Source organism: Primulina huaijiensis, chromosome 10 (genome assembly GCF_012295235.1).
Source record: "Primulina huaijiensis isolate GDHJ02 chromosome 10, ASM1229523v2, whole genome shotgun sequence".
NCBI classification, from domain to species: domain Eukaryota; kingdom Viridiplantae; phylum Streptophyta; class Magnoliopsida; order Lamiales; family Gesneriaceae; genus Primulina; species Primulina huaijiensis.
This window is the reverse complement of record NC_133315.1, coordinates 6,394,942-6,467,030: the sequence shown is the minus strand read 5'-3', so window position 1 is coordinate 6,467,030 and position 72,089 is coordinate 6,394,942. Positions and strand designations below refer to the sequence as shown.

The 72,089-nt window shown below is 36.4% G+C and overlaps 3 protein-coding genes and 1 long non-coding RNA gene across 4 annotated transcripts; 2 read left to right on the top strand and 2 right to left on the bottom strand.

The window, feature by feature from the left end:
* Nucleotides 1-2,400: 2,400 nt before the first annotated feature.
* LOC140986331 (RNA demethylase ALKBH10B-like) lies at nt 2,401-6,880 on the top strand. Its single transcript, XM_073454526.1, has 7 exons — nt 2,401-3,134; nt 4,798-4,928; nt 5,038-5,155; nt 5,503-5,613; nt 5,726-5,841; nt 5,927-6,081; nt 6,162-6,880. Exons 1-7 carry the CDS (start codon nt 2,603-2,605, stop codon nt 6,592-6,594), a joined length of 1,596 nt encoding a protein of 531 aa, XP_073310627.1. The 5' UTR covers nt 2,401-2,602; the 3' UTR covers nt 6,595-6,880.
* Nucleotides 6,881-31,409: 24,529 nt separating this feature from the next.
* On the bottom strand, nt 31,410-58,761 carry LOC140985570 (uncharacterized). Its single transcript, XR_012176796.1, has 3 exons — nt 58,693-58,761; nt 57,704-58,227; nt 31,410-31,419 (listed from the first exon to the last, which is right to left on the bottom strand). It is a non-coding gene; the product is annotated as an uncharacterized lncRNA (long non-coding RNA).
* On the top strand, nt 54,012-55,204 carry LOC140986530 (uncharacterized). Its single transcript, XM_073454819.1, has 3 exons — nt 54,012-54,536; nt 54,621-54,846; nt 54,975-55,204. Exons 1-3 carry the CDS (start codon nt 54,012-54,014, stop codon nt 55,202-55,204), a joined length of 981 nt encoding a protein of 326 aa, XP_073310920.1.
* On the bottom strand, nt 56,724-57,506 carry LOC140985805 (uncharacterized). Its single transcript, XM_073453738.1, has 2 exons — nt 57,007-57,506; nt 56,724-56,946 (listed from the first exon to the last, which is right to left on the bottom strand). Exons 1-2 carry the CDS (start codon nt 57,200-57,202, stop codon nt 56,744-56,746), a joined length of 399 nt encoding a protein of 132 aa, XP_073309839.1. The 5' UTR covers nt 57,203-57,506; the 3' UTR covers nt 56,724-56,743.
* Nucleotides 58,762-72,089: the final 13,328 nt, after the last annotated feature.

Below are 72,089 nucleotides of genomic sequence, written 5' to 3'. Positions count from 1 at the left end.
ATTGATGTTCTTCACATTCAATCAAGTGAAAACTCATCAGATCTATTCACAAAGGTACTTCCTACGACAATATTCAGAAAGCACATATATAATATTGGAATGCGCAATCTACGAAATTTGTGAAGAATTATTCGTGTCAACATGAGGGGGAGTTTACATGACTGCACTCCTTTTCCCTTACTTTAGTTTTTATCCCAATGGGTTTTTCCTAGTAAGGTTTTTAACGATGCAGTATAAAAAACATAATGAAGACAATCAATGTATCATGATCATCATCATAAGGGGGAGTGTTGAAAAATATGTTTTGAATGTTGAAAAATAATAGTTGAATATTTGAATGTTGAAAATAAGAGTTGTAAATATTGAAAATTAGTGTGTGATGATGTATGTAATGATAAATTTATTTTTGGATTATTTGTAAAGAAATTCTATAAATAGATATCTCATTTGTGAAGAAAATCATAATTGAGTTGAGAGAAAAATATTATAAAGTGTGTAGTGTGATAATTTTGAGAGTTCGAGATTTTTACTTTTTACCGTAAATTTTTACTTTTTCATAACAATATACAAATTTTAAAAATATAATATTTCTAAAAATAAAATACTATGATTATTTCGATACGGATCGGTCGATAAAAAAATAAAAGTGAATAATCCGAATACAAATAGTACTTCTCTTATCCATATATGTTTCATGTCGTATTTACATGTAACGAAATTAAAAAATTCTTTATGATCACTATCACATTGAAATATGAAAATTTTGAAATAATGGATTTTGTGATTTCAAATAACACAATCTCTATGCACCATGACAGTATATTTATAATTAATGTTTTCATAACTGAATCGATAATCGAACATGTCTACCAAAGAAACAGTTCAACTGATCCGACCGAAAAATTGTTATATAAAATAAAAAATAATATAATATAGCAAGTAATATATTTTAAATTCTATTGATATTAAATGTATATATAAATAATAATAAAAAATATATTTATCAAAATTTAAAATCTAAACAAAATACATATAATCAAATAAAATAATATCTACATTTTTTAGACAAATAATAAATGAAAATAAACTCTAAGACTGTTAAAATAATATTTTTATCAACATTCAAAATCCAAATTATATATATAAATTTAAAATATAAGATTTTTTTTAAAAAAATAAGAAATTAATCAAATTATAAACAAAAAATTTAAAAAGAATGAACCGATCGGACCGATTTTTAACTGGTTTATTGCTGATCTAAACGGTTCTTAACCCATTTGATTGTAAAAACGATTATTAGACGATGTTCGTACTGAGCCGTGATCGGTTTTTGATCGAAACGATATGTTCAACCCAATTTTGAAAACATTACTCGTAATAACTATATAGAATCAAAATCCTTTTGTTGATTAAACAAATCAATTGATATCTAGAACCATCACAAATCAAAAGTTCAAAAATTACATATATATATATATATATACATAATTTTTTTTCCTATAAAGAGGTTTTAAAAATTTCAAATTATATATAAAAAAATTGACTAAGTAAAGTTTCATCGATTGACTGTTAAATATATATATATATTTATACTATAGAGACAAAAAGTGAGTAAAATAACAAGTGGCTATGTGCGTTAACCTGCGCCACGTTTGGTGGTAAAAGGAATCGTCTGCAGCATGTGCGATGCGCCTCATCCAAAAAATGGGACCCAGTCTCTAATAATACCCCAGTGGCCTGCTTCGGGTTTGGGCCCGAATCATCAAAAGTCAATTCTTTGAATACATTGTTATTAACACATCTAAAATATCAGCCTTATTACGTTATTTCGCAATCATCATAATCTCCTCCTATGAATTTTGTACCAAACATATTCCCAACGGTTTTATTATTTTTCCCACGCTAAATTTGCTTGGTCACAAATACTCATGTGAAAATACTACTAATTATAAAAAATATTCATTTATGAGTAGGTTTTTTGTGAGACGATCTTACGAATCTTTATCTGTGAGACGGGTTAACCTACCGATATTCACAATAAAAAGTAATACTTTTAGTATAAAAAATAATATTTTTTCATTGATAATCCAAATAAGAGATTCGTCTCACAAATTACGACCCGTGAGATCGTATCACACAAGTTTTTACTTTCATTTATTTACTTCCTAAATTCTTGACTAATAATGAGAACGATAGCCATTTAGTAATTCACATAAGACATAATAAAAAAGAATATGTACAAGCAATGTAAGACATATGACGTGGACATAGAAATTACATTCAGGCAGGAAGATCAGCTCCTTAAACATTGACACGTCGTCTCAACTTCGGACATGTCATCGTGTGTTCCCCACCTGGTACGGACTATTCCACACACACATAAATCCTTTCACACCTCCAACGATTTTTTTCGCTCTCTAGATTTCAACAATATCATTTTGCTTTTCCAACAATTTCCTGTAATTCCACAAAGTTTTACCGAGATTTAGGCACATAGATGTAACCAACTATTTCACAGTGACAATCCCAAATCACGGTATTCACTGAAAACTTTTTGAGACTGATTCACCCGCCTCAGTCGGACAATTTACGCTACATCCAGATGCCGCCGGCGGCCGGCGTTTTAGCTCAGGGTGATCGTATTCAGGTGAATCCATTGATGGCGCCCGCGGTTGTGCAGCAGCCCCAGCCGCCGCCTCCAGGGGTGATGATGACCACCGTGTCGGAGACGTTTGCCAAGGATGCTATCATCTCGTGGTTCCGTGGGGAGTTTGCGGCGGCGAATGCTATCATCGACGCGCTCTGCAGCCACCTGACGCAGCTGGAGAGCGGCGGAGCGGCCGAGTACCAGTCGGTTTTCACGGCTATACACAGGCGGAGGATGAACTGGATCCCGATCCTCCACAGGCAGAAGTATTTCTCCATCGCGGATATCCCGATGGAGCTCAAGAAAGTGGCCGCGAAGAAGATAGAGGAGAGGAACGTCGCGTGTACAGAATCTTCTGATGAGAAAATGAAGAACCAAGAAAGCCCGGCGGTTGAGTCGTCGGACGTCATTGAGAATGCCGGCGGTGAAGCGGCGCGTGAGGATTCCGAGAGAGATGATTCGCCTGAAAGTGAGATCACCGATACAGGTAAGTCCATCGAGCCTCCATCTGTTCATCGCAAATCAAAACTATTACAATGAGGATCAAGATTATTCTTTTTTATTTAACGTTGTTTTCCTTGGAAAAATGATTGATTGGTTATTGAATCATAATTTTTGTTACTGCCAAGCAGCAGACTTTCCTGAATACTCCAGAATATTTAATATGAAAAATCACATCACTTAAGGAAATCCGTTCTATTAACCTTTAATAGTTAGAAGGTCTTTCCGTTTAATTCATATTCTGATTAAAAACTTTATTTTTTCAAATTCAAAAGATTTCAAGAATACACATTGCTGAAATCACGCCTTGGAAATGTGATATTAAATTTGAACGTCTATCATTTCATTATTTATTGTAAAATTATATAATTTCCGAGTATTTTATGGGAGATTTGAGAAAATCGAGACGTGCAAAGAAAAAGTTAGTTTCTGGAACCGCAAGAAATCCGAGTCCTTAATTAAGTTGTAAGAAAACAAAATTCTCAAGAAAACCATTTAATTTTTTTAATTATAAACTTTGAATCTGGGACGCCATTAATGGAGCAAGCTCATTGATCTGTGGCGACAATGGGTCTAGAAAGCATTTCAATTAAAAATTCTTCTGGTGGGCGGCTGTTGGTCTGGACCGTCGGATCTTTTATTGGAGGGGGGGTGGCTGCCTTCAGTTGGCTTTTCTTGGCTGCGATTGGCCCACTGGTCCACTTTGTTATTGGTATATTCGAATCCGAAATGGGTTCTTCTTGTTGTTTCCACAGGCAATTCGGAGTTTCCAACTCGTTTGACTTTACCGACTTCGCTCGGTGAGAGAATTTGGCCAAAATCTCCACGTGGATTTCAATTTTAAAAATAATCTTTTTTCTGTTAAGCACAGAATTTTTAAACTATTCCTTGATGATTGTGAGACATTCACCTTTTGGGAAAAAAAGAAAAAGGGAGCTTTTCTACAATATATGAAAAAACTCTTCGAGTGAACCAACAAGTGTAATATAGAAGGCCCTTTTGATCGAGATTCTTGGTCCGATAAGGCTAAGTGCAGCATTTAGGTACTATTCAACTATGCTCTATGAATGGTGCACAGATGATGCTTTTTCGTTTTTGTCATGGTCTGTTAGTGGGCTTCTTGGTTACAGCTAATTATTATCACGGTAGCTCTCACTATTCGTTTTCCCCACACCTATCGAGACTTAAAAATCTTGGAAAAACAACCTTACGGGCAGCTGTTTTTATTATCAAAAGTTGAGAATGTTCAGTACGGTAGTGGAAGTGAAATGATTCTAGACTACAAGATGACTTTTTAGGAGATAACTTCATATAGTGAAAAGTTCTTGAATTCAAAACTTTGAAACTGTAGACAAAAGAAACATTGGGAGGCAGAGGTTTTGGATAATGTGAAGTTTTGGTGCACATAGATTGTTGATCCCAAGAGAGAGAATAGGTCCTTCAGATGACAGTTTTTTGGCTTGGCTTGCCTTTTGTAATGAATTTTTTTTTCTGAAAAAACCTTTTACGATGACTTTTCATTGAATGTATTCTTTCATTGCAGTGGTTATTGTGCAAGAAGGTCGTATTCATTCATTTAATGCTTTTATTCCTCTTAGTTCTGTTCTGGGATGATTTCAAAATTCGGTATTTCTTATGATGCATCACAGGATCTCATGAAGTGCAGCCATCTCTTGAACATGTTGATATATGTTCCAACCATGAAGAGTGTGATGCACGTCGTGTCCAGATCAAGATGACGAAAGGTTTCATCGCTAAGGAGCCGGTTAAAGGGCATATGGTGAGTCCGTCTCTTTATTAATCTTTTAGTTTTCTTGTGCTGATAAGATTCAATTTCATTATGAATGTCCGTTCATATAACTTATTGTTGGCTGTAAATTGTAATGCAGGTGAATGTTGTTAGAGGTCTTAAGTTGTATGAAGGCTTGTTCACTGATGTCGAGCTCTCTAAATTGAATGACTTCGTGAATGAACTTCGAGTCGCTGGTCAGAATGGTGAACTGTCAGGTGGATCCTGTGATCCGTGATGATTATATAGTTAAACTAGTTGTTTCGTTTTGGACCAGAAGTTTTGAGGTTGTAACCAGGTTTGAGCAGGTTTGGGGATTCATTTTGCTTGAGATTAAATATAAGATTTGCTGCTAAAACTATTTTGCCAACGACGAAGTATGGCATACTGATTAAAAACATATTCAACCCACCCAGAACACCAATATGTTCTCAAATTTACCAACTGATTTTCTGGTGCTTTTTTTTTCGTTCGATATGTTGCGATGAGTCTTATGCACAATTTGATCCTTTGGACTTGATTCTACTACAGCGAAGCTCTGATCCAATGCTGAATATGTTTTCAGATGAGACCTTTATTCTCTACAATAAACAAGTGAAAGGAAACAAGAGGGAGTTGATTCAGCTAGGCATTCCCATTTTCGGGAAGATAAACAATGATTCAACAACACAAAAGAGTAAGTAGTTAGAGCGTAGTTTGTTTTGCTATACTGATTTATTCTTTTTCCTTTGCAACAGCGATTACCTGCAAGAAATTTTGATATTTCTTTCTTTTAATTATGTTAACAGATTATGTCGAGCCAATCCCAGCTCTTCTCCAAGGTGTGGTTGAGCACTTGATTCAATGGCATTTGATTCCAGAACACAGGAAGCCAAACAGCTGCATCATTAACTTCTTTGATGAGGTATATGTACTTCAAATTCGTATCATTTGTCTATTCTCTAGTTCTATTCCTTGTGTACAGTATTAACAAGTTCTTTTGGTATTAGGGTGAATATTCCCAGCCTTTTCTTAAACCGCCTCATTTGGACCAGCCTCTTTCTACACTCCTCCTCTCCGAATCAACAATGGCATTCGGCCGCACGCTAGTGAACAACGGTGAAGGAAATTATAGAGGGCTACTCATGCTTTCTCTGAAGGAAGGGTGTGTGTTGAACTTAATCATCTTAACCCCCTCCCGATTTTATGGATAGTGTGGTGTTTAATTCCAAACATTTTATGCAGGTCTCTTCTAGTCATGAGAGGGAACAGCTCAGACACAGCAAGGCATGTTATGTGCGCATCGCTTAACAAGAGGGTGACCATCAGTTTCTTCAGAGTTCGAACCGAGACCCAAAACAACACACCTGCAGAAAGCCCTTTGAGTAAAGCCATGACTTTATGGCAACCTGGTGCTCCAAATCCAAACACTATAGTCACTGGCTACGAACCAGTGAGTATGATCCCAAAATGGAGTCTCCTGCACTCCCCTTTGGTGATGTTAGCCCCTGTGCGTCCTATGGTTGTGAGTCCTAAAAGGGTTCCGGGTGGTGGCACTGGGGTGTTCTTGCCCTGGACTGTTGGCTCACGAAAACCTGCAAAGCATCTTCCTCCACGTGCTCAAAGAGGACGGTTTCTTTCACTGCATTCCTCGGTTGAAACACGTGAAGAAGATTAATTCTGATTCAGGGCTCTACAATTCATAATATTTATACTTGTGATTTCCAAGTAATTTCGGTGACGCTCTCATGTCCAAAGAAGTTCCCAATGCTGATTAAAGTTGTGCATTTTCTCCTTTTTTTTTAATCTGCCAGGTTTTTAGTGTTGGCCTTTACACATTCACTGAATTTATGTAGTCTCCAGAAATGGTTGATTTTGAGGTTAAATTGAGTGTGATTTAGTCCTGTTGAAGGCTTTGTATCGACTCTTGTTTTCAGATCGAGTTACTTTTAGAGTATGGTATACTCTTATGTTCAGGAAGAAGAATTTTTCCAACTGATGTGTATTACAAAACTAATCTTTTCAAATTGTGTGATTCTTGGTGAAACCACTCTAAAAAACACAAGTTTTAAACATGTCTTGCCGCATCTGATTTTTTGCTACTTTCACAAATTGAGAGCTTGGAATAAGCAAACTTCGCATACGATTAACAGTTAGAACTAAGGCTTTAGGATACAAGGTACGACCAATATAATAGAACCATGAGCCACATAAAATACAAGTGAGGAGGAAAACAATCCTTCATCAAGCAGCAGAGAGACCAATTAACATCAAGACAAAAAGAATGGAAAATTGCATCAGTTTGATATGTTTACTTTCTCAAGATGTACTAGACACGATTGAGTTCTAGCTACCCTATGGAAATAGCTACCCTTATGAAAATATTCTCATGTAGATCCAATTGTCCAAAGGTTTTTGATCTTGTGGGGTTGACTGAGAAGGTATGAAGCACACACAACCAAAAGAATTAGGCCATTTGATATACCATGGGCATTACATAGGGTTTTTATATGTCTCTCCACTTTCCAAACCCCACAGCTATTTCTTGAATTAACAAAGTATAAGGTTTTGCAATTAAGCTTTCGCTGGTTCATCATCCTCTTCAATATCCTAACTCAAGTCGTTATCATCTACAGCATTACTTAACAGCTTCCTTAGTTCATCCGTACTTGACAACATCGTTTGCAACTGAAATTTTCTTCTCGTCTCCAATTCTAACATCCTCAACCTTTGTTGATGCATCATTTTTCTTCAAAGATTCACCCTTCTCCTCGAGATCCATCTTTTCATCCAATGGCAACACTATATCATCATAATTCTTTAGACCGCTTTCCTCCGATGTCATCTTCTGGTCAATCATTACTTCAACATCTTTGGACCTCACTTTTTCAATAGAAGATAACTTCCCGTCGCTCTTACTACTGACTCCATCATGTTATTCTTATCAACACCATCACGTGATTTACTGCTAGAACCCTCTTGTTTTGCAAGATGGTTCAAAGTTCCAGTCCCAGATCCTGCACTCCCTTATCCATCCACTTGTGCTCCATTCTTTTGTTGAATCCCACTATCACTACGTTGGAGTATCTCTTTCTTGCATCCAAGGTGCATGGAAGTCTCAAAACCTTTTTGGGTATCATATGATTTAAAACATTTATAAGATGTTTAGATCTGATTACATTTACATATTTAATACTGGACACGAAACCAGTCTGAGATTAGCGGAGTTGGTCATTCTTGTAAATCTATACGAACAGATCTTCCTCCTCCTTTAATCGTCTAACCAAGTCCAAGATCAGAGGCTTTTCTTCCTCGTGTAGACTGCTGGTGCAGTCTACACAAATTTGTGCTGAGGCTGATTCACCGGAATTTTAAAAATCCGATGATATTGAGGTAGCACAGTGGAAGAGGTTGGCCAAATTTTTTCTTCAAAAATTGAATTTGACCGAAATTTGCTGTGTGTAGGAGGAGATTTTTTCGTATGATTATGATACATATTATCAACATTTGATAACATATTAATAAAAATACACTAGCCCAATGCTATTAAGATTCCTTCATATTCATTACTTCAAATTCTCATGTAATATATATCATGCCAAGTCAACTCTCGATAATGTATGATATATATATACACAAACATATATAAAATAAAATAACTCTTATTTGATTTCTTAATAACTAATAATTCAGTAATTAATTCTAGACTCTTCTAGAATATTCCATGGAAATCTTGCATATATAGTAGTCACCACTACTAACTATTAGGATCGGTTGGGTGAGTGAAAGTGTTTAGAAAGGGGAGTTGAATAAACACTTTGAAATTTTCGAGTCTTTTCAAAGGAGTGAATGAGTTTGGTGATAAAATGAATTCAATAATTTTGTTGTCAATATCGATCAGTTAACTTTAAAGTACGGAAACAAACTGAAAGACAAATTGAATATTTGAAAATAAAGAACACAAAGATTTGTGGATGTTCGGAGACTTCAAATGCTCCTACGTCGCCCTTTCTATCACAAAGATATGATATTCACTAAAAGACTTTGATTAATTACAGCAACTGTAATAACCCACTTCAGTTTGGACTTAACACTGTCAAACTGAAACTCTTAGTATCTTTACAACTTTTATCAGTACGCAACTGATGTGTTTTCCTAAGCACAACTGATCTAAAAAAATCGAATATAATGACAGTAAGTGCTTGTGCTAGTGCTCACAATATATCCTGAATGTTATAAATATATCTGATAAACTGTGAGCTTTTTTAACTGATATTTGAAAGCTTTTAACTCAAGATGAATAACTTCGGTAACTTGTGTAACTTCTGTAACTTTTTCACAGCTGATCTTATCGGCTATTTATAGGTTTTGCTTCCCAATGGTAATATTGAATGCATTCAAATAATTATATATGTTGATTTGTCCTGAGTAGACACGTAATCATTCTTCTGACAATCGTACACTTTTGCATTCTGATATGCGGCATTCCCACTACAAGTTACAGGCTGCTTTTGTACAAACGGTCGGTTGTTAGCTACGTTCATAACTGATGACGTGTCAAGCTGATTTATCAGTTGACTCTATAGCCGATTAAATGAACTGTCTGTCGTCCAGTTAACTACACAGTTTCAGTTAGCTTTTATCAGTTCAGTTGCCTTTGATTTTTAGCGCATTAATAATTAGTTCAGGTAACTTCAGTTACGTTGCGTTCAGTTGAGTCCATCAGTTTGGGCAATCTTTAAACACTTATTTTGTCAAACTCCGGAATTCTGATTCCAAAACTAACATTATTATTTAATCAGTAGATTCTAAATTTACTAAATAAATAATTGTGAACTTATTATAACTTTGATGGACGATCAGACTACGTCGATTTTATCGAAAGTACAAATGTTGTTCACATAACGAAAATTGGAATTTTCGAAATTTTTTTCAAGTTATCCATTTTTGGCAGCTGTCGGTTTAGTGAATTCTTTTAACAAAACAGACAGTTCAACTCTCCTCACTTAATTTGCAATCAAGTTATCTTCCACAACTTCCATTACATGGAATCCACTTATAAACTCATTTATAAGAAATCTGTTTGATCTCCATGAAACTGCAGTCGTCAAATTCAACTCCTTAAATTTGACTATCTAAACGGGAACACAAAATCCAATATTTGTGTGACCCTCAATGGTTCAATGATACATCTAGTCTTTGGTTTACAACTATAAGGTGATTCAAAATAACATTTATTCTTATTCGAGCTTACCCTAATTACCATATTCTTTTCATTAACCCATTGATCAAGAATGTCAAAACTCAAGTCTGAATGCACCAATTGGATCAAGGTAAGAGCATCTAGTAGCATCGCCAATGATCCCTAGGTATCGCTGATAGTGCCTGCAAGAACCTTAAATTAAGATTAGAGTATTGTACGACCTCTTCAACTCTCCAACCATTGATATATAGAGAGTTGCAAAAAAATTCGATAACAATGATATGGTAATAACTGTAACATGATATGTGTGCCTAGGAAAACACATTTCTTTAAAGCACATTTTTTGCTCTAGCCAGAGACTCCTTGCATTATTAACTCATCAGATCACATAGAATATCTTCATCCGTTGGCAAACGGTGAATCCCCGAATACAATGCATTTGCTCCTACATATTTTGAAACTATACCCAACCTCGCTACCTGATGACCCTCAATGGAGTCGATAAACGAGTCAAAGTGCAGTGTTAGTACACAGCGGCTCCATGTCGTATCAGATAAAAGGACTAATGTTGTATAACTATAACTGTAGACTTTTTCCCTCGATAACTGATAACCATTTGGAAAGTTCTAGGGAGGGTTGTTGAGTACATCATTAAATGATAACTCATATGTATGAACAAACATCTCCATGTCTTTACCAATGAAACATGACATTAACATCACTGATGTTAATCTCAAGCTCAAGCGACCTTTATCTTTATTTTAAACGGCTAATTCAATTAGGAACATATTAAATTATACGGTACACTTCTTATTGAGTTTTATGATCATACTTTACGAGACAAACCTCATGGTACCTCTTGTATATTCAAGGATTTTTTCTATGCAGCTTGAATGTGTATACAAATAAAATAAATGTCAAAATTAGATAAAACCGTAAAACATTATTAAAATAAAGATTTTTTTAAGTAAGAGTCAATAAATCCAAAGCTACAAGTTAGCTCGCTGTGCACCTACTCTGACAATCTCTCAGTTTCCCTATAGCCAAGTATTCATAGATTTCAGACTCATTTCTTCACGATGCTTATCAAAAAATGACCTTGGCAGGGGCGTCAGGGACAAAATTAACTGTTTGAGGAATGACATTCAACTCTTGAACGAAATTTCTCATCAAAACAACCTCTTTTGGTGCAGCTAATGCAGCTATGTATTCGACCTCAGTGGTTGAATCCGCTGTGGTGTCTTACTTGTAACTCCTTCAAGAGACAGCATCACCATTGAGCTTGAATACAAATCCAGATGTTGATTTCCAATCATCCACATCTGATTGGAAGCTAGAATCAGTATTTCCTTCCAATTTTAATTATCTACTCTTCTTTAGTACTTAAGAATGTCCTTCACGGTTTTTCAATACAATAGACCGGGATTCGACTGATATCTGCGTGAAATACTTAGTTCAAATGCAATATCACGTCGAGTAGATATTGAAATGTCTACTGATTTAAAATGCTGCTAATTTTTTTTTATTTTTTTTAGTCAAGCTCATTTTTTCGAAATATCAAATAGTTTTCATGCATGCAACCATACTAAAAATAAGCCATTTAAAAATAATCGTAAACAATCGACAAATAAAATACTGTAGTTTAATGCCATTTCGGACCTTAACCATGCATGAAAAAAATTGAAAACAAGTAAAATACTGAAAAACATCATAACATAATAACGTATAAAACTGATCATGTCTACTCAAAGCTCATAAAAACGTGATGTGCTTTTCCAGTGTGGTCCTCGGGTCGTGTGTGCACATCCAGCCCTGCCTACTCAGAGTTCGGCACCTCCAGTCTCCTCATCCAAATGCCCACATGCATCACAAACGGCTAGTGAGTCTAAAGACTCAACACACCGGTACCGTTAATAGCAAATACATATACATAGCACATAGCAGTGAAAAATACTGTAATCAACATACATTTCATTAACTTGAAAACATAAACGTAAATTTGTCATATAAAATCATAACGTATCAAAACATGTCTCATCATATCATCGTATATGTATACATTTTTTTAAATTGAATTCAGTTCATTAGTTGTGACTTTCGTATTAGTTCTATTCGATAGATCCATCTAATATAACCGCGGTACCCGACGGCGGGGACATCAGCGACAACATTACCCGTCCACTAAGCCTTGGCCTCAGCTCATAATATCTCATATAATCGTGTTAGTCACAACCAACTTACATACTTCAAAACGTGTCATCATATTCATCACTTGAAAAAAATGCATATACGTAAATTTTCTTTAAAACCAAGCATGCACCGTATTTTTCATCATTACGTAAAAATCATATACATGATGCATAAACATTTAAAAACATGATAAATTTGTGCTTTGGGCGCTGCCAGGACTAAAAACTCACCCCGGGCGCAAAGTGACCATTTTGCCCCTGAGAACCCAAAATGACCGTTTTACCCCTGGACCTCTAAATTTCGACTAGAAGTTTACCAAACTCCTTAAAACATCCCAAAACATATTCACAAGCATTCCTCATACGTAAAATCGAGCCCATTTCAAAACTTAACTGATTCGTTTTAAAACTTGGACCGGAGTCCCGGTTTTAACCGAATCGACCCGAAACTTAACTGAATTTTCCCAAACTTTTACCATACCTAAAACACACACTAATAGCCACTATCCCATCAAAACCAGACCCTTAAGCCTTTGAACAACCCATGAAATGCTGCTGGATTTTTCGGCATTTTGAAATTCCTACAAACCTAATGCGCCGAACCGTGCTTTATCGATTCCAGCCTAAACACCGACGTGACCAGCCCTCAACCTGTTCAGGTTGAAACATGTAAATCTTTTCCTTAATGTTTCCATTGAGGAACACTGTTTTAACATCCATCTATAATATTTCATAGTCATACCATGCTGCTATGGCCGGCAATATCCTAATGGACTTGTACATTGCGACTGGAGAAAATGTTTCCTCATAGTCAATACCTTGCCTTTGATTATATCATTTTGCCTCCAATATTGCTTTGAAGGTTATTTACCTTCCCATCGGCCCAAATTTCCTTTTGTCAATCCATTTGCTACCTATGAGAACAATTCCGTCATGTAGATCAACTAAGGTCCATACTTGGTTCGAATACACAAAGTCCATTTCGGATTACATGGCTTTAAGCCATTTGATGAATCGGAATCCGACAATATTTTTTTGAAGCTTCTTGGATCACATCCAAGTATGGGCTCAACTTGGCCGTCTTCAAGATGTATGCTTATCCTCTCATATGGTCTTGAGACACTTTTGGATCTCCTAGGAACTTGTGTTTCTTCAACTGACTGTTGGAGTATGGGTTCTACTATTTCATAAGGTAGTGGTTCCCAAATCTCTTTGAATTCTATCATTCCGTCTTTTCTATTAATAGAAACTCATTCTCTAAGAAGGCGACGTTCCTTGAAACAACACCCTTGTTTCATTGGGATCATAGAAATAATATCCAATGAAATTCTTTGAATATCCCACAAAGTAGCACAAATTGGCTCTACTATCCAATTTTTCTCCCACTGCCAGCTTCATATGACCAGGATATCCCCATATTCTTAAAAAATAATATTTGGGTGGCTTTCTCTACCATATCTCATACAAAGTTTTATCCCCTGCTTTTGTATGAACTTGGTTTAACAACATTGCCGCAGTTTCAGGCGCATATCCCTAAAGGGATGGTGACAATTCAGTGAATCCCGTCATAGATTGAATCATGTCCATCAATGTTTGATTGTCGTTCTGACACATCATTCAACTGGGGTGTAGTACGTGTGGTCTACTGTGAGAGAATCACATTCTCTTTAAGGTAGTCTTGAAATTCAGTATTTAAGTATTCTTTAACTCAATCATATAGAAATGTTTTAATAATATTTCCTAATTGTTTTCCTACCTAAGTTCTGAATTCTGTAAAATTTTCGAAGGATTCAGACTTATATTTCATTAAATACATATACCCATACCTCGATAGGTCATCAGTAAAGGTAACGAAGTAGGATTCACCATATTTCGTGCTAACACTTAGTTGACCACACACATATGTATGGATCAAATCCAATAGATTATGAGCATATTCCACTTTCTCTAGGAAATGGTCTTCAGTCATCTTTTCTTTCATACATGACTCGTATTTTATAAGAGAGCTAATCTCTGAAATGTCAAACATATCCTCTCCCATTTGCTTTATCTTGTTTTATTTATTTTTTTTGTTGATATCTTGGACATCGTTAATTGGAATTTATTTTCTTTTTAAGTTATAGAGATTGTTTTGTAACTCACATGTTCCAATTAAGCACTCATTCTTGTAAATATTGCAGTTTAGCAAATAAACAAGAAAATCCATCTTTATCAAGCACAAAAATGGAAACAATATTTTTAACTAAGTTAGGAACATATAAAACATCTCTTAAAAAGTAACTTAAAATTATTGTTTAATATTAAATAAGTGTCTCATACAGCCCCCGCAACAACTCTTCCTCCATTGTCCATCCTTGGGAATGTCTCATCATTCTTGAACTTTCTACTTCTTGTCATCACCTGCAAATCATTGTTTAGATGAGATCAACATCCAATATCTAATATCTAATATCCAATAAGTTGAATTAATTGAAACATTTACTTCAATATAAAACATACAATTGCCAGAACTCTTATGTGCTAGATATTCCTTGCAATTAAACTTCCAATGTCTAAGCTTCTTGTAGTGAAAACAAACATCTTCTACCTTATCGGGCTTTGTGGGCCGTTTATAAGTGTTTGTAGCTTACTTCTTTCTTGGTTTGTTTTTTTTTTTTTGGAAAGAGCAGAGCGTTTCTTTCCCTTCGCTTTTGGTCCTTTATTTCTCCCTGATGAAGAGCCCACTATGAAAACTTGATTTTCCCTTTTGATGGTGGCTTCATAGCCAGTAAGCATGTTGTCCAGCTCTTCAAGGCTGTCCTCTTGCTTGTTCATATTGAAGTTTACCATAAACCATTAAATGACGGAGGTAATGATAGCAGTAGAATGTTTGTGGACAATTAATTTGGAATAACAAGGTCAAGGCCCACTAGTTTCTCGATGAGCCCAATCATCCTCACATCATGCTTATGGACCGAGGTCCCTTCTCGCAGGTGTGATGCCATGAGATCCTTGACAGTGTCATGCCTTGGTGGACATGTTTGTTCACTATATAAATCTTGTAGGTGATCGTAAATTTCATTAGTATTTACAGCTTCCTCAAACCGTCTTTTCAAATCATTTTGACTTAGAAGCCAACATAAGATCATAGCTTGTAATTCCACCATTTCTCCAGCCTTTCCAATTATTCAGTAGAGACATTGGCAGAAGCAGTTTTCAGAGGCGCTTTTGTGAGCACATATGCTATTTTCTTAGAATTTAAAACAAATTTTAAATTCCTCAGTCAGTCCAGGTAATTTGGTCCAGTTATCTTGTTTTGATCGAGTAAAACAGATGGAGGATTTCGCAACGACAAAGTAAATATACGGAAGTGTAAACAGAATAAACGTTACTAACTATTTTGAAATATTTTATAAGACATAAAATATGGACTTTTATTTTTATGAATTTTCTCCCACTATTTTGACATTTTCATCACCATCTGATGTAAACGGGAAATATAATTTCCTTAGTAAATGTAACTTCCGAAAATCCGGTTACGTAAACTACATACATGAAAATTATTCAATTGTTAAATTACTTTAATTAAATGATTTTGGATGCATGAATGATATATTTTGATTGATTAAATGATTAATCTTATAATTTTGCTTGGTTTCATAATTTTAAAACTTTCATGCGAATATCGGCGGTTGGCCAGGGACGGAGGACCGGAGACGATTAATGTGTTAAAGATTTAAAAGCAAATTTTTTATCTATTGTTAAAAAAATGTTTATTTTAAATAATTTGAGAATTTTAGTATTTTTACGGTCAAATTTAAATTAAATAATGAGAGCCAGGAATTTATGTAATTTATAAGAGATTTTTGGAAATAAGTATTTTTAAATCTTTTAAATTTGAGATCTAATGATTTTATTGATCTTATTTAGCTTAATTTATTAATTAAAAACGAGGGTTGCTTAAGCTCATTAATTGAGTAATTAAGAAGCCTTTTTTTTTTTTAAAATAATTAAACCCTAAACCTTACACACACAACCCGAAACACACACACACACAATTTTTTTCTCCATCGTTTTTCTATTTTCTTCCTCGTTCTTCTTTCCAACATCGATCACTTGACTACCTGGCATCCTAAGGTGGGTTTTCCGTGGGTTTTTGTCGAGAAAAAAGGTAGAAATTGTCCTTCGTTTGTCACCGACGTTCCACCGCACCTATAATCGTATTTCAAGCGTTTTAAACGCAAAGGCACGTTCTAAACCTTTCTTTTTGCATCATTCAAACCATATTATGCATGTTTATGATATTTTGAATGAATAACATGATGATCAAGTTTTATTAACGTTTGAAAGATTTATTTTTAAAGTTTTGAAGTTTTAATGCATGTTTCAGTCGCATTATTATTCCAAGGGACTCGCTGCCATTAAAAGGAAGGGAGATGATGTTTAGAAGTCCTAAACGGAGTCCTAAGTAGGCTAGAAAAAGACTGGAACAAGAGGGAAAAATGCCGAGCCTCGATTAAGATTATTTGCATGGAAGGCTTCGGTTTTGGCCCTTGCGAGGGAGGGACTGCGTGCGGGCTGTCCATCCATGATCAAGGATCTATGGGAACAAGGGTAGAACGATAGGAAAGCGTTGAGGGCTTTGTTTGTGGCCTAGGTCGCGCAGTTTGGGGAAAAGGAAGAGAGATGGCTTCGCATGTGGCTGTGCGCAGGAGGCTGGTGCAAGGGAAGTCCAGTATGGTCATAGGAGGGTGTCTAAGGGGCTGAAGTTGGTCTAGATAGGGGCTGGTCGAAGGTGGCTCATGGAAGGTTAGGCCGCGACACCTTGGAGGAGGGGAAACCGTGTGTTTCAGCTAGGGCTTAGGGAAGAGGCCTGACCGTGGTCTTTTGTGGGACTGTGGCTGATGAGGGTGGACTAGGGTCTAGTAAGTCGTGGTTTGAGTTTTGGAACAAAGTCACTAAGTTTCGAGTCAATTCGGGCTACATACAGGAATACTGTTTATCGATTAAGGAAAATTGTGAAATTAGTCGAGGGGCTCGAGTTTAGGTTTAATAAAATTATTAGAAGTAAAAAATAAGGTTATATAATGGTTCGGGATAGGCTTGGGTCAAGGAACGTAGGAAAAAGTTGATATGGGTAAGTTATGATTTCATGCGTAATATGATTATTTTACGTCTTGGGTAGTTCAAATATCCTGGCTGTGTCCCGGGGGTGTCATAATATATGTTAAATGATTTTTAAAAGGATTATGATGAATTTATGGTATTTATACAAAAAATACTACAGTTGAGCGATTTTTCCGAAAATACTTATTTTACGATTTTTGGAGGATATGATATGTTATAAATAAAAAAAAAGAAAAATATTTTGAAAGATTTGAATTGACTGTGACTTAGAGGATTTGTGGGGGATTTGTCTTAAAAATGGGCGGTGAACTTACTTTATTTTAAGCCACGGCCCACTGACGAGAGTTGCTGACACCCCGCCGCCAGGTACTGCATGGTTTATAAATTGATCAATCGAACAGAAGATAAATGATATAGGATAAATGATAGTCACTTTCAAGGATAAAACTTCACTAAAATGATTTATGATGAGGAAATGCTTTATGATATTACGTTCTTAAATGAGTTACGAAAATGTTTATATGTTTATGAGATTTTATGCCAAATTATTTTATTAAAAAGTATTCTTTTAAGAATGCATGTGCCTGAATATGTATTACTAGTTACGTATGGTTTGGACGTGCTTAGTCATTAGACTAACTAGGTTTGAATGATTGAAGGCGAGGATGATGTTGAGGGAGGCTCAGACGCTTGAGTGGATCGAGAAAGGCTGTATAGTCCCGAAGACCTTACGTTTTTCGCAATATTATGACAATCAAAGTTTTGATTAAGATTTTAAAGATTATTTTAAAGAGAGATCTATGTTTCTTTTTTAAAAGTTGAGATGCTGAATTTCGAATGATTGATGTATGCTTTTATGATTGACGATTTATGGATTTTTATCGCAAATTCCGATTTTTTAAAATATGGATTTATGTTCTGGTATGGTTCGGTATTTACGAAGATATAAAAAAATTCTAGTATTATTTATTTAAAGTAAGAGGTAAGGGATGTTTCAGTTGGTATCAGAGACAAGGATCTTGTAAGAGTTGTGTCTACTGAACCTCAAGTCTGTGAGTTTTTACCGTTTTAAATTTTTCATGCAAAATTTGGATTTTTTTATGGTATAGAAATCGTGAGGTTAGATGTTTTCAAAATTAAATGCATGTTGGTTACGTGACTTGGACAGTGTGTACAATTATGCCTCCGAGACGTGTAGTTTCCATGAGTGGGGAGGAGGAGAGACGTGAGGAGACACCTCGAGCACCTCGGATGCTCCTACAAGGGTTCTAGAGGAGATGGCTTGATTATTAGAGCAGCATGCTGGCAATGCTATTTGGGGACGACATGGGGATGTGTATATGATGTTTAGAAGGATGGACCCAAAGGATTTTTCCGGCACTACTGACCCATTCGTGGCTGAGGGATGGATCGATCGCTGGAGGTGATTTATCGCTATATTAATATGGCTGATGGTGACAAGGTTCGATACGCCATTTATCTGTTGAAATATGATGCATCGTTATGGTGGGAGGGTGGTGAACGAGGGGTGAATCTGAACACCCTGAATTGGGAGGACTTTAAGAGGATATTCTATGAGAAGTACTTCACTCCTGACGTGAGGTCCAGGATGAAGCAGTAGTTTATGAGTCCCGGCAGGGAGACATGTCTGTTGCTAAATTCGTAAAGAAATTCAATAAGGGTTTTCACTTCGTGGCCCTAATCGCCAATGATGCTGCTGAGAAATTTAGACACTTCCTGGATGGTCTCAAGTCTACTGTTTGTTGGGATGTGCTGCTGGGAGATCCGACGAATTATAAGGATGCTGTCACGAGAGCCTTTAGAGCAGAGCATTCACTGAAGGATATTGAGTGGGAGATGCAGAGGAAGAGGCCCCCTCCACAACAACAACAACAGCAGAGTAAGAAGCGGTTTTCGGGGCCACCGAGACGGCAGGGACAACATAAACCACAGAGGCAGCCACAGAGTGTAATATCCCCGAAGGCTGATGAGAAGATGTTATGCAAGGAATGTAATCGTCAGTACTTTGGCAAGTGCATGTGGGGTACCAACAAATTATTTAAATGTGGAGGAGATGGGCACAAAGCTGGTGATTGCCCAAAGCTGAAGCAACCTGCAACTGGTCGAGCATACGTGATGCGTGCTGAGCAGGCAGAGCCATACACTACACTTATCATAGGTAACCCTGCTAAATTCAGCATTTTTTGTCGCTTTATTGCCTGAATTGCTAAGTATGGATGCTAGTGTCAATTTGATGGGTATTGGACTTGATGCTTTAGTATTGCATGTCTCGAATTTTGCACAACTTAGGAAGGAATTTTCGAACAAGAGCTTACGAGCCTGAATTATAGGAAATCAAGAGCTTAGGGGCTGAATACTAATTAATTAGAGCACTTTAAGGATTCAATCGTATAATTTGGAAACTTTAGGAACTCAAGGGAATTATAATTCGACATTGTGGGCTTAATATGAATAATCCGATAACTATAGGGCATAAATTATGAATTTCAAAAAATTGAAGTGCGGTACCGCAATTTTCAGAAATTATAGGGCTATTTTACCAAATTTTGAAAATGAGGGGGCTGTTTTTGCAATAATTCAAAAATTGGAGGGATTAAATGATAGGAAATTTTTGAATTTTGTCTTTAATTGGATATGATGGTATTGTTCACACAGGCAGGATATTTATATCGGGTGTAGTCACCTACGCTTTGCTAGACTTCGGAGCTACACACTCGTTTATATCCGAATCCTTTGTGAAACGATTGAGAGTTTTACCAGAGGTCATGGAATTGTGAGTTAGAGTTATAGTGCCTTCGGGCGAGCAGATGTTGTCTACCAGCATGGTGAAAGCCGTGGAGCTTAGGTTGCAGAAGGATATTGTGCGAGCAGATCTTATTGTGTTGCCAATGCCTGATTTCGATATTATCTTGGGAATGGATTGGTTAACGCTGAATGGATTTTCGATTGATTTCCTGCAGAGGTCAGTGTCTATCAGACCACCCAACAGGAAATCATTCATCTTCGAGGCAGTAAAGAGCAGACAAATGCCACACATCATTTATTGTATTTGTTCAAGGAAGGTTATGCAAAGAGGCTGCCAGGGCTTTCTTGCCAGTGTCATCCCCGTGCCTGATACTGTCAGTCAGTCGATTGAGGATGTAGAGGTTGTCAGGGACTTTTCGGACGTATTCTCTGATGATGTTGTTGGCATCCCACCTAAGAGAGACGTGGAATTCTCCATCGAGTTGTTGCAATGTACAGTGCCAAATTCTAAGGAACCGTATTGTTTAGCTCAAGCATAGATGAAGGAAATGAAGGATCAAATTCAAGAAGAAGGATGGGAGTATGAGACTCTGCATCGATTACCAAGAGGTGAACAGGGTGGCAGTGAAGAACAAGTATACCTTGCCAAGAATTGAAGATCTATTTGATCAATTGCGAGGAGCTTCAATATTCTTGAAGATAGATATTCGACCAGGATAAATTGTTGCAAATGTTACCCGCAAGTGAATGGTGTCAAGTTTTTGTAACGCCCCGAAAATTTAATGGTCCACGCGAACCACATGCATGCAAGCTATTAAATTCTCTTGTATTTTAAGTAATTGTTATAATTGCATTAATTAATTATTTTGTGCATATTGACATGTTTAAAATATATTTTTCTACATGGCTGTATTAAAATATATTTTTAAAGGTTATTTGAGTTGCGATCGAGGAATGGAGACCGAGGGTTGAAAAATAGAAAATGTTTTTACTAAATAATTATTTTTAATTATTTAAAATATGATTGATGATTTTTATTATTTTTTAAAATAAGGAGTTTTGAGGTGATTTTATACGCCGGGACGTAATTTTTATCGGTGTTGAATTTTCAACAAAAATACGAACGTTTTGGCAACCTGGATAATAAATTCACAAACTTATTCCAACAAAATTATTTTTAAATATTTTAAGTAAGCACTAATGGTCCTAATTAACATCCTAATGGGCCTAAGCTTGATTAAAATGTAATTAACTATATATTATTCAAAAAGCCCACCCTAAACCCCATTCGACCCCACGCCCCACTCTCTTAAACTCTCCCAACAAATCAAAACTCTCCCCCCACAAGCTTTTACATGGCACCAAGGAAAACAACAAGGAAAGCATCAATATTTGCTAGGAAAAATCAAGCCATTGTCTTCGTGCCGTCGTTCTTCGATTCGTCAACGTAAAATCGTGCGTTTAAAACGCAAAGGCATGCCATATTTTTCCTTTACTCATCATCATACCATATTATGCATTTATGTTTCAAATTGCATGAAAAATAAGGGACACTTTGTTTTATTTTTGTTCATGCATCAAAAGTGATTTTTAAAGCTTGATTTTTCTACCCAAAACATGTTTATATGGTTGCTAAAGGGGTTGTCATGGCTAGGTTATGATCAAGGATGATTTACACAAGTTTTAGAATCATAGAAATCCACCAAAATGTTGCACAAAACAAATAACAGAAGCTGGAAATCCAATCACGTGTATTTGTGTCTTGAAGGGCTCGGTTTCGGTCATAGGGTCTCAGCTTGGTCTTGGCTTGGGTCAGGGCTCGGCCAGGGTCTAGGTGAGTCAAGGAAAGAGTCCTAGCCACGCTAGGACTCGAGTCAAGAGGGCTGGGGAGGAGTCCTAGCAAGCTAGGACTCCCACCCGAGAGTAGCATGGAATCACGCGCAGGTTGTAGCAGCTTGTGCAGGGCTTGTTGGCTTGGCCAGGGGATTTGGGGTGGGCTAGGTTAGGTCCTTAGGGTCCTGAGAGGGTGCATGAGGGGCTGGTTCAAGGGCTAGCTCGTTGGTTAGGTGGCTGAGTAAGAAAACAAGGGTCTTTGTCAAGTGGCTCTTCTCGCCCGTGTTGCTGCAGCTTATGTTGTGTCTTTGGTTTCAGGGGCTGGGGTTGAGTCCATAGGTTCTAAGGGTTCAATAAGGTCCATAGGGGGGTCTGGGTTGAGGTTGGCTCAAGAGGGTTTGAGCTTGGCTCAAAGAAAAATGATTTTGGCTCAAGGGTGTCTAGGAGGTGTTTTTGGGGCTGTTTCTGTAGCTTGGTTGTAGGTTCGGTTTTGGAGCTTAGGTCAGGTCCAATGGGTCCTAATGGTCCAAGAGGGTGCCTAGATGGGTTGGCTCGGGTTTGGCTCGAGTAAATTGGGAGATGGCTCGAGTAGTTTGATAATGTGTCAAATTCAAAAATTAAAAGGCTAAAATTGAAACCATGGGTCCACGGGTGCGGTTCATGGCTCAGAAGGGTAGAATAAATAATAAAAATGTTATTTTTAAAATTTGGGATCAAAATAATGAGTTTTGGATTTATCCGAGATTTAATCGCCGCACGAATAAAATTATGGAAAATTCTATTTAAGCTCAAATAAATATTAAAAGGCTAATTTTTTAATTTGGCAATTTTATAACTAGGTTCGGTTTAATTCGGGATTAAAACGCATTCATACGTTATATTTAAATATTAATTTAAAAGTCCTCGATTTAAAAGTCCTCGATTTAAACTAAATAAAAATATAGGAAAATTCATGTAAGCTTAAATAATTATTTAGGACATGTTAGAGTCAACGGAATTAAGAAAATGTCAAAAACTTGTAATTTTACGTGTATGGGTAAAACGGTCATTTTGCGCCTAAAAATTAGTAGACATCATGGCAGTGCCCCGAATACTGTTTTATGTGTTAATATGATTATTTTCAATGGTTATGGATGTTTATGGAATCTTATATGATAAAATGATTATTTCAAATGTTTATGGAATTTTTATGTTTAGGGATTTTTATGTCAAAATGTTTATTTTAAATGTTTATGATTTAATATGTCAAAATGTTATTTTAAATGTTTTGATGTAAAAATGTTATTGGATTTTAATATGTTAAAAGATTATTTTAAACGATTATGGATTTTTATGATAAAACGATAACGTTAAAAGATATGTTGCATACTTGTTTTTAAAAGGAAAAGGCTACTAAATGTATGATTTTTATAAAGTGATGAAAATATGAAACGTTGAAGGAAGTGAAGTAATTGTGACTATTGAGGATATGAGGATATGAGGATAAGAATAAGGATATCTTGAGGGAAAAGGCCCCAGAGGGAGGCTGACGATCGTATTTCCTTCGATGAGGATAGGCCAAGGCTCAGTTGACGAGAAAGTGTTGCTGATGTCCCTGCCGTCCAGTACTGTGGTTATTTGTAGATGGATCCCTCGACTTTTTGAGGATAAGAAAAGTCACAATTAACGATCTGAATTCAATAAAAAAGAAATATGCATATGCTCATGATGAAAGGATTTATGTTATGAAATGAAGAAAAGGAAAAATATATATGCTCATAATAAAAAGATATATGATAAAAAAGAAAAGGTTGATGTTCAAGTTATGCATGTTCATATGAATATGTTTATGAAAATGTTTATGAAAAGGTTATAGAAATGTTTATGTTTAAAGTTTATGCATCTTCTTGAAAACGATATTTTAATTACAAGTATTTTTCACTGTTGCGTGTGATCTGTATATATATTATTTGTTATCAAGATTATGGTGTGTTGAGTCTTTAGACTTACTAGGTGTGATTGATGATGCAGGTGATTATGTTAAAAATGTAATGGAGGTCTTGATGGTTGACTTTGCTGGACTGAAGATGCACATAACCCGAGGACCGACGCTAGTTTTCCGCAGTAGTTATTATTTATGATTTTAAGTTATGTTAAAGATANCACGTTTTAAGAAAACGAGTAGCAGACGTTTCAGTTGGAGTACTCGGTAGAGCACGAATGTCGATCCCACATGGAGTACAATTTAATTATAAATTAAGTACCACAATTATTATAATCAGACTTTATTTAGAAAATTCACTAGACTGTTTGTTATTATTTACGAACTAAAATTAATGAAAGCGCGCAAATGTTTTAAAATCAGGAGAATAAGAATCTAGATGTACGATTTCAATTGGTCTTCACTATATTCAATTATCATTGACATCAATATTTTTAATTTAGACGCGTTTGCTACCCAAGAATTCTCAATTATTTCTACTCTCTTTCTCAAGTGGTGCGTAGAAATCAATTATCTAAAGTCAATTTCAATATCATTATCAAAAATCAAATAATAAATAATGTCAATCGCACAATAATTCTTTTAATGGATTCGTTGGAGTTATCGGCCTTCCGAACCCTATAAACTACAACGATATATTTTCCTCTTCCCTATTCAAAATCTCCTCTCCCGAGTGATAGATCTCAAATAAATATGACAATTAAATTATTGATCAAGTAATTGAACGTAATAAAATCCGGAAATTATAAATAAACAAGAAGAAATTAACATATATAAGTCAATGATTCATAAATAAAGGTTCGACCAAGCTATGTCTTCCTCTAGATTGAAGAAATTAGATCATAAAGGGAAAATGATAAAACAAATTCATGTTTTCCGACATCAGTAATATACTAAAATAAAGTAAGAAGAAGGGAAGAGGAATCAAATCGGAATTGCGGCTCCGTCCCTAGTAGATGCGCTCTTCGTCTTCGTTCTTCCGCTCTCTTTCTCGTTCTCTGGATTTTTGTGCGTGATTGCGGCCCCCTTTTTTGTGGCAAGGGTTTCATTTTATAAGTGTGTGAATCGTCGCGAAAAGCCCAAGAAAAGCCCGTAAAATTGTGTTTTTCACCAGTGTGTGCGCGGTTGCGCAGGATGTCGCACAACCGCGCATGCTCTTTTGTTTTGGACAGGCCCGCGCATGCAGTGGTGCGAGTTCTCGCAGCCGTGCGTGTGGTACTATTCACGAGAATTTTTTTTTGCGTTTGCGCTTCCTATGCTTTCTTGTTCGGCCGTTCACTCTCCCATCTCAAAATTTAGTTTATTCCTCGTTGGTCACAAGTTATGAGCCAATGCTTGATTCCTATAGTGATATAAACAACAGCTAAAAACACGTAAATCTGCTCGATAACCGCACACTTTCATGCCAATTCTTTGGGTAATATAAGTGCAAAACTTGCACTTATCAAATCCTCCCGAACTTAAAGTTTGCTAGTCCCGAGCAAATTGTAAAAAAATACATTCAATGTTGCTCTAGGAAGTTAACAAACCGCAAGTGGCGGAAGAGCATAATCATTATGTCCTCAAATCTCACATGTCTAAGGTTTTTACATTCGATACATGCACACATTACTTAACAGTTCACGTGTGTCTGTGGATCACCAATCTATCTACCCAACCCAACGTGGCGACATATTTAAGCTTCTATTTTACCTCATAGAAACATAAAACGTTTAACTCAAGTTTTAAACTATCATCCATGAAAATAATTATCTACGCACACAGATCACCAGGGCTTTTGGTTAAAAATTTGTTTCAAAAGATATTAAGGAGAATCATATCAAAGTATAACGTGATGTCATGAGATGTGTATGTGTAAATGGTCAAATTCTATACTCGTTGACAGTGCTTTTGAAGTGTTCATAGGCTTAACTTTAACGAATCTTCTCCACTAGTATATTGGATACGTATAACTCGGTTAATAGGTCTTCTAAGCTTATATCTTTAGGCTATGGCTCACGGCTTCAATAAAAGTATGGGAATCAAAATTTGAAAGAAATATTTGAACTTCATCATTTTCACTCATTTCATTCACCATCCATTTATTGTTTTCTTCTCATTCATATCTTTCATTTCCCATATTTTTTTTCTTCACCACTTTTTGATTCATTCCTTTCATCGTTTTTCTTCTTTCTTTCTTTTTTTTTCAACTTCTTTACACACATTTGTTTTTCTTTCTCTTTGCAAGGAGTGGTTGACTCATTTTAACACCAATGAACTTATTTCTCTCAAAATCAGGTAGGAATAATAAGTGTATAAGCTTCATTTCGTAGTTGTTGCGGGATATAGAACAGATACAAGTGGGGGCTAATTGTATGTCATTGATGCACACCACTTGAATTTTTTTTTTGGGGCTCAAATGAGCCACTGGGGATATTTCATTTTCATTTAGTAGGCTCGAAAGGCTCAAACGGTTTCAAAGATTGCCTAAATCACCCGAAGTCACACAGTATCTGTATTTCACCTCGAATAGTGTTATATCAAGTTCTAGACTACTTTTCATTCACTAATCAACTTGTACACACCGACCATGTGCATCAAAATAATGATAGTTTTAGAAAAAATTCATTTACACATCTCCTTTTTGTTAGGCTCAAGGGGGCTTCAAATGATATGTTATAACAATATAACCAGGCCCAAAGAAAGTCAATGAATGTCTAGATCATTTATGTTCTTGTAACATTTATTTCATATCAGACAGAGAACACAAAAAGCCTCAAAATTATGTCTGTAACGTACCGTACTTTTAACTATTTTAAAATTTGCGAAAAAATAAAAATTTTCTTAAATACAAAATAAACTTTCAAATTTGCATTAAACTAACTGGCTCGTCTAAAAAAATTTGCAATAAAAACAACCACAACCAAGTTTGCCAAAAGTAATAATCGTTTAAACATCATAAACCACTTCATGAAAATCAGAGTATTAAAATCGTCATGCATAAAATCTTAAAACATTGGCGGTCCTCGGGTTTATCCTCCCACACAGTCCAAGCCAGCTCACTGGTCCCCACCCCTCGTCTCCTCAAACTCGTCCTCACCTGCATCGATTAAGTCTAGTGAGTCTAAAGACTCAATATGTATAAACTGAAAATAACAAGTACTACGTAATAAAACCACATGCATCTTTAAAATAAGGCGTACATACTTGAAACTTTAACATGCATACAAAAGCTTGAACATACATACATATCGTAAACGTGCCATCAACGTAAAACTTTTCTTAAACATGCTTGCATCGTACATACATGAACATACATGAACTTCATCATTTTGCGTAGAGATATGTTTCAAAGCAAGTGACCCATACATAAAAGTGCCTGATCAGATAAACCACAGTACTGGGCTGGCAGGAAAAGTCCACTACCACATACATTAGATCTCCGTTCATGCTTTAAAGGGTGGATTGGTCCCTGTCATGCCTTACCGCTTTCCAATCCTGATCTAAACCCGGTCATGCTTTATCGGGGTGGAGAGGTCCTCGGCAACGTTCACCGACTTCCAAACCCATTCATAATTTGGTCACAAGACATTTAGCATACCTCAAAAACTTAAAAGTATTTTCTTTTGCACGTCGAACATACTTACATGGCGTTGAGGGATTCGTTGGATCTCGTTTGGGGACACTGGTGCACATACTAACACATTATCAAGTGCTTAGTTTTCATAATTTAGACGTACTGCTCGTACTCAACCCCAAAGTAAATAAATGGCTTATGACCTTCTAGAGCACTTGAGACTTGACCTCGTTTAGCCATACTAACTCATGACCTCAAACCCCGAAACAAACTCTAAAATGACGTGTAAACGTTTCCCAAACAATAAAGGATATGGACTCACTATTAGAACCTACAACTAAATGAAAACCCAACATTCCTCCAGTTGACCCCGCGCTCGGGCGGTAATATCTTATCGCTCGAGCGCCAGGTCTTCTGGAACTCTACCCTCGGACAGAAAGAGTGGCGCTCGGGCGATAAGAAATTACCGCTCTGACGCCGAGTGTACTGGTCTCCGCGATTTGAAGCTTAATACTCCTAATTAAATAATATGAATCGTGAACCAATCCATCGAGACTCATCATAGGATGCTATGACACTGACTCGACTCCATAAAATGCCCCGAACGTTCCCAAAGAAATGGCGCACCACACGCAACGCAATAAAACCCATAAACTCAAATTTTGACACCAAATGCTTCCTACGATTTCTAAAGCAACCAACGACTATCGACACAAAGCAAAGCATCAAAACTCATCCCAACATCATGCTCCATATACCTAAACGCAGCAATGATCACCCGAAGGTTCCCAACGAAGCCTGCAACAAATAAACTTCAAGAACACGTCAAGAACACATTATCATAAAAACGCAGTTTGAGCAGTCTCACAAAACAAATCATAACTCACTCGTTTCTTGTCAAAAAATTTTGAATTTACTGTCAAATCGAAGGTATCAAAAAGTACTACGTTTTATATGTTGAAAGTTTTTCCAGAAAATCGACCAAAAAGTCACCATAATTAAAATGACAACAAATTTTGAGTTTTTGATCCAAAAATGTTTCAAAAATCGATCCAACAAATTTCCGCTCAAACTTTGTCATCATATATGGATTTTTACGCATGATAAACATCACAACACATAATATGACGAGATCAACGCAGGAATAATAGAATATACATGCCTTTTGATCTTTAAAAATACTAGAACGACGATACCGAAGCAGGAGTGATGCGAGAGACGATCCGGGACGAACATGGCACTAATTTCCTTGAAGAAAACCAACGAAATTCGCTGGGAAAAATCAAAGGAGAGGGGCGGCTGCTCTAGTTCTTAGAACCCTAGGTTTTTCTTGCTCTCAAAGAAAATAAATCTTAATTGTGATTGTCTGTGTGTGAGTGATCGACTATTGGTGTGCGAAAATGTGTGTGTGCGTGTGTTAGTGAATTAGGGAGGTAATTAGTGGGTTAATTGACTAATTAAAAATAATAACAACAATTAAACCCACTAAAAAAAAGAAATACTAATATCTCACTAAAATACTAGTAATTAATTTAAAAATGCTACCACTTTTAACTTAATAAAATCCCTTTATTTAAAATAAAATGCACATGTGCTAGACCTTAAAAGTTTTAAAATCTTAAAATCACTAAATAATTAAATTAGGCTTTAAAATTCCAAAAACTTAATAAATTATCTAAAATGCCCCATCCTTAACTTAAAATAAAATACCACGTTTTAAAATTGCCAAAATCGTCACCGGTCCCTTTTCCTCGATCCGGCATCGAATAATCGCCTGAATCATGAAACTCGAGAAACAATTTAACGTGCATCAAATAACCATGAATAATTTAAGATAATGCATTTGAATAAACCATGCATCGCTAAAAATCCATTTAAATTTGAATAAATAATTTAACAATTAAATAAATACATGGGATTTACGTGTACTGATTTTGGGCTCTACAGTTCCTCTCCCAATTATATAAATTTCGTCCTCGAAATTAAATCTTACCAAACAACTCCGGGTAGCGGATTCTCATATCTGCCTCGGTCTCCCAAGTGGCTTCCTCCACTGCTTGATTCAGCCACCGGAATTTGACCAACTTGGTCACCTTGTTCCGAAGTCTTCGCTCCTGTCTGTCTAGGATTTGGACAGGAGAAAGTCGTCTTCACTGGCAAAAAGTGCGCTGACTTAGTGAGTCAATCCACTATAACCTAAATGGTATTGGATTCTCTGACTGACCTCGGAAACCCAATAACGAAGTCCATGGTGATATTCTCCTACTTCCACTTGGGGAAAGGAAGTGGCTTAAGCATTCCTGTTGGCCTCTGATGCTCTGCCTTCACCTGCTGAAAAGTGAGGCATTCAGACACAAATCGACGGATATCTCGCTTCATCCCTGGCCACCAATACAGAATCTGTAAATCCCTGTACATCTTGGTACATCCTGGATGAATAGAATACGGAGTTGCATGTGCCTTTGTCAGAATATCCTCTCTGATCGAATCAACACTAGGCACCCACATTCTACCCCTATATCTCACAATACCATCTGACACTGAGTAGAGTACACTGCCCTTGACCTCATCTTTCAGTCTCCATTTCTGCAACTGCTCGTCTGAAGACTGATCCTTACGGATTCGGTCTAGCAAAGAAGATTGGACTGTCAAATTAGACAGCTTAGGAGCTCTGCCCTTAGGATAAACCTCCAACCCAAAACTCTGAATCTCTGACTGAAGAGATCTCTGCACTGAGAAATGTGCTAGGACTGCTACTTTTCTGCTCAAGGCGTCTGCCACAAAATTAGCTTTCCCCGGATGGTAGCTAATCTCACAATCGTAGTCTTTTACCAACTCCAACCACCATCTTCGTCTCATATTCAATTCTTTCTACGTGAAAAAATACTTGAGACTCTTGTGATCGGTAAATATCTGGCATTTCTCGCCATACAAGTTGTGGCTCCATATCTTCAACGCAAAGACAACAGCGGCTAACTCAAGATCATGGGTCGGATAATTCTTCTCATGCACCTTCAACTGTCTGGAGGCATAAGCTATGACTCGACCATGCTGCAACAACATTGTGCCTAAACCGAGCTTAGATGCATCGGTGTATAACACAAAATCGCCTTGCCCCGATGGCATGGCTAGCACTGGCGCTGAAATGAGAGCTTGCTTCAAAGTATCAAAGCCCTTCATGCATTCATCACTCCAAATGAATTTAGCATTCTTCTTGGTTAATGAAGTGAGTGGCACTGTTATCGAAGAAAATCCCTGAATAAACTTCCTGTAGCAGCCTAGCCTAGGAAACTGCGAATTTCTGATGCATTCTTCGGCTCAACCCATTCATTTACTGCTGCTATCTTTGTGAGATCCACCTCGATGCCACTGCTAGATACTATATGACCCAAAAAGGCTACCTTCTGCAACCAAAACTCACATTTACTGAATTTTGCGTACAACTTGCGGTTCTGCAAAACCTGCAACACTGTTCTCAAATGCCGTCTGTGCTCCTCATGGCTCTTCGAGTATATGAGAATGTCGTCAATGAATAATATGACGAACGGATCTAGGTAGTGCTGAAATACTCGATTCATGAGGTCCATAAATATTGCTGGAGCATTCGTCCGTCCAAACGGCATCACTATGAACTCGTAATGCCCATATCTGGTTCTGAAGGCCGTCTTATGAACANTTGAAGGCCGTCTTATGAACATCTGCATCTTTCACCTTCAGCTGATGGTACCCTGATCGAATATCTATCTTAGAGTACACTGTAGCTCCTTGCAACTGATCAAAAAAGTCCTCGATCCTTGGAAGTGGGTATTTATTCTTGATCGTTACCTTGTTCAACTCTCGGTAATCGATGCACAATCTCATGCTCATATCTTTCTTCTTTACAAAGAGCACTTGTGCGCCCCATGGTGAGAAACTAGGACGGATGAATTCCTTGTCTAGGAGCTCCTGAATTTGCTGTTTGAGCTCTAACATCTCAGCTGGATCTAAACGATACGGTGCCTTAGAAATTGGCACAGTGCCTGGCACAAGATCAATAGCAAACTCCACCTCTCTCTCTGGTGGAAGTCCGGTGACGTCTTCTGGAAAAATGTCAGGAAAATCTCTGGCTACTGGAACATCCGATATAGACGGAGTGGGCACATCAGGTGCTGAAATAATACTGGCCAAGAAAGCCTGACATCTCTTATGAATGAGTCTCCGAGCCTGCATGCAAGAGATAATGCAAGGGAAACTTCTCCATCTATCTGGCTCGAAGAGAAACTGCTCCATTCCCAACGGTCTTACAATACTGACCTTTTCTGTAAATCGATGATAACTCTGTTCTTTGTCAGCCAGTCCATTCCCAAAATAATATCAAATTCTGGCATCGGCAACACAATCAATTCGGCATACACTAGGTGGCCTTATAGCCCAAGATCGATGTCTCTGACCACGCTAGTAGCTGATAATTCTTCCACTGATGGGACTGTCACTGAATAACTCACGTCGAGCCCAATGGACTTGTTGTCCAAAAAATTAGCGAACCTCTCCGAGATAAAAGAGTGAGTGGCCCCTGAGTCTATCAAGGCCTTTGTGGCGACTCTCTTAATGAAAATATTTCCTGAGAGACGTTAGCACAATACAAAACTTATTTCTCAAAACTTCTAATCTTAACCTCATGTATAGTAGACAATTCTATCCCAAGTCACCAAAATTTTAACTAACACACTAATGATCCCAAATCAAGTTCGAAACATGCATAACAAAATTTAATACTGTGCTGAATTAAATTAGTTACCAGTCAACAAAGTCGTGTCTGGGTTCGCCTCCTTTACTTGCATGGCGAACACTCTCCCCTGGGTCGGCTGCCTCCACTGTGGGCATTCCCTTAACATATGGTCGCTGGCTCCGCATTTGAAGCACTTGCCCGATCCATAAAAACACAGTCCCAGATGCTGGCGGTTGCACTTCGGACACACCGGGTACTCACCGGGCCTCTGAGGAGCCATCTGCTGTGGAAGAGGACCTTTTCCTTTTGGCGGTCCCTGAATTGGCCTCTTTCCCTGCTGCCCCTGGAATGGCCTCTTAAACTGAGGTCGCTACTGTTGCTGCTGCTGAGGTGCCTGATAGGGCCTCTTGCCCTACCTATCGACCTCAATGTCCCTCTGGTCCTGCTCTGCCGCCAAAGCTCTCGACACGGCAACTGCATAAGTCGTCAGACCAGCAACTCGAACGTCACGGCGCAAGATCGGCCGCAACCCATCCATACAATGCCTCAACTTCTCTCGGGCATCATTAGCTATTAGGGGCACAAAGTAACACCCCCTCTCAAACTTCCTCACAAACTCTGATACGCTGCTGTCTCCCTGTCGCAGCGCCATGAACTCCCTGGTCAGTCTAGATCGTACTTCTTAAGTGAAGTACTTGGAGTAGAACACTTCTTTGAACCCATTTCAATTCAAGGTCTACAAATTAACTGCTACTGACGCACTTTCCCACCAAATCCTGGCATCTCCTGATAGAAAGAATGCGGCACACCTGACCCTGTATGTCTGCATCTTGCAGCTCCATGAAATCGAAAATCACTTCGATAGATTTAATCCATCCCGCAGCCACCATCGGGTCAGTCGTCCCCGAGAACTCTTTCGGATCCATCCCCCTAAATCTCTCATACACAGCCTCTGATCTGGGCCTCGCCCTTGTGTTCACTGCAGCCTGGTTCCCCGCAAACTGTGTGAAGAACTGAGTCATACCTACAAGCATATGTGCCTGCATATCCAGAGGTGGGCGAGGGGAAGTGACTCTCCCTTCATCTCGAGCCTCTCTGTCCTCCTCCCTTGCTTCACGGTTAACCATACGTCTAGGAGGTATACTGTTCCAAATTTACTCAACACGTAAACCCAACATACACGATCATAATAATTGTAGAGCCCAAATTCAGTACACGTATAACCCATGCATTTATTAAATTGTTAAATTATTTATTTAAGTTTAAAATGAGTTTTTAGCCATGCATGATTTATTTAAATGCATTATTCTAAATTGTTCATGTTTATGTGATGCACGTTAAAATGTTTTTCAAGTTTCATGTCCAGGCGATTATTCGATGCGGGATCGAGGGAAAAGACCGGTGAAGATTTTGGCAATTTAAAATGTGGTATTTTATTTTAAGTTGAGGTTGGGGCATTTTAACTAATTTATTAAGTTTAAGCATTTTAAAGCCTAATTTAATTATTAGGTGAATTTTAAAATTTTAAAACTTTTAAAGTTGACCTTGTGCATTTATTTTGTTAAAAAGTAGAATTTTATAAAATTAGTGTGTGTTAACCTTTTATTATCATTTTAATTAGTTAATTTAGCAAGATTTATCCTAATTAAAAAACCCACACACACGTTACACACACTCACACACACTTACATGTTTTTACACACACAAAAACACACAATACACCCTACGCATCTTATTTCAGATTTTTAAAGAGAGAAAACTAGGGTTCTTGGGGTCTAAAGCAGCCGCCACGTTCCCTCTCCATCTTCCAGCAAATTTTCGTGTGTTTTATTCAAAGATTTTAGCGCCACGTTCCTCTCGGATCAATCCTCGCGCCATCTCCGCTTCGGTATCGTCGTTACGGTGTTTTCAAATATCAAAAGGCACGTATATTCTGTTTTTCCTGCATCGATCATGTCATAGTATGTGTTGCGATGTATTTTGTATGAAAACCATGTGAATATTGGGTAGAAGTTTGAGCCAATATGGTTGGATAAATTTTGAAACCATTTTTGGATCTAAAATCACGTTTTTGCTGTCTTTTGAAATACTGCGACTTTTTGGTCATGATTCTGAGAAAACTTTCAACACAAAAATTGTAGAACTTTTTGATACCTTCGATTTGACAGTAAATTTAAAATATATGAATAATAATTGAGGGAGTTATGGTGTTTTTCGTGGGACTGCTCAAACTACTTTTTCAGAAAATTATGTATTGATGTGTTCTTGAAGTTTTATTATTGGAGGCTTCGTTGGGCATCGATGGGTGATCATTGCTGCGTTTAAGTATATCGAGAATGATGTTGGGATGATTTTTGGTGTTTCGTTTCGTGTCGTTAGGCATTTGGTTGTATTAGAAGCCGTAGAAATTGTTTTTGTATCAAAGGTCGTGTTCAGGGATTGGGTTGCGTTTTTTGTGATGTGTAGTTGTTTTGGGGCGTTTGTTTGAGTTTGAATCAGTGCCTTAGCATCCTAAGAATGGGTCTTGAGGTAGGATTAGGTCACAAGTGTAGGGAATTTCGTTTTTCGCGATTCCAGCACATACACGGACCCGTAGCAGGACCTGGCACGGGGTCCGTGCCCTTTTTACTTCAAAATGCGAATTTCCAGCACGTCCCTTTTTTAAAAAAAATTTAAAAAAATTAATTTTATTTTAATTGTTTCGGGGTTCTATATCATGGTTTAGTACGATAGTTAAAATTTACTTATGTAAAAATATAGGATTTGTTTTGGGGTTATTAATATAAAGTATAGGATATGTTTTGGGGGTTCTATGTCATGGTTTAGTACGATGATTAAACGAGGTCAAGTCCCGAGCGATTTAGAATGTCATAAGCTATTTATTTACTTCGGTGGTGAGAACGAGTACCTACGTCTAAGCAATGAAAGATAAGGGTTTGAACTCATGTTAGCATGTGTAGCAGTGGCCCCAATCGGGATCCAACGAATCCTTCAACGCCAAGTAAGTATGTTCGACGTGCAAAAAAATATTTTAAGTTTTGAGGTATGCTAAATGTCTTGTGACAAAATTATGAACGGGTTTGGAAGCCGGAGAACGTGTTCGAGGACCTCTCCAACTATGAATGGGTTTGGAAGTCGATGAACGTGGCCGAGGACCTCTCCACCCCGTTAAAGCATGAACGGGTTTAGATCAGGATTGGAAAGCGTTAAATCATGAATGGGAACCAATCCGCCCGTTAAAGCATGAACGGGGATCTCATGTATGTGGCAGTGGATTCGTCCCTGTCAGCCCAGTACTGTGGTTTAGTCTGATCAAGAGATTATGTTATGGGTCACTTGCTTTGAAACATGCCTCTACGCAAAATTATGTTATGTATGCTCATGTATGTATGAAGCAATCATGTTTATGAAAGGTTCTACATTGATGGCACGTCTATGTATGTATGTACTTTAAAGTTTTGATGTATGTCAGTTTCAGTATGTACGCCCTATTTTAAAGTTGCATGTGGTTTTATTATGTATTACTCGTTACATCCAGTTTATACGTGTTGAGTCTTTAGACTCACTAGACTTGATCGATGCAGGTGAGGATGATTTCGAGGAGACTAGGGGTGTTGATCATGGAGCAGGCTTGGACTGAGCGGGAGGCAAAACCCGAGGACCGCCGTGTTTTGAAGTTTTAATGATATTTAAAATGTTGAAAATACTCTGGATTTTTATGTTATGATTTTGAGGTTCAAGCAAATACTTTTGGCAGACATTGTGTTGAGACGTACAGTTTATTTTACCAAACTTTGGCGGTTCATTAATTAATCAAGAAAATTTTTTATTCTTCCGCAAATTTTAAGTCGTAAAAAGTACGGTACGTTACAATAATAATATCATAAGATGCCCGTAAATTGAATTTAAACATACACATGCTGAAAATCATGACTGGATGCTTAATACATGAAATAATTTAGAACCTTAAAACTTACAGACTTGAGGTGTGACTTCGTGAGCATCTCGCAACTGGCAGTAGGCGTAACCCTTTACAAGAACACGGCTTTGATACCAACTGTAGCGTACCGTACTTTTAATTATTTTAAAATTTTTGGAAAAATAAAAATTTTCTTAAATACAAAATAAACTTTCAAATTTGCATTAAACTAACTGGCTAGTCTAAAAACATTTGCAATAAAAAAAGCCACAACATTTGCAATATATTTTGTAAAGCATTTAAAATATATGCAAGTTGAATGAGTAAAAAATATTTTAGTTGAAGCATTTTTTCAAACACTTGGTATGCAATATTTTGATATTTGAAGAAGACATAAAATGCTTCAACAATGCATATTTAAAACTTATGAAAATGATAAGTAATTGCAATAAAAAAATAGACACGAATTTGTTTATGGATGTTCGGAGACTTCAAATGCTCTTACGTCATCCCTTCTTCCCCTTGGGAAGGATTCACTAGAAGACTTTGATTTATATAACTACTTGTACAAACCCACTCAGCTAGGACTTACCCACTGCCTAAACTGAACTCCTAGCACTCAAGATTGTAGGCAGCACCTCACAATCAGCATATTGTTTAATGTCTCATATGCAAAGACTACATACACAAGTTTATTGTCTTTGTGCAAGACTCACTCAACTAATCTTTGAAGTTCAACTCTCTTGTATATGTGTGAGTGATTGTGTGTGAGAAATTTATCATTTACAGTGTACATCTCAAGTATCTTCACACAAGGGCTTGTGCTCTCAACTAGCTGATATATTAATGCTAACTGCCCATGCTTTGAATCCCCTTCAAAAGCTCTTGTTTGATCTTCATGATGATGTATTTATAAGCCCCAAGAATGATATATACGTTAGACACAAGAATATGACCGTTTGGAAATTTTTTGTACTATTTCTGAAATTGCAACGGTCAAATTCGCCTTGCTGGAATTTTTCCCGACTTGTCAACTCTGGTCAACTCAACTGGTCATTCAGTTCAACTGGTCAGCAGCTGGTTCAGTTCAGTTGGTCAACTGCTGGTTCAGTTCGGTTCAGCTGGTCAGCTGCTGGTTTGGTTTAGTTGGTCTGGTTCAGTTGGTCAGCTTTAGTTCAACTGGTCTGGTCTGGTTCAGTTCAACTGGTCTGGTCTGGTTCAGTTCAGTTTCAGCTGGTGTGCTGAAATCAGCCTAGATGATTTCAAGTTGTGCAAAACCAATAGCTTCATTGTCTTTTATCAGCATCTTAAGCTTCGATTCAGACTTTAACTTGTGAAGATGATTTGTAGATCATTGTCTTATATTTTCAACGCATACTAAATCGCTTCATTTCAATAACTGAGCTGATAGATATGACAAAACTACCGCAGCTGCTCATACCCAACTGATTGCAGTTTTCGTGTGTTCATTTCAGTAATTCAGCGATCAGTTAGACCATGATAACATCCGATTTTGCCAAACTGATGTGAAATACGACTTGTTTCAAATTGAGTTTTCTGATCAGTCAAGTTGGCGGATTGTCATTTGGATCATCTAGCTGAGAGATATCATCAAAATACCAAATCTTGTTAGAAATTCAGTTTGTGCAGAATTCAGTTTCAGTTTGCTTCTTGTGTTTGCAATTTCACACGTGAGTAAATATGTTAGAAATACAATAACAAGTTTTGTTAATATCAAAATCAAGATTACGAACATGAAATGTTCCAACAAAAAGTAATAATCGTTTAAACATCATAAACGTTTCATGAAAGTCATAGTATTAAAATCATCATGCATAAAATCTTAAAACATTGGCGGTCCTCGGGATTAGCCTCCCGCACAGTCCAAGCCAGTTCACTGGTCCCCACCCCTCGTCTCCTCATACTCGTCCTCACCTGCATCGATCAAATCTAATGAGTCTAAAGACTCAACATGTGTAAACTGGAAATAACAAGTACTACGTAATAAAACCACATGCATCTTTAAAATAGGGCGTACATACTTGAAACTTTAACATGCATACAAAAGCTTGAACATACATACATATCGTAGACGTGCCATCAACGTAAAACTTTTCTTAAACATGCTTGCATCGTACATACTTGAACATACATGAACTTCATCATTTTGCGTATAGATATGTTTCAAAACAAGTCACCTATACATAAAAGTGCCTGATCAGACTAAACAACAGTAATGAGCTGGCAGGAAAAGTCCACTACCACATACATGAGATCTCCGTTCATGCTTTAACGGATGGATTGGTCCCTGGTCATGCTTTATCGCTTTCCAATCCTGATCTAAACCTGGTCATTCTTTACCGGGGTGGAGAGGTCCTCGGCCACATTCACCGACTTCCAAACCCATTCATAATTTGGTCACAGGACATTTAGCATACCTCAAAAACTTAAAAGTATTTTCTTTTGCACGTCGAACATACTTACATGGCGTTGAGGGATTCGTTGGATCTCGTTTGGGGAAACTGGTGCACATACTAACACATTATCAAGTGCTTAGTTTTCATAACTTAAATGTACTGCTCGTACTCAATCCCAAAGTAAATAAATGGCTTATGACCTTCTAGAGCACTTGGGACTTGACCTCGTTTAGTCATACTAACCCATGACCTCAAACTCCGAAACAAACTCTAAAATGACGTGTAAACGTTTCCCAAACAATAAAGGACATGGACTCACTATTAGAACATACAACTAAATGAAAACCCAATATTCCTCCAGTTGACCCTGCGCTCGGACGGTAATATCTTATCGCTCGAGCGCCAGGTCTTCTGGAACTCTACCCTCGGACAGAAAGAGAGGCACTCGGGCGGTAAGAAATTTCCGCTCGGGCGCCGAGTGTACTGGTCTCCACGATTTGAAGCTTAATACTTCTAACTAAATAATATGAATCATGAACCAATCCATCGAGACTCATCCTAGGATGCTATGACACTGACTCGACTCCATAAAACGCCCCAAACGTTCCCAAATAAATGGCGCACCACACGCAACGCAATAAAACCCATAAACTCAAATTTTGACACCAAATGCTTCCTACAATTTCTAAAGCAACCAACGACTATTGACACGAAGCGAAGCATCAAAACTCATCCGAACATCATACTCCATATACCTAAATGCAGCAATGATCACTTGACGGTTCCCATCGAAGCTTGCAACAAGTAAACTTCAAGAACACGTCAAGAACACATTTTCATAAAAACGTAGTTTGAGCAGTCCCACGAAAACAATCATAACTCACTCGTTTCTTGTTCAAAAATTACGAATTTACTGTCAAATTGAAGGTATCAAAAAGTAATACGTTTTTTATGTTGAAAGTTTTTCCAGAAAATCGACAAAAAAGTCACCGTAATTAAAATGACATTAAATTTTGAGTTTTTTTTTACCAAAAAACGTTTCAAAAATCGATCCAACAAATTTTCACTCAAACTTTGTACATCATATATGGATTTTTAAGCATAATAAACATCACAACACATAATATGACGAGATCGACGCATGAATAATAGAATATGCATGCGTTTTGATCTTTAAAAATAACGGAACGACGATACCAAAGAAGGAGTGATGCGAGAGACGATCCGAGACGAACGTGGCACTAGTTTCCTTGAAGAAAACAAACAAAATTTCTTGGAAAAATCAAAGGATTTACGTGTACTAATTTTAAAATTTCCAAAAACTTTATAAATTATCTAAAATGCCTCATCCTTAACTTAAAATAAAATACCACGTTTAAAATTGCCAAAATCGTCACCGGTCCCTTTTCCTCGACCCCGCATCGAATAATCGCCTGAAACATAAAACTCGAGAAATAATTTAACGTGCATCAAATAACCATGAATAATTTAAGATAATGCATTTGAATAAACCATGCAACGCTAAAAATTAATTTAAATTTGAATAAATAATTTAACAATTAAATAAATATATGAGATTTACGTGTACTGATTTTGGGCTCTACAATGTCGTCTATTCAGTAACACATAGCATGCAATAAATGTTCTCTCCTTATCAGGCGTATCAATGATCATGGCGAAAGTGCACAAATGATTGTGAACTTTTAAGAATTTTTACACATGCACCCTGACTTAACCATTTTGGCAAGAATTATCGTCATTGGCCTACTGATTCTTCTTCCACGCTTGGCCCACTAGTTCAAGTAGCAGGAATTTAAACCTCCCAAATTTAAAACATGCATTGTACTCAATGTATGTAAAAAATAAAATTAAAAAATTAGGACAATTCATACTTGTGACGACGAGCGTCAGTACTCGTCATTATCCTCATTTTCTTTCATCGTTGGGGTGTTCCGCTTATCACACAGATCTGCTCATTAAAATATTATTATTCTAAATGATTTTAAATCATGTGACTAAAAATTATAAATAAAATGAATAAGTAACTAAAATAAAAGTGCAAAAATATAAAATTTCGTGGGTTGCCTCCCACATAGCGCTTTGTTCAAAACTCTCTTTCCTCTTCAAGGTGGATCATATGATCTTTTGAATGCCTTGATTACCACCCTCTAACCTTCAACCTCCATGGCCAACATTCCTTGATTCACATCAATGATGGCTCCAGCAGTAGCCAAGAATGGTCGTCCTAGAATTATAGGAGCATTCTCACCGTTCTCCATGTCAAGCACAATGAAATCCGCTGGCAGCCTCAGTTTATTGATCTGAACTTCAACATCTTCCACAAAACCCAACGGTACCTTGATAGATTTATCTGCCAACTGCAAGATTAGATCTGTGGGCTTCATTCTGCTCAGTCCAAGTTTCTCGTAAAGAGAACGTGACATTACATTCACGCTCGACCCTGAATCACAAATAGATTTTCCCACCATTTGGCCCCCTATTGCACATGGTACAATGAATTTCTCGGGATCTTGCAGCTTCTGTGGAAGATTTCTTTGTGTCTCCTCATCGCCTTCTTCAGTAAGTGCCACTTCCTCCTGATCTGAAGACTGAATTTTAATGTATAGGTTCTTGAAATCTTCAAGACATTTTTCTTTTGAAACTCAGCATTCAACTGTATAAATCTGTGGAGGGTAGAGAAGTAAAGAAATATCAATGCATTGATCCAAATCGTATCTCTTACCTTTCTTACCTCGGATGCCATTGCTTGGAGCTGACTCTTCTTCCCGGATAGGTGTGGACTCAATTTTCTCCTGTTCTCCCTCTACTATTCCAATCTCCTCATGTTTTATGAAAACAGCGTTCACTTCTCTCAAATTTGTGTCTGAAGTATTTGGTACTGCGCCTGAAGATTCAGATGTGAGTTGCCTTGTTATCTGCCCAACTTGTGACTCAATGATGTTAAAAGAAGTACCAACATTTGCCATGTGTGTCTCTAGGTTGTCAAGCCTAGTCTCTGTCCGCTCCATCCTCTTTGAAGACTCACTCACAAAAGTACTGAACAAATCCTCAAGAGATGGTTTGCCTTATATCTTTGGTGTATTGAACCCTGGAGGATTCAACACATTCTTGTCATTGGCATACAAAAAATTTTCATGTTTACGTAGGCTAGGATGATATTGCTTAGGAAAAGATTTACCTCGATAGCCACCATATCCATGATTATTGACGTAATGTGTTGTTTCCATGCTTGGCCCTTCTTTCGTAGCTATAGCTACTACTTCAGATGTATATTGTCCTTTATTCATTGCTGCGAGTTGGGTAGTAAGTGCAGAAACTTGTGCAATAAGTGCAGTGATGGGGTCCGCTACATACAACCCAACCTTCTTCTTCATTCCCAATATCTCACTGGGACACTACTAGCTGTTGATAGTCATCTACTCAAGCAAATCGTATGCTTGGTCAGAAGATTTCGCAAATATTGTACCACCAATGGTTGCATCAACCGTTGTCTATGTCTGGCCATTCATCCCGTTATAGAACAACTCAATCTGCACCCAGTCTTTGTATCCATGGTGTGGGCATCTTCTGAGCAGTTCTTTGTAACGTTCCCAAGCTTCGTACAGCTGCTCATATTCGTTCTGCTGGAAGGTGTTGATCTCGATCTTCAGCTGTGCAGACTTGTCAGGTGGGAAATATTTTGCAAGGACTTTTGTAGCCAATTCCTGCCAAATAGTTATGCTCCTTAGCGGTAGTGATTGGAGCCAACCTCTAGCTTGATCCCCGAGAGAAAAAGGAAACAGACCCAATCTGATAATATCATCATGAACATTATTAGTTTTTATCGTGTCTGTAATCTCAAGGAACGTCCTCAGATGCAAGTGAGGATCTGTAGTTGCTGCTCCCCCAAGCTGGTTCTGCTGAACCATGTTAATCAGTGCTGGCTTTATCTTGAAATTATTAGCATTTATCGTTCCGCGAGCTATGCCAAAATAGTGGGCGTTGATCACCAGTTTGAAATGCTCTCTGATAGGCACTACAGGAAGGAGTTGATTTTCGTTCTCTCTGTATTCAGCCATTCATTTAACCTCTTTTGTTCGTTCTTTTCTCAAAGCTTTTGCGGTCCTTTCAATTTCTGGGTCTAAAATAAACGAGTCGAGGCTCCGAGTTTTTTGCATAAACTACACAGAGAAGAACTAGATTAGTGAATAAATAATAAATAAATAAATCTAAATTAAAGTCTAGACTAATTGGTAGCTATATAAATATTAAAATTAAATAGAACAATCTCCGGCAACGGCGTCAAAAACTTGTTGCAATATTTGCTACCTGCAAGTGAACGGTGTCAAATTTTAGTACTCGGTAGAGCACGGATGTCGATCCCACAAGGAGCACAATTTAATTATAAATTAAGTACCACAATTAAAATAATCAGACTTTATTTAGAAAATTCACTAGACTGTTTGTTATTAATTACGAACTAAAATTAATGAAAGCGCGCAAAAGTTTTAAAATCAGGAGAATAAGAATCTAGAGGTACGAGTTCACTTGGTCTTCACTATATTCAATTATCATTGACATCAATATTTATAATTTCGACGTGTTTGCTACCCAAGAATTCTNTAATTTAACGTGCATCAAATAACCATGAATAATTTAAGATAATGCATTTGAATAAACCATGCAACGCTAAAAATTAATTTAAATTTGAATAAATAATTTAACAATTAAATAAATATATGAGATTTACGTGTACTGATTTTGGGCTCTACAATGTCGTCTATTCAGTAACACATAGCATGCAATAAATGTTCTCTCCTTATCAGGCGTATCAATGATCATGGCGAAAGTGCACAAATGATTGTGAACTTTTAAGAATTTTTACACATGCACCCTGACTTAACCATTTTGGCAAGAATTATCGTCATTGGCCTACTGATTCTTCTTCCACGCTTGGCCCACTAGTTCAAGTAGCAGGAATTTAAACCTCCCAAATTTAAAACATGCATTGTACTCAATGTATGTAAAAAATAAAATTAAAAAATTAGGACAATTCATACTTGTGACGACGAGCGTCAGTACTCGTCATTATCCTCATTTTCTTTCATCGTTGGGGTGTTCCGCTTATCACACAGATCTGCTCATTAAAATATTATTATTCTAAATGATTTTAAATCATGTGACTAAAAATTATAAATAAAATGAATAAGTAACTAAAATAAAAGTGCAAAAATATAAAATTTCGTGGGTTGCCTCCCACATAGCGCTTTGTTCAAAACTCTCTTTCCTCTTCAAGGTGGATCATATGATCTTTTGAATGCCTTGATTACCACCCTCTAACCTTCAACCTCCATGGCCAACATTCCTTGATTCACATCAATGATGGCTCCAGCAGTAGCCAAGAATGGTCGTCCTAGAATTATAGGAGCATTCTCACCGTTCTCCATGTCAAGCACAATGAAATCCGCTGGCAGCCTCAGTTTATTGATCTGAACTTCAACATCTTCCACAAAACCCAACGGTACCTTGATAGATTTATCTGCCAACTGCAAGATTAGATCTGTGGGCTTCATTCTGCTCAGTCCAAGTTTCTCGTAAAGAGAACGTGACATTACATTCACGCTCGACCCTGAATCACAAATAGATTTTCCCACCATTTGGCCCCCTATTGCACATGGTACAATGAATTTCTCGGGATCTTGCAGCTTCTGTGGAAGATTTCTTTGTGTCTCCTCATCGCCTTCTTCAGTAAGTGCCACTTCCTCCTGATCTGAAGACTGAATTTTAATGTATAGGTTCTTGAAATCTTCAAGACATTTTTCTTTTGAAACTCAGCATTCAACTGTATAAATCTGTGGAGGGTAGAGAAGTAAAGAAATATCAATGCATTGATCCAAATCGTATCTCTTACCTTTCTTACCTCGGATGCCATTGCTTGGAGCTGACTCTTCTTCCCGGATAGGTGTGGACTCAATTTTCTCCTGTTCTCCCTCTACTATTCCAATCTCCTCATGTTTTATGAAAACAGCGTTCACTTCTCTCAAATTTGTGTCTGAAGTATTTGGTACTGCGCCTGAAGATTCAGATGTGAGTTGCCTTGTTATCTGCCCAACTTGTGACTCAATGATGTTAAAAGAAGTACCAACATTTGCCATGTGTGTCTCTAGGTTGTCAAGCCTAGTCTCTGTCCGCTCCATCCTCTTTGAAGACTCACTCACAAAAGTACTGAACAAATCCTCAAGAGATGGTTTGCCTTATATCTTTGGTGTATTGAACCCTGGAGGATTCAACACATTCTTGTCATTGGCATACAAAAAATTTTCATGTTTACGTAGGCTAGGATGATATTGCTTAGGAAAAGATTTACCTCGATAGCCACCATATCCATGATTATTGACGTAATGTGTTGTTTCCATGCTTGGCCCTTCTTTCGTAGCTATAGCTACTACTTCAGATGTATATTGTCCTTTATTCATTGCTGCGAGTTGGGTAGTAAGTGCAGAAACTTGTGCAATAAGTGCAGTGATGGGGTCCGCTACATACAACCCAACCTTCTTCTTCATTCCCAATATCTCACTGGGACACTACTAGCTGTTGATAGTCATCTACTCAAGCAAATCGTATGCTTGGTCAGAAGATTTCGCAAATATTGTACCACCAATGGTTGCATCAACCGTTGTCTATGTCTGGCCATTCATCCCGTTATAGAACAACTCAATCTGCACCCAGTCTTTGTATCCATGGTGTGGGCATCTTCTGAGCAGTTCTTTGTAACGTTCCCAAGCTTCGTACAGCTGCTCATATTCGTTCTGCTGGAAGGTGTTGATCTCGATCTTCAGCTGTGCAGACTTGTCAGGTGGGAAATATTTTGCAAGGACTTTTGTAGCCAATTCCTGCCAAATAGTTATGCTCCTTAGCGGTAGTGATTGGAGCCAACCTCTAGCTTGATCCCCGAGAGAAAAAGGAAACAGACCCAATCTGATAATATCATCATGAACATTATTAGTTTTTATCGTGTCTGTAATCTCAAGGAACGTCCTCAGATGCAAGTGAGGATCTGTAGTTGCTGCTCCCCCAAGCTGGTTCTGCTGAACCATGTTAATCAGTGCTGGCTTTATCTTGAAATTATTAGCATTTATCGTTCCGCGAGCTATGCCAAAATAGTGGGCGTTGATCACCAGTTTGAAATGCTCTCTGATAGGCACTACAGGAAGGAGTTGATTTTCGTTCTCTCTGTATTCAGCCATTCATTTAACCTCTTTTGTTCGTTCTTTTCTCAAAGCTTTTGCGGTCCTTTCAATTTCTGGGTCTAAAATAAACGAGTCGAGGCTCCGAGTTTTTTGCATAAACTACACAGAGAAGAACTAGATTAGTGAATAAATAATAAATAAATAAATCTAAATTAAAGTCTAGACTAATTGGTAGCTATATAAATATTAAAATTAAATAGAACAATCTCCGGCAACGGCGTCAAAAACTTGTTGCAATATTTGCTACCTGCAAGTGAACGGTGTCAAATTTTAGTACTCGGTAGAGCACGGATGTCGATCCCACAAGGAGCACAATTTAATTATAAATTAAGTACCACAATTAAAATAATCAGACTTTATTTAGAAAATTCACTAGACTGTTTGTTATTAATTACGAACTAAAATTAATGAAAGCGCGCAAAAGTTTTAAAATCAGGAGAATAAGAATCTAGAGGTACGAGTTCACTTGGTCTTCACTATATTCAATTATCATTGACATCAATATTTATAATTTCGACGTGTTTGCTACCCAAGAATTCTCAACTATTTCTACTCTCTTTCCCAAGTGGTCCGTAGAAATCAATTATCTAAAGTCAATTTCAATATCCCTATCAAAAAGCAAACAATAAATAATGTCAATCGCACAATAATTCTTTTAATGGATTCATTGGAGTTATCGGTCTTCCGAACATTATAAACACGAACGATTTATTTTCCTACGATCCTATTCAAAATCTCATCTCCCGAGTGATAGATCTCAAATAAATATGACAATTCAATTATTGATCAAAGAATTGAACGCAATGAAATCCAAAAAATATAAATAAACAAGAACAAATTCGCATATATAAGTCGATAATTCATAAATAAAGGTTCGACCAAGCTACATCGTCCTCTAGATTGAAGAAATTAGTTCATAACGGGAAAAGGATAAAACAAATTCATGTTTTTCAACATCACTAATAGACTAAAATTAGGTAAGAAGAAGGGAAGAAGAATCGAATCAGAATTGCGAGTCCGTCCCCGGTAGATGCGCTCTTCATCTTCGTTCTTCCGCTCTCTTTCTCGTTCTGTGGATTTTTGTTCGTGATTGCGGCCCCTCTTTTTCATGGCTAGAGTTTTCATTTATATAAGTGTGTGAATCACTGCGAAAACCCCTAGAAAAGCATGTAAAATTGTGTTTTTCACCCATGTGCTCGCTCTTTTGTTTTGAGCAGGCCCACGCACGCAGTGGCGTGGGTTCTCGTGCAGCTGCACACGTGGTACTGTTCACGAGATTTTTTTTTACGCTTGTGCTTCCCCTGCTTTCTTGTTCGGCCTTTCACTCTTCCATCTAAAATTTAATTTATACCTCGTTGGTCACAAGTTATGCGCCAATGCTTGATTCCTGCAATGACATAAACAGCAGTCAAAAACACGAAAATCTGCTTTATAATCGCACACTTTCATACCAATTCTTTGGGTAATATAAATGCAAAACTTGCACTTATCAATGCTCCAACGATCTTAATGGATCTCATGAATCATGTATTTCATATGTATCTTGATCAGTTCATCATTGTATTCATAGACGATATTTTGATATATTCGAGGAGCAAAGTCAGCACCTGAAAATAGCAGTACAAGCACTACAGGATCGAAAATTGTATGCCTTTCCAACAAGTGCGATTTTTGGTTGGAAAATGTGACATTCTTAGGCCACATTATCTCGAGTTATGGAGTGTAGGTCGATCCAACTAAGGTCGAGGCAGTCAAGGAATGGTCATTGCATAGAAATGCAATTGAGATATGCAGTTTCTTAGACTTAGCCAGCTATTATCGCAAATTCATCGTGGGCTTTTCTTCCATTGCAGTGCGCTTGACAACTCTGACGAAGAAGAATGACAAATTCATATGGGTAGCTGATTGTCAGGACAACTTTGACCAGTTGAAGCAAGCTCTTACTATGGCAACAGTTTTAGTTATGCCATCAGCGCAAGGAGAGTATGTGCTGTATACAGATGCTTCGAAGCTAGGCTTGGTCACAGTTCTTATGCCACAGGATCGAGTTATTGCATATGCGTCTGGAAAATTGAAAGTGCATGAGAAGAACTACCCGACTCATGACCTCAATCTAGCAGCAGTTGTTTTACCTCTGAAGATTTTGAGACATTACTTGTAAAGTGAGAAGTGCAAAATCTTTACCAATCATAAGAGTCTCAAGTACTTCTTCACCCAGAAGGAGCTGAAAATGAGATAGAGAAGATGGTTAGAGCTTGTAAAAGATTACGACTGTGATATTAGCTACCATCCTGGGAAAGCTAATGTAGTCGCAGATACTATGTGCAGAAAAACCACATTCTTAGCCCAGCTACCAGTACAAAAACCCCTTCAGACGGAGATTATGAGGTTCAATCTTGAGATGTATACTAAGGACAATGCTCCAAATCTATCTACTCTGACATTGCAATCTACTTTGAGAGATCGAATTCGAGCCGAGCAAACTACAGATGAGCAGTTACAAAAATGATGACAGAGAGATGAGTCTAAAGGTCGGATGTTATATTCAACTGAGGATAATTTTGTCAAATACAGAGGCCGACTTTGGATTTCTAGCTTGGATTCCCTTGGAGATAAAATCTTGACAGAAGCCCATAATACATTTTATTCTATACATCTAGGAAGCACAAAGATGCATAAGGACATGCAGTTACTATATTGGTGGCCGGTTATGAAACAAGACATCATACATTTTGTATCTGAATGCCTAACTTTTCAGCAAGTAAAGGCAGAACATCAGAGGCCGACAGGGATGCTCATACCACTTCCTATTTCTGAGTGGAAGTGGGAAAACATTTTTATGGATTTTATAGTAAGCTTACCGAAGACATTAAAGGGCTTCAATGCTATTTGGGTGATAGTTGATCGTCTCACTAAGTCAACACATTTTCTGCAGTAAAGAAGACTTTCTTCATGACGCACTATGTGGAGCTGTATATTCAGGAGATAGTCAGGCTACATGGAATCCCAGTTTCTATAGTGTCTGACAGAGACACGAGATTTACTTCATCTTTCTAGAAGATCCTGCTTTCTACTATGGGAACTAAGCTACTATTCAGTGCAACGTTTCATACACAGACAGATGGTCAGTCAGAGAGAGTCATACAAATTCTAGAGGATCTACTCCGAGAATGTGCGATCAATTTTGAAGGAAGTTGGGAGCCGAAGCTACATCTAGTGAAGTTCACTTATAACAACAGTTTTCAGTCGTCTATAGGAATGACTTCATATGAGGCACTCTATGGAAAGAAATGCACATAGCCTATTCAGTGGGATGATGTAGGAGAGAGAGCTACGATAGGACCAAAAATTTTCAGCATACAAAAGATTTAGTGGTCAGAATCCGGGACAGGATGAAGACTGCACAAAGCCGACAGAAAAGTTATGCTGACAAAAGAAGAAGAGATCTCGAGTTTGTAGTCGGAGACCATGTGTTCGTGAAAAAATCATATATGAAGGGTGTTATGAGATTTAGCTAGAAAGACAAGCTTATCCCAAGATTCATTGGATCATTCGAGATCTTAGACAGAGTGGGAGCATTAGCTTATAGAGTGGCGTTGCCACCTAATCTTGCTGGAGTTCATAATGTTTTTCACATGTCTATGCTCCGCAAGTATGTCAAATCCTTCACATGGATCGAATTTTGAGCCACTGCAGCTTACACCACCGAACCTGTCTCATGAAGAGAGGCCTACACAAATTTTGAACAGATAGGAGAGACCGTGAGAATGGTGCAGAATAAGGTGATAAAGATGGTCAAAGTCAAGTGGTTGAATCACTCGAAGGAAGAAGCTACTTGGGAAACCGAGACTGATAATAGGAGTCGATATCCGGAGTTATTCGGTGAGTCTTAATTTCGAGGACGAAATTTTATTTAGGAGGGGGAGGAGTTATAACTTCCAAAATTTTGGTTAGGTAAATCGCATTCATGAAAATTATTAAATTGCTAAATTAATTTACTTAAATGATTTTGGAAGCATGAATGATATATTTTGATTGACTAAATGATTAATTGTGTAATTTTGCTTGATATCATAATTTAAAGACTTTCACGTGAATTTTGATGGTTGGCCGGGGACGGAGGACCGAAGACGAATAAGGTGTTAAAGATTTAAAAGCTAAATTTTTATTTTTAGTTTAGAAAATATTTATTTTAAATAATTTAAGAACTATAACATTTTTAAGATCAAATTTAAATTAATTAGTGGGAGTAAGGAGTTTATGTAATTTATACGGGATTTTTGGAAATAGGTATTTTTAAAATCTTTTAAATTTGAGACCTAATTATTTTATTGATCTTAATGGGTCTAATTAATTAATTAAAAACTAGGGTTTATTAAACTCATTAATTAAGTAATCAAGAAGCTTTTTTTAAAAATAATTAAACCCTAAACCCTACACACACACACACACACCCCGAAAGGCACACACACACACACACACAATTTACGTAAATTGAAAGTGGTGCAATGGCCGAAACTAGGAGGCTTGTCAATGCGGAAGTTTCGATTTTTTTTTCTTCCTCGTTCTTTCTTCTAACAACGATCACTCGACTCCCTTGCATCCTAAGATGGGTTTTTGGTATGTTTTTGTTGAGAAAAAGGGTAGAAATCGCCTTTTGTTGTCACCGATGTTCCACAGCACCGATAATCATATTTTGAGTGTTTTAAAGGCAAATGAACGTTCTAAACATTTCTTTTTGCATCATTTAAACCATATTATGCATGTTTATGAAAAAATGATGATCAAGTTTTATTAATGTTTGAAAGATTTATTTTTAAAGTTTTGAATGTTTTAATGCATGTTTGAGTCGCGTTATGATTCCTAGGGACTTGCTACCATTAAGGGCAAGGAAAATGATATTTAAAATTCGTAAAGGGATTCCCATGTAGGCTAGAAGAGGACTAGAATGAGAGGGGAAAATACCGAGCCTCGGTTAAGATTATTTGCATGGGAGGCTTCAGTTTTGGCACTTGCGAGGGAGGGGCTACGTGCGGGTTGTCCAGACGTGATCAAGGCTCTGTTTTGGATCGAGTCATGGTCCTAGGGAGACCTAGCGTGGCTAGAAAAAGGATAGAATGATAGGGAAGTGTTGAGGGCTTGGTTTGTGGCCTAAGGCTGGCGGGTTGGGGGAAAGAAAGAGATAGGGTTGTTCATGAGAAAAGTTATTAAGTTTCGAGTCAATTCGGGCTACAAACGGGATTACGGTTTAGCGGTTAAGGCTAATAGTTAAACTGAGTCGAGGGGCTCGAGTTATCGTTTAAGAAAATTATTAGAATTCAAAAATAATGTTATATGATGGTTCGAGATAGGCTCGGGTCAAGGAACGTAGGAAAAAATTGATATGGGTAAGTTAGGGTTTTAGGGATAAAATGGTCATTTTACGTCTCGAGTAGTTTGAATGGCCTGACAGTGTCCTGAGGGGGTCATAACACATGTTACACGATTTTAAAATGATTATGGCGAATTTATGGTATTTTTACGATAAATGCTACAGTTGAGCGATTTTCCCGAAATTGATTATTTTATGATTTTGGAGGATATGATATGTTATAAATAAAAAGAAAGGAAAAATATTTTGAAGAATGTGAATTGACTGTGACTCAGAGGATTTGTGTGGGATTTGTCTTAAGAAGGGGCGGCGAACTTACTTTATTTTAGGCCACGACCTTGTAACAAGAGTTGCTGACATCCCGCCGCCAGCTCCCATGGTTTATAGATCGATCAATTGAATACAAGATAAATGATAAAGGATAAATGATAGTCACTTTCAAAGGTCAAATTTTACTAAAATGATTTATGATGAGGAAATGTTTTATGATATTATGTGCTTAACTGAGTTACGAAAAATGATTATATGTTTAAGAGTTTTTATGCAAACTTATTTTATTAAAAAGTAATTTTTTAAGGATGCATGAGCCTGAATATGAGTTACTACGTATGGTTTGGACGTGCTAAGTTGTTAGACTCACTAAGTTTGAATGGTCATAGGCGAGGATGATGTTGAGGGAGGCTCGGACGCTTGAGTGGATCGATCATTGCTGTACACTCCTGAAGACATTACGTTTTCGCAATATTATGACAATCAACGTTTTGATTAAGATTTTGAGGATTATTTTAAAGAGAGAAATATGTTTCGTTTTTAAAAGTTGAGACGCTGGATTTCGTATGATTGACGTATGCTTTTATGATTGATGATTTATGGATTTTTTTATCGCAAATTTTGATTTTTTAAAATATGGAGTTTTGGTATGGTTCGGTCTTTATGAAGATATAAAAAATTTATAGTATTTTTTATTTAAAGTAAGAGGTAAGGGACGTTTTAGTAAGTACGTAAGACCCAATTGCTAAATTAAGATCTCGAATATTAGCAGCCAATCACAATTTCCAAAAGTAGAGCTCAATTGCAACCTCTGGTAGCCCTCATGTGTTTTTGCCTTGCATTTGATGAGAGCCCAATAATACGTGTCGAGCCCGAACCATCAATGTTGAATCTTAGTAGACGGTCGCGATAAGATCCCACAATAATATGAGTCAAAGTCATGGGAGGTCTACGTAGTTCACATCAAATATATCACTGGAAATCACAGCTTTCCGGCGTCCACGCCTCTCCAATAATGTGAATCAGACACTGACCGTAGGTAACGTTCAACATGCAACCACCTTTGATGGAAGGAAATGAAATGTTAAAATTTCTTTTAATTTTTCTTTTAATGGGCTTGATTTAAATTTTGGATCTTATCCAAAATGAAGGATTTTATTCTAAAAATTTGTCTCATTATTTTTTTAAAAATGTCGTTCCATGTTTGTTCGTATGTTTGTCGGATTCATGCACTCATGTTATTATATTTATAGTAACACACATACTGGTTATTTATAATATATCATATGCATTATAAAAAATAAAAGATGATCTTTAAGCGAGAGCTAATTTGATCCATATTTGAGTTTATATCCAAAACCTAGATAAATGCGGGGATACAAATGCAATATTACGTAAGCTTCAAATTTTTTAAATGTCTTTAATCTTCGAAACTCTTGAGGATCTGAGCCCATCATCTTCAAATCATGATCTCCCATTAAATCTAATATTTACATTAAATTTTTATGGCACATTGAGATACAAATTTAGAAGGTGAGAATGAGTCATAAACCAGGCCAACTATGAATAATTATCAAATAATTAAAAATATAACATGTAAAATATCATAACATACACTTAGGCTTCGTTTTGTTTGCCGGATAAATAATTGATTGTCTCATAATCATTACTAATCATTTGTTCTTCTCACTGATTAACCAGCCCAATTTAATCTTTGGGCCTCTGATAAATAGAAAAGTTGGGAGGATAAGAGATCCTTACCTACCCATGATAAGTATCCAGTACTAAAAATTATTAAAGATGAGAAAATATATTTACTGAAATACCCTTTTCCCAATAAACACTACAAGAGTGAGAAGCGGCAATTTTTTTTCTGCAGGGAAAATAGGTGGTATTTTACCATCTTCCTCCCATGACCACAGTACGATGACTTGAAGAAAAATAACTTTCAGAAGCTGTAGCAATCATCGTCCAAGGTAATTAGTGTGTCGATCTTCATGAGAATGCTTAGTTTGTTCAAGAAGTTTAACCATTATTTGTTTTGAAGTTTGTTGTTATGAACATCGACCAACTAGTAATTTTCTGAAGATGGAGATCTCTACATTGATGTAAGGAATAATTATTTTGTCCGTATTTTTTTTGAAACATTTTTTGCAATAACCTCTTTTTCGAAAATATGCTCAAAATTTTTATTTTTTTTCTCTAATGTGTCGATAATTTTGTGTGCTTTAATTTACTTTTTTTTTTGTTTCAAAGTTCAGTTGTCACCATTGTGTTTCTAAATTTATTTTAGAATATTTTATATGTTAGTGGCATGGTGTTTGTTTCAAGATTGTTTCCACCTTCTGGTTTTATCTCCTACTATTGCAGAAACAAAATTATGCTGCTATTGCAGAATATTGTATATGTTAATGGCATGGTGTTTGTTTCAAGATTGTTTCCACGTTCTGGTTTTATCTCCTACTATTGCAGAATTCGTATTCCATTTACTAATCATATAGCAGAAACATTTAAGCTGCTTCTGCCATGGATGGAGAAGATTATTACATCCAAGATGCTTTAGTTTTATATCAAACAGTGATGTGCTCATTTGTGTTCTTGAGTCTTTTAACACGGTATTACCAGAAGCTCATAGCACCACGTAAGCATAGGTGTCGCCAAACAGATATTTCATACAATGTGACAGAAAAAATATGTACTCAAGTAAACCACTTGCATATGATTATTGAAGCCAGTGATGTGCAGTGTGTTGTCAACTTAAGGATGTGTCGAAACGCATTTGGAAGGCTATGTTACTTGGTAAGGCATGTCAGCGGGGTTTTAGATTATCGATATGTCAGAGTCGAAGAGAAGGTTGCAATGTTCTTGTCAATATTAGCGCATCATAAAAAGAATAGGATAATTGGACACGACTATTTACGAAGTAACCACACGGTAAGCATTCACTTCCATGAAGTACTTAAAGCAATTCTTATGCTACACACAATACTTCTTGCGAAGCCGGTTCCTGTGGATGAGACTTGCTCGCACAAAACATGGAAATGGTTCAAGGTATGTATGCTATGATTCAAAGACATTCTATATATGTTTTATCTCGATATACCTTGGAGTGAATTTTATTTGCATTGTTAGCAGGGTTGTCTAGGCGCTCTTGATGGAACATATATCAATGTTCATGTACCAATCATGGATAAGCCGAAATATAGAACAAGGAAAGGGACGATAGCAGTTAATGTTTTGGGTGTTTGTGATCGTGATATGAAGTTTGTGTATGCATTAACTGGATGCGAAGGTTCAGCAGCAGATGCGAGGATTCTCCGAGATTCTATGAATCGACAAGATGGGTTGAAGATTCCGAGAGGTAATATCCAAAATTTCATATTTGCTTGTACCATCAATACATCAATAATATATTGTCAATAACTTCAAATATAATTATTTTATTTTCAATAACAGTGCGCCCAAACTCATAGTTTACAATGATGACAGGTTGCTACTATCTATGTGACAATAGATATGGAAACGTAGAAAGATTCTTAACCCCATATAGAAGAACCCGTTATCATATTAATGATTGGGTGAATTCTAAAAGTGGACAACAAAATTATAAAGAATATTTCAACTCCAAGCATTGTCGTTCACGCAATGTTATTGAGAGGGCTTTTGGTTTAATGAAAAACGATGGGCTGTTCTTCGGAGTCCCAATTTTACCCTCTTGAGGTTCAAAACCATATGATCTTGGCCTGCATGCTCCTACAAAATTTTATTCGATCTGAAATGCTCGACGATCCAATCGAAGAATTTGAAGATGCATCGGGAGTTGTAATGAAGAAATAGAAGATGAATTCATTGAAAACATGGAGTATTCAGTAGCTTGGGATATGTGGAGAGATAACTTGGCCATGTCGATGTGTCACAATTAACGAATGTTATAATTATGAACATGTTGTTTGTTGTCTTCTGTGAAGAATTTGATAAATGGTTGTGAAATACTTTGTGGTTTGCTTCTTGTTGTGCAAGACATAATGTGATTTTATTTGAAATTATTCAATTTTTTATGTTATTTTTGTTATACTGAATATCATAATGCAGAAGTTAGTATAATTTTTTTTAAACAAAAATATGAACAACATTTATGTTCTCATTTCAGGCATTGACTAATATTATACAGAGTCATGGATTTTGGAGCATCTAGCAACATTGGATCTGGAAAAGTGAAGAAATCAGACAAAAGTAGGCGTGTGTGGAATAGCCGTGAAGAGGATGAGTCCCAACCCCCCTCTGCAAATTGACCCACCTCAAATGGATACTATCATGGAAAATATGCTACATGGAATTGAAGAAGCTCCAGAATCTATTTCTGCAACCAACCATCCATCGGCCCATGATTTTGGTAGCAAAAAGGTTATCGGGAAGAAACGCAAGCGCCAATCACTAGGCGAAGATCAGTTTGTTGATGCCATTAATAATTTCATAGAGAAATTAGTTGACAAACTATCAAAGTTAGGACACTGAGGTGGCCGAGATGATGGGAAGTCGAATGGCAATAAGGAGGTGTTTGATGCCTTGGGGAGGATTCCCGAACTCGCCATGAACGAAAGAGTTGTAGCTGCAGCAATGCTAGTTGACAGACCAAGCTACTTAGAGCTATTCTTCAGTCTTCCAGATGAGGCAAGAATTTCTTTGGTGCGTTGGCTTCTCAACACTTTTTGATTTGTTAATTGCTCATGACAGCCTTTTGATAACTAGTCTTCCACCATGCAATGATATTCTCAAGGTTTGCCGCAGCTTAGTATGACACGGTATTTTGGTAAAGTTTGCANTGATTTGCTTGTTCCTTTGATTCATGGTTTGTAGGTCTTATCATTTGGTTGGTCCTTGTATTTGTAAATGTCAATTTATCAAGTGTAACATTACATTGACGTTTTTATATTAAATCTGAATAATATATTATTCGATGGGTTGAACAAAACTAACAAGCGGGATTAGTGAAACAATAATGAACAATTAATTGACGTATCTTGCAAAAATTTAGCTAATAACAAACCCATAACGATTTAACTGCAATATTAGGTGAACCATTCGACTTTTGTTTCGAACCTCGTACAGGGGCAGTAGCCTCTTATGCACTAAGGCATACAAAAACAACATATATGTATTATAAACCAGCCGAGACATCCAAAACACATAGATAGCGTCACATTACAAAGCCATATCAAAGCAAAAAGTGAGGTTCAAAACACTAATACATACTTAGTTCACGTTAACTTTTGCCTACGAATTTTATGAGGGGATGAAGATGATTGGGAGCTACACTGCTGAAACGATGGGTTGTCACAGTCTGGAATCTGAAGCCGCTTCTTTTTGTTGGTCAGTAAACCATTCAACTTGCGTCTCATTGTCTTCGAAGAGTTGACATTCATTTTTTCCTTCCCTTGTGCAAAGTTTATATCCACCTTCCCTATACCATCACCAAACATAATAGGGCCAGAATGATGAGATGCACAAGAAAATACAGTACCTTTCCCAACAGAGCTTACTGCTGCTTTATTTTCCACCGCACACTCAGTCTCTTCATCGTCCGATGTAAGGTCTATGATTTTGTTATATTCTAATGTGAGGTCTACCACTTTGTTATTGCCCTCACTATCACTTAAAACAACATAATACTTGCTTGTAACAGTAGCCTCAGAAGAAGTATCCAGTTTCTTGGACATTGTTGAACCATAAGCAGCTGAGTAAACTTCTTTGGTCTTTGTGTAGGGGTATGATATGTATGGTCTCAGTAAAGAGAATGCAAAGTCGTCATTAAATAGAGCAATTTTGTAACTGAAAAAAATTGTATCGGTGTGAGCATTAAAGCCTCATACACCAACCACATTTATGCACAACAAAAAATATAGTATCAATAAATATGTCAAAGAGCAATTAATTGATCATGGTAGAGGTCTCCCATCTACAGTGGGAGTCATGTCTACATAAATTGCAATAAGAGATTATAATGTAGACTTTAGCCTCTTCAGAATATTAAAAATGAAGGATACACATATTAAACAAATTGAATCATATATCATTCGATAGTAAAAAAAAAGTAGATAGCAGCAAAATTAGATTGCAACCCAAATTTATATTAAATTTATGTCTCATACAAGCAACACAAAACAAAACACTTACATAATACCCAACTAACAAAACATACCATGTACACTACAACAAACAATATCATACCAAGTGATGATCATATGACACAGAAACATCTGATATGCATGTTTTTATTTTGACACAACAAGGCACAAAATTAAAAATAGTAATACGCAGAGAAAGAAACATATACAACCAAAGCAGCAAAAAATTTGTTCTGTGGACAGCCTTTGGGAATTGGTATCATGCAAGGGTAAGTTTGATGACGAGAGTGATGTGTGTTTGTTGTTAGATGTATAAGTGTCGACCGTGGATGACGAGTTCTGTGTGGGTCGTTCGGGACTAAATCCAGCTCTATTCATGCATGTTTTGGTGGTATGACAACTTGTTTGACTCATGTTTTGCGCCTGTGTCTACAAGTTATCATTGTCACAGATTGTATGATATTCATCGTACCAAATAAATTTGTTAGGGTGCATCAAAGAGGCCGGGCAAATGTAGTAATGCTTCTCTGGACGAGTGGCAAATTCACATGCCCGACGCAAAAGCATGACACCATTACCACACTGGCATTGTGGTGGCCTTCTGAATTCCTTGAGAACTACAATATCAGACATGTCGAAGGTGTCATTCAACATGAGCAATAACCTCATACACAATAATTAACTCTTACGAACACAACATAATATTTTCTTATGCTAACATACATTTCACATAATCCACATTAGAGAGAAATTGAAATAAAACTAAAATCGGATTTTAATTTTACATATATACATGGGATCTCTACTTCAAGTCAATTATTAGGTGAGAAGATAATTACACAAAAGAAAAATAACAATTATTTCTTTTCATTTACAAGATATTATGTCTAATACACAAGATTTATGACTCTGCACTGACCTTATTTGCTAAATGACACAAGAGCAGTGAAAATTTTGAGGAAATCGGTATCACCCAAAAAATAACAAAACCTATTGAAAATGAGGAAATAAATTATTCAATCGAAAATCACGGATTTGCATATCTGTTAAAAAAATCAGGCAAAAATATGTCAAAAGTCGACCGTGAAATCGGATGAAGTTGGTGAAGTCGGCTACCGTCTCCGAATGAGTAATTGTTTTGCAGCAACTCAGTTTTTTAATGCAAAGGTTTTTCTGGAGATAATGAAGTTTTCTCGGGCCTGGGAGACACGTGAAGAGTTGGGTGATTTCTTGTGGGTAGGTATGGAAAGTAATTGAGGGCAGTTTTGAAAATTAAGGTATATTTTTAAATTTTTTACTTTTATAATCTATCACACCAAACACTCAATTATTTATCCTTATTTTGTAGTCATTCATATCAAACACTATATATTTAATCACATTATATCAACTATCTTTATATTTGTATAAANATTATTTTGTAGTCATTCATATCAAACACTATATATTTAATCATATTATATCAACTATCTTTATATTTGTATAAATAATCATTTAAATATTTTTTTATTCAGTTATCCCATCACACAAATCAAACGAAGCCTTAGCAAATTGGTTGTGGCTCTCGATAATCCATTTCTATATAATATCAAATATTATATTAAATCTATAATATCAAATATTACCAACAAATCATTTATATTGTAAATTTATCGCTGACCCCATAATTATAAATAAATTAATAAGTTAAATAAACATATTTATTTAAATTCAATTAATTCATTAATAATTAATTTTCTTGTAAAACAACTTTTACCTTAAATAATTAAAATCCAATTCTAATTATTTATTTTGTGAGAAAATTCCACAATTTGATCAAAATTTATTTTCAAGTGTTAATTTGATTAATTTTCATAAAATATCAATTTTGATCCAAAAATTTTGAAAAATCTGAAAATCGTCTCGAGGCTCCCAAAAAGGAGTCCTTGTTGGGCAGAGCTGCCCGAGATGACCCTGCCCGTGCCCTTTTCTGCACTGCCTAAAAATTGTTCGGGCATGCTGTGGCTTGGGCTTGAGCTTTATTGACTTTTATATAAAAACAATATTTATTTTAATAATATTTTATGATTTTATCCAATTGTGACATTTATTTTATCTGTATACTCATGCAATCTGTATAAATAAAGCCCTTGAATATACAATAGGTATCATGAGGTCTGCCTCACAACATATGATCATGAAACTCATTAGGAAGTATACCATATTTTCTAAACATGTTCATAATCAAATCGGCCGATAAAATAAGGATAAAGGTCGCTTGAGCTTGATACTAACATCAATGTTGTAAATGTCATGTTTCATTGATAAGTGCATGAAGATGTCCATTCATACAGATGAGTGATCATTTGATGTTACGCTAAGCAACCTTCTCTCAAACTGTCCAAGTAATTATCACTTATCGAGTGGAATAGTATGTGTTTATGATTGTGCATTATTAGTCCTTTGACCCAAGACAACATAAAAGCCCTGCGTACTAGCACTGCACTTTGACTTGTTTACCGACTCTATTGAGAGTCATTAGGTAGCGAGGTTGAGTATAGTTTCGAAATACATAGGAGCTACTGCGTTGTAGTCAGGGATTCACTGTTTGCCTACAGGTGAAGATATCCTATATGGTTTGATGAGTTAATAGTGTATGAAATCTTTGGTCAGAGTAAGATATCTGCATTTTGAAAAGGTGTTTCCTCATTTCCACATACCATATCACTGTTATTATTCAAAGATATATCACATAGTGTATGAAGGGACCGTACTGTACGATAAACATAACTTAATATAGTGCCCAAAAAACTAGTACACCTAAATCTCATACATGATTGAAATAATTTATTTATTTATTTAATAATTTAGGTGATGCATGTTACGTGTTAAAGTATTTTAAATGTATATATATTTATTTATTATGCAATTTAAAATATTTTCTCGAGTTTTAGTTTTCAGACGAATATTCGACACCGAACCGAGAAAGGAGACTGGAGATTATTAAGATGTTAAAAATTTAGGTTATATTTTTATTTTAAGTTAAGAAAATAGTATTTTAAATAATTTATAAATTTTAGCATTTTAGGACTAAATTTAATTCATCGAGTGTAATATAAGTGTTAAATATTTTAATTAGAAAAATTATGAAATAACTAATTTAAAAACGTCCACTCGAAATAAAATATTTTAATAATTATTTTTACGAATTAATTAATTAAATGATGTAGTATTTAATTGTAGAACCCGTAACTTAGACTACGTATAAGTCATGCATAATTCTAGTATTTTAAATGATTTTATTTCATGAGTATTTAAATGATTTTTCCTTAAGTTAATTATTTCATGCAGCAGTTTGATTTTTTTATCATTTCAGTTATTTCAGTGAGGCCGGACTGGAGTTGGAGTTTAGAGATAAAATTTAAGATTCAGAAAACATTTTCAGAATTTAATTTAGCTAGCAAGTAAGTTAATTTAAGTTATTAAGGAGGTTTGAGGATTTATTTAAGCAACTTGAGGTGAGTAGAAAATAAATTCGTTTAAGTTCCATAATTAAGGAATTAGTTCACTAAATTAATTAAAGGATAGGTAAGGCTTTTAAGGGTTATAAATCTAGTTAATAATTAACATTTCCCCTCCACTTATTTGTTGAAATTCGGCCTCCCCTTGGAGATGCAACATTTCTATGCCAACTCACCCTTTTGACTCATTCTTTGTTATTTTAACATGCCAACCTTTTTAATTATTAATCAACCTTAATTAATTAATTAATAAGCAATATCCTAGTCTAGATTAGCAAGGAAATTCGGTCACCTCATTCTAGATTCATCCAATAATCATTTGTTAGCAAACAAAATTCAAAATTCAAAATGGTGGAGACTTGGTCTTGATTTGGTCCCTATATTTTGCACCCATTCCCTCACTCCCCTAACCAATATTATTTCCCCCTCTCCACCGAAATTCAGAGCCATTTTCAGAGCCATAAAACCGTGAGAATCATAGCAAGAACTAGAGAGAAAATTTAGTAGAAGAAANTTTGGGCAGTAGGTTAGGATGTATTTTACGTGTGGGTTGAGTCCCGAGTCGATTGGTACGTCCTAAGTGGTCCCCAATCCAACAGTTCATTAAGGCGCAAAGAATTTTACAAGGCGGCTGGTTTTTTTCGGTAGATGTGTTGCTGCGTTTTCGAGGTGTCGGTTGCATGATTCTTCTATAGTTTCCGAATTCTTCACGTTTTCTTCTCGCCTAAGATAAGTGGGCTTGTTTTAAAGTTAAACTTTCGTTATGCATATTCATTTCGTTTTTTTGAAAATGCGGTCGAGTACACGTTTTTCTTCTACTCCATTCTTGTGTTGGTTGTCATATGATTTTGGGCACTGTGAGGATTCAATTTGATATGAGAGGGAATCCCAACCATGACATGACCCTTAAGCGGTGGGGATGTAACTGCTATATGGCATCGCCCTATTAAATGAGTAAAAATTAGGGACATCAGTAAATCATTGAAAGTAGAGGAATATCAGTGTCTGATCAATGTTATGCATGTGTTATGAATGATGTTATGCAAGTCATGTGATTTCGAAATTATGCATGTTGTTATATTGTGCTCGAACGGCCCCTACTTGCTGAGTATTTTCCAAAATACTCATCTCCTTACTCTACCTTCCCCAGATAAGTCAGAAGAGGAAATCGAGGAAGATGAACAAGACCAGTTTTGAGGCTGATATTAAGATGAATCAAGAAGTTTATTTTACTTTTCGCTTAGTAAGTTATAAACGCTTCTACATATATTTATCGTTTCCAGAATCTACGTTGTAAAGACAATCTTATGATTGATTATGAGTAATAAACTGGTTTTTGGTTTATACTGTACAACGAGGCTTAATGTTTTCAATTGTGTGGTTGTAAAACAACGTCGGTGTCGACTAACCCCGGTCTCGGGGTATGACATTAAAGTGGTATCAGAACCACCAGGTTCATAATCCAGTTGGGAAAAAAAATTGTCAGCTTATGGTAAAAGGCTGATGCAGTCCCCTTCGGAACGGTCCAACAAGTATACTCACAACTTTGTTGTGAGCCATAGTCCGAAAACACGAAATTCTTTTATTTATATCTCCGAAATCGTATTTTTGCTGTTTTAGGAAAGTTTCGTAGAACTCATAACTCTTCGTAGGAAACGAACAATTTAATTTCGTCGACTATTCTGGAATCCTCTCGATGAATTCTTTCTATCCATGGGTCAACATCCAAAATTTCTATTTTTGGAAAATTCTTGAAAAATCTCGTTCAACGCGTTTCTTGTAGTGCTTATCAGATTTTTATGGAATTGGATTAAGGAAACAATTAGTATTGACCTATATTGTTGGTATTGTACCTATCTGAGATAAGTTGTGAAACATCTGCCATTTTTATTGCTTTAAAAGTACTAGATTTTTTTTCCCCAAATTTCGTCCATCCCATGAAAATATTTTTATAAAATATTTTACCCTTTAAAATAAAACATCAACTAACTAGCATTTTAAAAATCAAGTGAAATATTCATAAAACGAAGTCGTCAAATGTTTTACCAAACCTAAAAAAACAATAGTTTGAAAAGTGTAGCCCATACTAACTTCTCAAAAATGTCTCAAAACATAATTAAATAATCTTAAAATCTTTAACGTAAATCATGAGTCAAAAACATAAGTGCGGAAAAATGGAAGCGCTGGTCCTCGGGTTGTGTGCGCCTTCAGTCCAGTCAAATCATCCGTCAAGACCTCTCTCGACCTCACCTGCATCCATCACACCTAGTGAGTCTAAAGACTCAACACACCATAATCTTTATAACAAATAATATATATAAAACCACATGCAACAGTGAAAATACTTTTACGTATAATAACTTTTCATGACATGCAAACATAACTTTAACTTTTTCCTTTTCCTCAACATGACATGACATAAAACCTTTAACATGATCATGAACATTTTCCTTATCCTTTTCCTTTTCCTTTGTTGAATTCAGATCGTTAATTGTGACTTTCCTGACATGACATGACATGATCGATTGATCCATCTACATATAACCACAAAACTGGGCGGCGGGGACATCACCGACGCTCTCACCGGTCAATTGAGCCTTGGCCTAACATGATCGAATAGAAATACGATCGTCGGGGCTCCCTCTGGGGCCTTCTCCCATAAATGGGCTCCCTCTGGGGCCTTCTCCCCTCACGATATTCCCATTCTTACTCAAACCTCATAACCTCATATTCGCAATAATTGAAACACGATCGTCGGGCTCCCAATAAGACCATCACTCTCACGACATCGCCATTATTAGCGAATTAGTCACAATCACTTCACTTCCTTCAACATTTTTCATTCACATCACTTTATGAAAATCATGAATAACATAACATTTTTCATTTTTGAAACCAAGCATGCAACATGTATTTTAAATGTCTTCCTTAAATCATAAAAATTCTTTAAACACTTTATAAATCATATTTTAATCATGAACAATTCATAAACATTTAAAATAATCATATTTTCATAAAAACAGCATTTCGGGCACTGCCATGACCTTTACTAATTTCTAGGTGTAAAAAGACCGTTTTACCCCTAGACTCGACATTCTTCGATTTTGACTTTTTTCTTGATTTCATGACTCTAACATGTCCCAAATAATTATTTAACCTTACATGAATTTTTCCATAATTTTATAAGGCTTAAAACTAGACTTTTCGATTAACTCGTTAATTAGCGTTTCGTGCGGCGATTAAATCCCGATTAAATCCAAAACTCGTTATTTTGATCCCAAATTTTTAACATAACATTTTTATTTGCGAATTGTAACTTAAAAAGACCCATAATGACTTACTGCTATATTATTATAACCTCGAATTTTCATTTTTAATTTTCTTACAATTCTCAATATTAAAAGATGGATGACCATACTTATCGTATATTATTTTCCCAATATATTCCTCAACTTACCGAATTTAAATCTTAAAATCCCAAACGCATTCGCTAACGCTTAGATTTTCAAGCCTAATATCAATTCATCCTTAAAAACCCTTGATTAACATTCTTTATAACATTATAACCAAGATAACCCAAAGTTCCAAATATTCTTAAAAAGTCTAAATCCTCAAAATTCTTACCATTTAACCCATTCAATTCGTTCTTATGGCTAAAATAATCCCCAAATTCCGTAATAATTGCAAAATAAATTCTTAGTTTTCCCAAAAATTTTCCAATTGGTTCTTAATTTCGAAAATTTTCTTAATTATCCCATAAATTATTGGCCTTCTTAATTTCTTTCTACAGTTTTTCCTTAACATAATTTCGAAAATTTTAAACTTATTTACCCAAAAATCCATTCTCATAATCAATCTTGCCTTTAATCAAAACTTAAGATCCCAATTTATCCATTTTCTATACTCCCAAAGTCGTTGCAAATCCTCGAATCATTATTCCTTAGGTGAAATTCCCAAAAATTAATTCGACTAGTAACCATGAATCATAAATTTTTTCTTAGAAAATCTACGTGTCCCAAAAACATTCATAAAATTCACGATTAACTTACGGCCCAAAAAGTAGAAAGTCAATACTAAAATCCAAAAATCAACATTGTCCAATTCCACCACAAAGCCAACATGCGTTGAAATCAAATATTTTCTTTTTTCATATCGTAACACGTGTAAAAATCATGAAGCATATAATCTTTTAGCATAACAAGGTCATGCAACCATGTAGGGTAAAAATCATTTGACATGCAACCTTAAACATAAACGTCAATCAACTTCAAAACGTGTATGCACATGTAGCTTAAACATTTAGATCATGTAAACATGTAGGTAACATCACATAAATCATATAAAGCATGTAAACTCACAATTGAGGCTTGACGACTGATCTTCCTGGCGCTGACGGTGGCACAACCCTTTACAGAACCTGGCTCTGATACCAACTTAAACGTCTGCAATTTTTATTGTTTTAAAAGTACTAGAATTTTTTTTTCCTAAATTTCGTCCATCCCATGAAAATATTTTTATAAAATATTTTACCCTTTAAAATAAAACATCAACCAACTAGCATTTTAAAAATCAAGTGAAATAGTCATAAAACGAAGTCGTCAAATGTTTTACCAAACCTAAAAAAACAATAGTTCGAAAAGTGTAGCCCATACTAACTTCTCAAAAATCTCTCAAAACATAATTAAATAATCTTAAAATCTTTAACGTAAATCATGAGTCAAAAACATAAGTGCGGAAAAATGGAAACGCTGGTCCTCGGGTTGTGTGCACCTTCAGTCCAGTCAAATCATCCGTCAAGACCTCCCTCGACCTCACCTGCATCCATCACACCTAGTGAGTCTAAAGACTCAACACACCATAATCTTTATAACAAATAATATATATAAAACCACATGCAACAGTGAAAATACTTTTACGTAAAATAACTTTTCATGACATGCAAACATAACTTTAACTTTTTCCTTTTCCTCAACATGACATGACATAAAACCTTTAACATGATCATGAACATTTTCCATATCATTTTCCTTTTCCTTTGTTGAATTCAGATCGTTAATTGTGACTTTCGTGACAAGACATGACATGATCGATGGATCCATCTACATATAACCACAGTACTGGGGGGCGGGGACATTAGCGACGCTCTCACCGGTCAACTGAGCCTTGGCCTAACATGATCGAATAGAAATACGTTCGTCGGGGCTCCCTCTGGGGCCTTCTCCCATAAATGGGCTCCCTCTGGGGCCTTCTCCTCTCACGATATTCTCATTCTTCCTCAAACCTCATAACCTCATAACCTCATATTCGCAATAATGGAAACACGATCGTCGGGATCCCACTAGGACCATCACCCTCACGACATCGCCATTATTAGCGAATTAGTCACAATCACTTCACTTCCTTCAACATTTTTCATTCACATCACTTTATGAAAATCATGAATAACATAACATTTTTCATTTTTGAAACCAAGCATGCAACATGTATTTTAAATGTCTTCCTTAAATCATAAAAATTCCTTAAACACTTTATAAATCATATTTTAATCATGAACAATTCATAAACATTTAAAATAATCATATTTTCATAAAAACAGTATTTCGGGCACTGCCATGACCTTTACTAATTTCTAGGTGTCAAAGACCGTTTTACCCCTAGACTCGACATTTTTTGATTTTGACTTTTTTTCTTGATTTCATGACTCTAACATGTCCCAAATAATTATTTAAGCTTACATGAATTTTTCCATAATTTTATTTAGCTTAAATATTAGACTTTTTCATTTATTATTTAAATATAACATATTAATGCGTTTTAATCCCGAATTAAACCAAACCTTAATAAAAAATTCCCAAATTAAAAAATTAGACTTATAGTAATTATTTAAGCTTAACCCTAATTTTCCATAATTTTATAAGACTTAAAACTAGACTTTTCGTTTAACTCGTTAATTAACGTTTTGTGCGGTGATTAAATCCCGATTAAATCCAAAACTCGTTATTTTGATCCCAAATTTTTAACGTAACATTTTTATTATTTATTCTACCCTTCCAATTCATGAGCCCCCCCGTGGACCCGTGGATTTAATTTTTGCTTTATTATTTTCGTTTTTGACACCTTATCGAACACACCGAGCCATCTCCTAATTTACTCGAGCCACGCCCAAGCCACCTTGAACCAAAACCTAGCCAACTCACCTAGGGATCCTACTGTGAAATCCCGGCATGTAAAATAAACCCTAGCCCGACCAAAACAATTCTGAAACTTGACCCATGTTCTGTACGTGTGTGTGAGTGTGCTTCCTTGCATGTTTAGGACTTCTAACCCAACTAGGACTCTCCTAGCCAAGCCACCATCGAGCCCACACGACCCTCACCATCCCTGAACCACGTCCAGACCCTACCCAAGCCTAGCCCAGCCCCTGACCGCGCGCACAAAGCCCTTCACCAGACAGTAGCCTCGCGCGTCACCCTTGCTTCCATGTGCATCCTCACGTTTCCTTGTACCAACAGCCAACCAAATCGTACCAGCCCCTGCCCAAACCCTAGTGCACCCTCTTAGGACCCTAAGGACTGAGCCTAGCCCAGCCCCAAGCCCCATGGACGAGCTCCCTTCTCTCTGCGCAGCAGCATACACCAGCGCATCTCCTTGAAACTCTCCTCCCCAGCCCTGGTCTCGATTCCTAGCGTGGCTAGGACTCCTCCCTCAACTCAGCCACAACACTGGCTAGCCCTGGTCCCAAGCCAAGACCAAGCCAACACCCTTCAACAAGAAACCCGATCCCCTAAACCCCATGACAGTACAACTCGATTCCAGCTTGTTCCTATGTGGTTGCCGAGAGTTTGGTGTGTTTGTGGGACTCTAGTTCAGGTAAAAACTTTGCTTGAACATAACTTAACATCATGGCAGACCCTTAACATGTATAGAACAAGTTTTTGGATCAAAATTCATGGATTTCATACATGTATGTGCAATGTTCCGAAAATAATCAAAAGAATTTCATGTTTTCCATGCACACGATATTTAAAACGATACTACGATGTGATATATGAGAAAAAGAGATGTATGGCGTGCCTTTGCGTTATTTACGCTCGAAAAATCGTTGACGACAAAGAACGGGACGCAACCTTGGCTCTCTTCCCTTGAATCCCTCGAAATTTCTTCTCAAAAGTGTGTTGTGTGTGTGCCGTGGGTTAGAGACGGTTCGGGGAGAGTTTTTCAAATTTTTGGGAGTTGTTGCCGTGAGAATGAGTGCATGGGGTAGGTTTTTAAGTGTTTTTTATATAATAAAACTAGCTAATTAATTTACTAATTAGGGTTAGGCCTATTAAGCCATTAATTTAAGCCCATTAGTTTTAATTAGGATTTAAATAAAATATTTACAAAGTTAAAATAAATTTGTGAATTTATTAGCCGGATTGCCAGAAAGCTCGTATTTTGTTTGAAAAACTAATACTGATAAATTTTAAGTCCCGGCGTATCACCTCAAAACCACTTATTTTTCAAAAATAAGAAAAAGCAACCCTCATATTTTAAATAATTAAAAATAATTATTTAATAAAAACATTTTACGTTTTTCAGCTTTCGGTCCCCGTTCCTCGATCGCAACTCGAATAGCCTTTAAAAATACATTTTAATGCAACCATGTAGAAAAATATATTTTAAACATTGAAATATGCACAATATAATTAAATAATGCAATTAAAACAATTAATTAAAATACAACCGAATTTAATAATTGCATGCATGTGGTTTACGTGGACCTTAAAATTTTCGGGGCGTTACAATCTTCCCCCTTTAAATTGAATTTCGTCCTCGAAATTCGCTTGTCCTTAATAACCCAAAGTTTAGACTTAGTTATAGTACCCCAGAAATCCACGTTTCCGCTGCGCTACTTTGATAAAACTTAAGTTCTAAAAATGTCCTTACGTCCTCTTGATCCCAAATAAATTTTCTTCTAAATCCTTATTTGCGAATTGTAACTTAAAAAGACCCATAATGACTTACTGCTATATTATTATAACCTAGAATTTCCATTTTTAATTTTCTTACAATTCCCAATATTAAAAGATGGATGACCATACTTATCGTATATTATTTTCCCAAAATATTCCTCAACTTATCGAATTTAAATCTTAAAATCCCAAACGCATCCGCTAACGCTTAGATTTTCAAGCCTAATATCAATTCATCCTTAAAAACCCTTGATTAACATTCCTTATAACATTATAACCAAAATATCCCAAAGTTCCAAATATTCTTAAAATGTCTAAATCCTCAAAATTCTTACCATTTAACCCATTCAATTCGTTCTTATGGCTAAAATAATCCCCAAATTCCGTAATAATTGCAAAATAAATTCTTAGTTTTCCCAAAAATTTTCCAATTGGTTCTTAATTATCCCATAAATTATTGACATTCTTAATTTCCTTCTACAGTTTTCCCTTAACATAATTTCGAAAATTTTAAACTTATTTACCCAAAAATCAAATCTCATAATCAATCTTGCCTTTCATCAAAACTTAAGATCCCAATTTATCCATTTTCTATACTCCCAAAGTCGTTGCAAATCCTCGAATCATTATTCCTTATGTGAAATTCCCAAAAATTAATTCGACTAGTAACCATGAATCATAAATTTTTTCTTAGAAAATCTACGTGTCCCAAAAACATTCATAAAATTCACGATTAACTTACGGTCCAAAAATTAGAACGTCAATACTAAAATCCAAAAATCAACATTGTCCAATTCCACCACAAAGACAACATGCGTTGAAATCAAATATTTTCTTATTTCATATCGTAACACGTGTAAAAATCATGAAGCATATAATCTTTTAGCATAACAAGGTCATGCAACCATGTAGGGTAAAAATCATTTGCCATGCAACCTTAAACATAAACGTCAATCAACTTCAAAACGTGTATGCACATGTAGCTTAAACATTTAGATCATATAAACATGTAGGTAACATCACATAAATCATATAAAGCATGTAAACTCACAATTGAGGCTTAACGACTGATCTTCCTGGCGCTGACGGTGGCACAACCCTTTACAGAACCTGGCTATGATACCAACTGAAACGTCTGCCATTTTTATTGCTTTAAAAGTACTAGAATTTTTTTTTTCCTAAATTTCGTCGATCCCATGAAAATATAAAATATTTTCCCCTTTAAAATAAAACATCAACCAACTAGCATTTTAAAAATTAAGTGAAATAGTCATAAAACGAAGTCTTCAAATGTTTTACCAAACCTAAAAAAATAATAGTTCGAAAAGTGTAGCCCATACTAACTTCTCAAAAATCTCTCAAAACATAATTAAATAATCTTAAAATCTTTAACGTAAATTATGAGTCAAAAACATAAGTGCGGAAAAATGGAAGCGCAGGTCCTCGGGTTGTGTGCGCCTTCAGTCCAGTCAAATCATCCGTCAAGACCTCCCTCGACCTCACCTGCATCCATCACACCTAGTGAGTCTAAAGACTCAACACACCATAATCTTTATAACAAATAATATATATAAAACCACATGCAACAGTGAAAATACTTTTACGTAAAATAACTTTTCATGACATGTAAACATAACTTTATCTTTTTCTTTTCCTCAACATGACATGACATAAAACCTTTAACATGATCATGAACATTTTCCTTATCCTTTTCCTTTTTCTTTTCCTTTGTTGAATTCAGATCGTTAATTGTGACTTTCCTGACATGACATGACATGATCGATGGATCCATCTACATATAACCACAGTACTGGACGGCGGGGACATCAGCGACGCTCTCACCGATCAACTGAGCCTTGGCCTAACATGATCGAATAGAAATATGATCGTCGGGGCTCCCTATGGGGCCTTCTCTCCTCACGATATTCCTATTCTTCCTCAAATCTCATAACCTCATAACCTCATATTCGCAATAATGGAAACACGATCGTCGGGCTCATACTGGGACCATCACCCTCACGACATCTCCATTACTAACGAATTAGTCACAATCACTTCATTTCCTTCAACATTTTTCATTCACATCACTTTATGAAAATCATGAATAACATAACATTTTTCATTTTTGAAACCAAGCATGCAACATGTATTTTAAATGTCTTCCTTAAATCATAAAAATTCCTTAAACACTTTATAAATCATATTTTAATCATGAACAATTCATAAACATTTAAAATAATCATATTTTCATAAAAATAGCATTTCGGACAATGCCATGACCTTTACTAATTTCTAGGTGTGAAAAGACCGTTTTACCCCTAGACTCGACATTTTTCGATTTTGACTTTTTTTCTTGATTTCATGACTCTAACATGTCCCAAATAATTATTTAAACTTACATGAATTTTTCCATAATTTTATTTAGCTTAAATATTAGACTTTTTCATTTATTATTTAAATATAACGAATTAAACCAAACCTTAATATAAAATTCTCAAATTAAAAACTTAGACTTATAGTAATTATTTAAGCTTAACCTTAATTTTCCATAATTTTATAAGACTTAAAACTAGACTTTTCGATTAACTCGTTATTTAGCGTTTCGTGCGGCGATTAAATCCCGATTAAATCCAAAACTCGTTATTTTGATCCTAAATTTTTACCATAACATTTTTATTATTTACTCTACCCTTCCCAGTCATAAACCCCCCCCCCCCCCCCCCGGTCGTGGACCCTTGGATTTAATTTTAGCTTTATTATTTTCGTTTTTGACACCTTATCGAACACACCGAGCCATCTCCTAATTTACTTGAGCCACACCCGAGCCACCTTGAACCAAAACCTAGCCAACTCACCTATGGATCCTACTATGAAAGCCCGGCCCGTAAAACAAGCCCTAGCCCGACCAAAACTATTCTGAAACTTGACCCATGTTCTGTACGTGTGTGTGAGTGTGCTTCCTTGCATGTTAAGGACTTCTAACCCAACTAGGACTCTCCCAGCCAAGCCACCATCGAGCCCACA

Coding starts and splice junctions, on each gene's coding strand:
- LOC140985805 (XM_073453738.1), bottom strand. CDS start 57,202: ATGTCCAAGAAACTGGATACTTCTTCTGAGGCTACTGTTACAAGCAAG. Junction 56,947..57,006: donor AGTAAGCTCTGTTGGGAAAG/GTACTGTATTTT, acceptor GTGATGGTATAG/GGAAGGTGGATATAAACTTT.
- LOC140986331 (XM_073454526.1), top strand. CDS start 2,603: ATGCCGCCGGCGGCCGGCGTTTTAGCTCAGGGTGATCGTATTCAGGTG. Junction 3,135..4,797: donor AAGTGAGATCACCGATACAG/GTAAGTCCATCG, acceptor GATGCATCACAG/GATCTCATGAAGTGCAGCCA. Junction 6,082..6,161: donor ATGCTTTCTCTGAAGGAAGG/GTGTGTGTTGAA, acceptor CATTTTATGCAG/GTCTCTTCTAGTCATGAGAG.
- LOC140986530 (XM_073454819.1), top strand. CDS start 54,012: ATGGATGGAGAAGATTATTACATCCAAGATGCTTTAGTTTTATATCAA. Junction 54,537..54,620: donor AAACATGGAAATGGTTCAAG/GTATGTATGCTA, acceptor CATTGTTAGCAG/GGTTGTCTAGGCGCTCTTGA. Junction 54,847..54,974: donor TGGGTTGAAGATTCCGAGAG/GTAATATCCAAA, acceptor CAATGATGACAG/GTTGCTACTATCTATGTGAC.